Source organism: Mauremys mutica, chromosome 12 (genome assembly GCF_020497125.1).
Source record: "Mauremys mutica isolate MM-2020 ecotype Southern chromosome 12, ASM2049712v1, whole genome shotgun sequence".
Taxonomy (NCBI): Eukaryota; Metazoa; Chordata; order Testudines; family Geoemydidae; genus Mauremys; species Mauremys mutica.
The window spans coordinates 55241018-55311887 of NC_059083.1; the positions used below are offsets into that span (position 1 = coordinate 55241018).

Below are 70870 nucleotides of genomic sequence, written 5' to 3' on the forward strand. Positions count from 1 at the left end.
TGTTCCATCTGTTTGGATTTATTTCGAGACCCTGTGACTACTGAGTGTGAACACAGCTTCTGCAAAGAATGCATCACTCAGCACTGCAAGAGAGAAGATGCAGATACCGCCTGTCCTCAGTGCAGAAAGATGATCCACAAGAAAAACTTAAGGCAAAACAGGGAGCTGAAAAATATTGTGGAATTAATAAACCAGTCACCAGGATTACAAAGAGATGAAGAACCTGGCAGAATAAGCAAGTGTGAGAAACACCAGGAGGCTCTGAAACTCTTCTGCAAAAATGACCAAGCCCCCATCTGTGTGATCTGCAGAGAGTCCCTGGCTCACCGTACTCACACTGTGGTTCCCATGGAGGAGGCTGTCCTGGAGTACAGGGTAAGGGACATACATTTTCTTTGGTCTGTGTGCACAAACATGTGCAGTATTACATGCCTTCATTTTCACATGCAAAAGCCATGAATACACTGGCACAGTAAGCATTGACATGCACAAATGGTAATTTAGCTGCCTAACCATTTAAATGTGCAAATATACAATTAGTGCAGGTGCAGGAAAGGTGAGTGATGTATCAGAAAGGCAACATGACCTCGTGGATTCAGAATGTGATTCAAGATTCCTGTATTCTATCCTGCTCTTCTACTGACTTGCTGTTTAACCATCTTTGGCTTTCTGTTTCCCTGTCTATAAATTGGAGGCAGTGAGATTTCCCTCTCATATGTGTGTTGTGAGGCTAAACTAAAATTGTCTTCAAAGTGCATTGTAAGTATGAACTACTGGTAGCACAGTCAGTAACAAGGCTATAATTTAGAATTCTTCTGACTCCCAGCTGGGAGATCATTCCTTGGCCCTGTATCCTGTAGAGCATGAGAAGGAGAAAAGACACTTAATTCTCAAAGCCCTTCCATGTTTAGAGAAGCTCAGTTGACTCTGCATTTCACTGTGCAGTTAAATTTCCACATATGTATGCACAGACCATCCCTGTCAGTCATTGCTTAAAAGCAGTTGTTACCCGGGGTTCTTTCAACCCAAAGCTCTTGGTAACTTTTACTCTGCGTGAGGAGGCATCAGGAAATAAATCAGGGGAGACACAGCCATCCAACTGGCACAAATAGGACAACACAAGAGTGCTTTCACTTAAAGCTAAACTTTACTTAGTCTCAAGCACTTACACATGTCCACAACAAGATTAGTAAAACACCCCCAACCCTTGATAATTACCAAAATTGAGCGTGGCTTTCGAGTGACACAGCAGCAACCCGTCTGCTGCTGGGGAACAGAAGATGCATCCAGAGGGAGAGACCAGTCCCGAAGAGTTCCCAAACGAGTCTCATTATTTATACATTAGTAATAGAATGACATGTCCCTTAAAGAAACCTTGTTAAGTAAGCATTTCAATGTTCAAGCAAGAAGTTCCTTCTGATTATTGATTAACCAGGTGTGTTTTTTTCCAGAACTTGCAGCCTTGAGACCTCAATAGACATTCCTGGGGCATATCCTACTCTTTTAAAAGCATGTATCAGCAAGTTTAACACAATTCTTATCAGGAAGGACACGGGGTCAAGCTGCCATTGCTGTGGCACCCCAAACCCCCTCCCCTCCTGCCTTGGTCAAGATGAGATTGCTGAATGGCCAATTTACAGCTTGCTGACTAGGCCACCTTTAACAATGAGCCATAGTGGTTTCAAGCACTTTACTGGTTTGCCAAAGTGTCCCCGTACACAGTGACACTATGTCCTACAATATGTAACAAAACTGTTGGCCCCTTACTGAAACTTAGTGGGTTTTTTTGGTTGTCCCTTTCCCAGTACTAAAAGAAAGGAGAAGGGCCAATGAGAAATCAAGACCCTGAGACTGATAGTCCCAAGGGCCAATGGGGAGAGGCCAATGCTACAGGTCAGCCCAATTGACAAGGCAGGCAGGCCAATGAGGGAGTCAGGAGCACACGACCCCATCCTTCATGTAAACTGGAACTGCCTGGCCAGAGGGGTCAAATTAAGGACAGAGCAGAAGCCTGAGCCAGAGGGGCCAGAGGAGCAGCCCAGGGAGCTGTGCTGGAGGCAGAGCAGCGGCAGAGCTGAGGCAGAGTGAGGCTGGAGCTGGGGCTGGAGCACAGGAAGACACCCCCAGCCAAGAGGCCTTGCAGACCAGACATGGAGGGGGATCATAACCCTGAAGGGGCGGGGAGGGGCTGACACTAGGAAGAAGAATCCTGCCACCTAGAGCCTGAAGGCATGTGGCCACTGCCAGACCAAGTGTCCAGCCCACAGCATCCCTGAAGCACAGCCAGAGCCTGGGCGGGAGGCCTGGGACTTGTGAGGAACAGACTGTGAGCTGCCCTGTCAGGGTTCCCTCCCCACTCTGAACTCTGGGTTACAGATATGGGGACCCACATGAAAGACCCCCCTAAATTTATATTCCACCAGCTTAGGTTAAAAACTTCTCCAAGGCACAAATTCCTTTCGTTGTCCTTGGACGGTATCGCTGCCACCACCAAGTGATTTAAACAAACATTCAGGGATGGGGCCACTTGAAGCCTTATCCCCCCCAAAAAATATCCCCCCAAGCCCCTTCACTCCCTTTCCTGGGAGGGCTTGAGAATAATATACCAACCTTTAGGTTAACAAAGTGAGCACAGACCAAATGCCTGGTTTTTAGGACACTGAAAATCAATCAGGTTCTTAAAAGAAGAATTTTATTTAAAAAAAAAAAGTAAAAGAATCACACCTGCAAAATCAGGATGGAAGATAACTTTATAGGGTAAATAAAAAGATTTTAAACCCAGAGGATTCCCCTCTGATTCTGCTTCCCAGTTATAAAAGAGAAATAAGATTACCTCTTAGCATAGGAAAATTCACAAGCTAAAACAAAAGATAATCTAACACATTTCCTTGCAATTACTTACAGTTTTTGTAAACTTAGATGTTTATTTCAGGTAGGGTTTTAGGAGATATTTTTTTTCTGCCCTGGTCCCTCTCTGTCTGAGAGAGAACAACAAAAAGCACAAACAAAACCTTCCGCCACCAATTTGAAAGTATCTTCTTCCCATATTGGTACTTTTGGTAAGGTGCCAACCAGGTTATTTGAGCTTCTTAACCCCTTACAGGTAAAGGGGAGATTTTATGCTACCCTTAGCTGTATGTTTATGACATGCTCTTACATTCTAGAGACACTGGTTGTGATATCCCCATGCCACAGAGTAGGGTTACGGGTTTTCCTTTCACTTTTCCCATTTTTCCTTATTTTTAAATTGATTACTGTTTAATCAATTGTATTTGCTTGAACTATATGCAATGATCAGTGGGTCATGGAAGGGTCCAGACTGGAGGGAGTACCCCAGAGTGGGGACACCTTAGCCTCTGTCCTAAGTGATCATGACAAGTTGGGGGTCAAGCCCCACAGGAATCCTGGGCCCAGCCTTGTCAGGGTTACAAGGACTCTACCCCACAGGAGCTTGGAAGGGGATCCCTCGAGGTCAGGCAGGCCTCTGGGTAAAGGGAGTGGGAGTGAGGACTCAGATCCTTTTGCTAGCTCATTTCACCAGGATAGTGCAGAAGCCAGGAAAGTTCCCCACAATAGCGGAACCATTTCTCTGCATACATATACATGCACCACAAACCATTTCTAGATGTTCATACACTTCCTTATCTTAAAAACCAATGTTTAAAAACGTTAAAAGCAGTTATAACTCCATCTTCCCAGAAGTTGGGCTAAGAAGGGACACAAGGAAGCATATAGGAGTGGTGGTTATTCTACACATGTTCTGCCCATAACAGCAGAGTAACCAGATGTGTCTACTGAAAAGATCAACACTGAAATAGTTATTGGTGAATTTAATTGTCATCATTATGCTTCAGAGTTAATCTCTCAATCAGATGCATGAGGAAAGTTCACACCTCCCCAAGGAATAAGTCATGGGGTTTGCACATAGGAGGGTCCTTGAATTCCAGTACCTCCATGGTAGCAGTCTCTGAAATATGAAGTGTGACACACACCCACACCCAGTAGCATCATGGCCCCTTAAGCTCAAGTAGTTAGCCAGTATTTGAGGCTCACTGGGTTGTTTCCTTTCAGAGGAGAATAGGATGATAGAAATCAGGTGTTTCTTGGGTGCAATCCTGTTTACTTACAAGTAACGGAAACAAAGTCCTGTTTCCCTGAATACAATAGGAACAAATAACTGACTGCAGTTCTCTTGCTCACTGATTCCAAGCCCTTCTCTTCAGCTAGTCCTATGCCCCAATGAGCTCTGTCCATTTGCTTCCTTACAAGGCCACACTCAGTGGCTTCTCCACTGTTTTCTGGATTTCTCATCTTTAAGGCCAGAAGGGACCCTCTGGTTCATCTAGTCTGACCTCCTGCACATCACAGGCCACTGAACCTCACCCACCCACTCCTGTAATAGTCCCAGAATCTCTGTCTGAGTTACTGAAGTTCTCAAACCATGATTTTAAGACTTCCAGTTGCAGATTATCAACGATTTACTCTAGTTCAAACCAGGCCGTGACCCAAGCCCCACGCTGCAGAGGAAGGACTCTCCTCTCTGCCCCCAGATCTCTGCCTCTCTCACACACAGAATTTACCAAACAATCTGATTGCCCCTGTCTTTGCATTCAGGGAACCCTTCAGCCCACATGACTTAGCAGCTTATTGGGTCCATTGCCTTGGGCAGTGGCTTCTATTTTTCCAGTTATCACACTACATAAAGGGGCTTTATTGGTCCTTCTGTTTAGCCTGAAAAAAGGTGTTTAGCACACTAATCTGCTTTAATCAGGGCAGTAAATGTCTTTAGATCCAAGACCCACTCAATGGCTGCCATTAACTCCTTCCAGCATCACTATGTATTTTTTCCTTTAACATTTGTTACTGAAGGAAACAATAAAAGAACACCTGGAGGCAACTCAGTCCACCTATGAGAAACTGCTCCTGCTTGTGAACAAAGACTGGAAGCACCTTCCTCAGAGTGCACGAGAAGAGGAGCATAAGAGGCTGAAGAGACTAACTGACAAAGTAACAATACTTTTAAAGGTAAAACTCTTCCACAGAAAACTAATATTAAAGGGGAAGCCTCAGGTACTCAGTGAGGAGCAGCTGACACTGAGATCTCTTTCTGCCACACAAACAGCAACACTTCTCAATTTACCTCATACAAGTACTGTAGTGCAATCTCTTTATTGTGAAAGTTTAATTTACAAATGTAGATTTTTTTTGTTACATAACTGCAGTCAAAAACAAAACAATATAAAACTTTAGATCCTAAAAGTCCACTCAGTCCTACTTCTTGTTCAGCCAATCACTAAGACAAATGAGTTTGTTTACATTTACAGGAGAGAATGCTGCTCGCTTCTTATTTACAATGTCACCTGAAAGTGAGAACAGACGTTCACATGGCACTTTTGTAGCCAGCATTGCAAGGAATTTACATGCCAGATATGCTGAACATTTGTATTCCCCTTCATGCTTCGGCCACCATTCCAGAGGACATGCTTCCATGCTGTTGGTGCTCGTTTAAAAAAAATGCATTAATTAAATTTGTGACTAAGCTCCTTAGGGGAGAATTGTATGTCTCCTGCTTTCTTTGTTTTACCCGCATTCTGCCATATATTTCATGTTATAGCAGCACATGTTGTTCATTTTAAGAACATTTTCACTGCAGATTTGACAAAACGCAAAGATAGCTACAGCACTCGGCCCAAGGTCTAGGAATCTGAAGTGCTTTCCAAAATCTGAGAGGGATGAGGAGTGGAGCATGCTTTCAGAGGTCTTAAAAGAGCAACACTCTGATGCAGAAACCACAGAACCCAAACCACCAAAAAAGAAAATCAACCTTCTGCTGGTGGCATCTGACTCAGATGATGAAAATGAACATGCATCGGTCTGTACCGCTTTGGATCATTACTGAGCAGAACCCATTATCGGCATGGACGCATGTCCTCTGGAATGATGGTTGAAGCATGAAGGGACACATGAATCTTGCATCTAGCATACATGTATCTAACATGTAAATATCTTGTGACGCCGGCTACAACAGTGCCATGAGAATGCTTGTTCTCACATTCAGGTGACATTGTAAACAAGAAGTAGGCAGCATTATCCCCCGTAAATGTAAACAAACTTGTTTGTCTGAGAAACTGGCTGAACGAGAAGTAGGACTGAGTGGACTTTTAGGCTCTAAAGTTTTACATTGTTTTGTTTTTGACTGCAGTTATGTTACAAAAAATCAACATTTGTAAATTGAACTTGTATGAGGTGAATTGAAATATACTATTTCTTTTTTTACAGTGCAAATATTTGTAATAAAAATAAATATAAAATGAGCATTATACACTTTTATTCTGTTGTAATGGAAATGAATATATTTTAAAATGTAGAAAATATCCCAAAATATTTAAATAAATGGTGTTTTATTATTGTTTAACAGTGTGATTAATCGAGCAATTAATCATGCTTAATTATTTTAATTGCTTGACAGTCTTAATACAAAGAATGTTGCAGAATGGAATCTGAGTGTTGTTATTTTTCCCTTCCCTTCCCTTCTAGGTGGATATAGAGCGCCACAGGCAAAGGTGAGCGTATGAAATTCATTGGCAAGTGGTACATACACACAACAGCGTAAAGATAGCTTGACAATGTGGGACAATATTAGATGTTAGATCCCAATTTTCCCTCTATTCTGCTGGAATCTGGAGTCATCCTGCTTTTTACTGAAGTAATTTAGAATAATAGAACCATGGGGTTAGAAGGGACCGCAAGGGTCATCTAGTCTAACCCCCGCCAAAATGCAGGCTTTGTTGTGTCTAAACCATCCAAGACACATGGCTATCCAGCCTCCTTTTAAAAACCTCCAGTGAAGGAGCTTCCACAATCTCCCTAGGCATCTGTTCCATTGTCCCATTGTTTTTACAGGTAGGAAGTTTTTCCTGAGATTTAATCTAAATCTGCTATGCTGTAATTTGAACCCGTTGTCTCTTGTCCTTCCCTCTGTGGCAAGAGAGAACAACATTTCTCCATCTTTTTAATAATAGCCTTTCAAGTATTTGAAGAGCACTATCATATCCCCCCTTCATCTCCTCTTTTCCAAACTAAACATACCCAGTTCCTTCAGCCTTGTGGCTTGTGTTCCATTCCTTTGATGGCTTGTGTTCCATTCCTTTGATCATCTGTGTCACTTGCCTCTGAATCCCTTCCAGATTCTCTATATCCTTTGGTGACCAGTGTTGGACACAGTACTCCAGCTGAGGCCTAACCAACACTGAGTAGAATTGTACTATTGCCTCTTATGACTTGCATGCTATGCCTCTATTAATGCAACCTAAAAATGCATATTTTTTTTGCAACAGCATCGCATTGCTGATTCATGTTGAGGTTGTGATCCATCACAACTCCTGGATCCTTCTCAGCATTGCTGAGTTGAGTTTCATTAATCAACAAACCATTGAATGAGAAAGGAATAAAATTTTCAATAAAACAAACTAGAGAATTTCTGTGGTGAACTGCTGTACACAGCCACACTGGGTTGTCAACCCTCAGCTTCCAGGGCACATCTCTAAATTCCTAGCTACATAATACTGTCCCTTATAAGGGAACCTCTCTAAATTATAATCTTCCACAAACATATCTCTTCTACATCCCTCTTAAAGAAAAATGAACTTTTATATACCTATATATAAATAGCTAACAACTATCTAAAATATATATTAAATTATCAACGTATCTAGTACATTTCCATAAATCCAGTTTGTCAACTACCTAGAGAGGAGACATTACCAGCACATCACTCTTGAGTGAGTCTTACCACTAACTTTCCTCAAATACCCCTTCTCCAGGAAGGTTAGCAAGTATCTATGAGTCTTTCAGGATGTTTAATCTGCCTCTCTGATCTTTTCAGTATCCTTTCATTACAATCTGAGTTGTTCTCTTGTTCCTTGTCAGTTTCTCCTACGTTTGATGATGATAAATGATTGGTCAGTTAGGAAATACCAGAGTCCACCTCATCTATCAATGTGTTGGAACTTTCGGGATTACACTCAGATCCCTTTGATTATGCCAAAATGTGTTCCCCTGATGTGTCTGATCTACATAAGACCTTGAATGCAGCTGTTCTTTAATGGAACCACTTTGGCCCCAAGAATTAGAGGTGTGATTCCTCAGGCAAGCTCTATCACTTGGGTTAAGAGATGGTAGATCACAGGCCCTTTTGTCAAAATTAAATTTGTGCTTCCATGTCTAGTTTTCTTTCATCTTCCGTATGGTTTCATTATTATGAGATTTCAGCAGATTATCAGTAATTGGTAAATTAGATCTGATCCTTCTTCCTATTAACAGCTGAGCTTGAAAAAAGCCATTCTCCAGAGGTGTACTTCGGTAAACCAGGAAAGCTTTTATATAAATCACCTCCATTATCAAAAGTCTTTTTCATAAGGTTCTTTGTTGTCTGTATAAACCTTTCCACAAGTCCAATTCATTGGGGATAATTTGGACTTTGTTTGGTGATGAAAATCCCAATTTATGGCAAATTGCCTAAAATCTACACTGGAAAATTGTAGCCCATATTGTGCTCACCAAATACATAGAAAAACCTTTGTTCTCTGTTTGCTGCTTCACGTGCTTCACTTGCCTCTGCTTTCAGTTGCAAACACAGGAGTTAAATTCAAAATTGCAAAACTGCAAAAGTGGATGGGAACCTGGGAGGCAGTGACCATGAGATGGTCGAGTTCAGGATCCTGACACAAGGAAGAAAGAACAGCAGCAGAATACAGACCCTGGACTTCAGAAAAGCAGACTTTGACTCCCTTGGGGAACTGATGGGCAGGATCCCCTGGGAGAATAACATGAGCGGGGAAAGGAATCCAGGAGAGCTGGCCATATTTTAAAGAATCCTTATTGAGGTTGCAGGAACAAACCATCCCGATGTGTAGAAAGAATAGTAAATAGGGCAGGCGACCAGCTTGGCTTAACAGTGAAATCCTTGCTGATCTTAAACACAAAAAAGAAGCTTACAAGAAGTGGAAGACTGGACAAATGACCAGGGAGGAGTATAAAAATATTGCTCAGGCATGCAGGAGTGAAATCAGGAAGGCCAAACCACACTTGGAGTTGCAGCTAGAAGGGATGTTAAGAGTAACAAGAAGGGTTTCTACAGGTATGTTAGCAACAAGAAAAAGGTCAAGGAAAGTGTGAGCCCCTTACTGAATGGAGGAGGCAACCTAGTGACAGAGGATGTGGAAAAAGCTAATGTACTCAGTGCTTTTTTTCCTCTGTGTTCACGATCAAGGTCAGCTGCCAGACTGCTGCACTGGGCAGCACAGTATGGGGAGGAGGTGACCAGCCCTCTATGGAGAAAGAAGTGGTTCAGGGCCATTTAGAAAAGCTGGACAAGCACAAGTCCATGGGGCAGGATACACTGCATTCAAGGGTGCTAAAGGAGTTGGCAGATGTGATTGCAGAGCCATTGGCCATTATCTTTGAAAACTCATGGCGATCTGGGGAGGTTCCGGATGACTGGAAAAAGGCTAATGTAGTGCCCACCTTTAAAAAAGGGAAGAAGGAGGATCTGGGGAACTACAGGCCAGTCAACCTCACCTCAGCCCCTGTAAAAATCATAGAGCAGGTCCTCAAGGAATCAATTCGGAAGCACTTAGAGGAGAGGAAAGGGATTAGGAACAGTCAGCATGGATTCACTAAGAGCAAGTCATGCCTGACTAATCTAATTGCCTTCTATGATGAGATAACTGGCTTTCTGGATGAAGGTAAAGCAGTGGATGGGTTATTCCTTGACTTTAGCAAAGCTTTTGATACAGTATCCCACAGTATTCTTGCTGGCAAGTTAAAGAAGTATGGGCTGGATGAATGGACTGTATGGTGGATAGAAAGCTGGCTACATCGTCAGGCTCAAGAGGTAGTGATCAATGACTCCATGTCTAGTTGGCAGCTGGTATCAAGGGCGTGCCCCCGGGGTCGGTCCTGGGGCCAGTTTTGTTCAATATCTTCATTAATTATCTGGAGGATGGTGTGGACTGCACCCTCAGCAAGTTTGCAGATGACACTGAACTGGGAGGAGTGGTAGAAGGGTAGGGAAGGGATACAGAGGGAGCTAGACAAATTAGATGATTGGGCCAAAAGAAACCTGATGAAGTTCAACAAGGACAAGTGCACTTAGCAAGGAAGAATCCCATGCACTTCTACAGACTAGGGACCGAGTGGCTAGGCAGATGTTCTGCAGAAAAGAACCTAGGGGTTACAGTGGACGAGAAGCTGGATGTGAGTCAACAGTGTGCCTTTGTTGCCAAGAAGGCTAATGACATTTTAGGCTGTATAAGTAGGGGCATTGCCAGCAGATCAAGGGACGTGATCATTCCCCTCTATTCAGCATTGGTGAGGCCTCATCTGGAGTACTGTGTCCAGTTTTGGGCCACACACAGAAGAAGGATGTGGAAAAATTGGAAAGAGTCCAACGGAGGACAACAAAATTGATTAGGGGGCTGGAGCACATGACTTATGAGGAGAGGCTGAGGGAACTGGGATTGTTTAGTCTGTATAAGCGAAGAATAAAGGGGGATTTGATAGCTGGTTTCAACTACCTGAAAGGGGGTTCCAAAGAGGATGGATCTAGACTATTCTCAGTGGTACCACATGACAGAACAAGGAGAAGTGGCCTCAAGTTGCAGTGGAGAAGGTTGGATATTAGGAAAAACTTTTTCACTAGGCAGGTAGTGAAGCACTGGAATGGGTTATCTAGGAAGGTGGTGGAATCTGTTTCCTTAGACATTTTAAAGGTCAGGCTTGACAAAGCCCTGGCTGGGATGATTTAGTTGGGATTTAGGTCCCGCTTTGAGCAGGGGGTGGACTAGATGACTTCCTGAGGTCCCTTTCAATCCTGATATTCTATGATTCTATGAAAATGACTGCAGTTTCCTTCTCATTCAACATTTCTGACACTATGTAATGACCATGGAGTTCATTAAACAACAAATCATTGAATGAGAAAAGAATAAAACTTTTAATAAAAAAAAACCTAAAGAGCATCTGTGGTGAACTAATGTACATAGCTACACTGAGTTGTCAACCCCCAGCTTCCAGGGCACATCTCTGAATTCCTATATTCATAATACTGTCACTTATGAGACAATATCTCTAAATTATAATCTTCCACAAATACATCTCTATAGCTGCCAAAACAGTTATCCTCCATTCTGTATTTCTGCATTTGGTTTTTCTTCCCTAAGGGTAGCGCCTTTCATTTGTCTTTATTGAATTTCATTTTGTTGTCTATAGTTCAGTTTTCCAATTTATCAAGATCCCTCTGAATTTTACCTCTATCCTCCAAAGTTTTGGCAACCTCCCTAGCTTTGAGTAACCAGTAAGGTAAAAACAGAAGCTGTTTTATGCTGGCTTGGTAAATCTAAGTATTGGAATATCCACCAGCTTTGGGGTTTGTCTGCCACATTCTTTGCAGTTCACCCTAGTTGAGTGACCATAGCTGGCCTCCACTAGCCCAGTCACAGATGGTCTATAATAGACCCCATCATAACATCGCTATTGTTCTTTTCCCTTTTTATCATCACCCAGAGACTCTCAGTAGGTCTGTTGCTCACTTCCTCTTGGAACTTAGAGCAAGTGTATCCATTCTTGACATATAGAACAACACCTTCTCCTTTTCCCCCGTACCTATCTCTTCAGAACAAGCTATATCTCTCAGTGATGGTACTCCAATCATGGGAGTTGTCTCACCAAGTCTCTTTAGTGCCAATTAAGTCATCATTTTCTTCATATACCATAACTTCCAGTTCATTCTGCTTGTTCCCCATACTCCTTGCATTTGTATACAGGCATCAAAGATTTTTTCAGACTACAATGTTGCTTTTCCTCTTGCCTTTTTAATAGTGTTGTGATTTCTAGTCCCTTCTCCAGATGTTAGCCCCTTCCCCTTGTCTTCATTGCTTGAGCCTAGATGTACATTGGCTGTATTTTTGTCACTATTCCTTACAGGACCTAGTTTAAAGCTCTCCTTATCAGGTTAGCCAGACAATGGCCAAAGATGCTCTTCATGACAACACCTGCAGAGCCACTCATTTACTTCCATGAGTCAACAGTCACTGTCTGGACCTTTTCCTTCAATTGAGAGGCTGGATGAGAACACCACTTGCATGCCAATCTCTTTTATCCTTCTTCCCAGGGCCACATAGTCTGCAATGATCCACTCAAGATAATTATTGGCAGTATTGTTGGTGCCACATGGTTAAGTAGGAAGGGGTAGCAGTCTGAGGGCTTGATGAGTCTCTGCAGACTCTCTGCCACACCCTGAATTCTAGCTCCAGGCAAGCAGCACACTTCTCAGGATTCCTGGTCCAGACAGAAGATGGATGACTCTGTCCCTCTGAAGAGGGAATCCCTGATCACCACTGCTCTCCTTCTCCTCTTGGGTTGTGGAACCCCCATCCCTAGGACAAATCATTCCATGTCTTCAAATTGACAGGGTCTCCTTCTGATCCCTTCCCTCAGATGAGTCTTCCAAGGCATTCTCAGCAGTAGTACCCATGCAGAGAGCCTAAAATCTGTTGCTTACCTCCATCTGCATTGGGAGTATATTGGGTCTCCTCCTTCTTCTTTTGGAGGACACACACTGCCAGCTTGCTTCCTTTTTCTTCAGTCCCCCCTGCACTGCCTTCTTTGGTTCTTTGGCATGCTGTACCCGCAGTTCCAAACCCTGACTTTTATTCATCATCTTCTCTGCTGCAATGCGGGGTTGAAATGTGGACCTCCCTTTCTTTGACTCTTTCTTCTAGTATGGAGACCAGATTGCACTTCATACAGACAAAGTTGCTTCTATCCTCTGGGAGAAAGACAAACATGGCACATCCTGTGCAGGTCATAACTGATCCCTCACTATCCATATTTTCTACCTTGTAATGTATCAAAAGCCTTCTCAGATGACGGATTTACTGCTTGCACAAGCCTGAAAGGAAAAAACTCCCTGGGGTCTCCACCAAAGTGAACTTCCAGGAAAGTTCTCTCTGTTTGCTTCACCGCTGTTCACTGCTCACTAGGTTTGCAACTGACTGCCTTTTTATAAGGCTGCTGGCTGAAAGCAATTGCCCTGGTTCAATGCCTCTCTGGTTCACACTCCAATCAACCACTTAAGACCCTCCTGGAACAAAGCACATCTTTCAAATAAACAAACACACAGTCCCTGCAACCAGCCCCAGTAAAACACTAGTCAAACATATGGTCACAGCAGACAGACACTCAGTAGGAACGTGTGTAAATCATGAAAAGGAAAGAAAATGATTTAAAATATTCTTTTTCTTTCTCTTTCCCCCCCTATGACTGGAGAGGTGGAAATTGGCCACTTCACCTTTAGTGGTCATTTGAAATATGTATTAACTACTTATGCTAAACAATCTGTTCCATCTAAAAATGTGACACTTTGAGTACCTTTCCCAGACTGAAGAAGAATTCTGTGTGAGTTTGTTTCTCTCACTAAGAGAAGTTGGCCAAAAAAAGATATTACCTCACCCACCTTGTCTCTCTAAAGAGATTTTAGAATTTGTCTGCGATTTGACCAGACCACCTCTGCTAAATCTTATCTGCCAATGTTACTCCCCTTCAGTAACTTGTTGTGTTACTGGATAAAGAACTTGGTTAATAATGAAAGTAATTACTGTGTTCAGGTTTGAAGATAAAGCTTGTCAGACACAGCCATGTGCATCTGTATTGAAAAGCTCCCCCCCTGGAAGGAAAATTGCTGTGGAGACAGAGTTACAGAAACATAAAGGTAACAAACTGGGTCCAATTCCAGTGCAGATGGATAGTGGTATTTATGGAGTTACTAGGCTTGATCAGCACCTGGAAGAAATGTACCAGTGTCTGTGTAACTGAGTTTGAGACCTCAGATCACACAACTCAGCTCTTCCCCACACCTGCCCATGTGGTCACTTTTTGTCCAGGAAAACATTACTCTCTTCTCTGTGACAGGATATTGAAGGGAGCCCCCTCACTCCTGACTCAGCATCCTGATTCTCTCCAGCAGGCAGCCAACCTGTCCCCTGTGACCCTGCTGGGATTGGGCATTTTGGGCAGCCTCAGGAACTGTCCAATTTTAGATACAATCTCTTTTTCACATTCCCGTTCTCAGATTAGAGCTTTGACTTGGCATATCACATTTTTTGTCCTTTCAAATGTATATTTATTGCACAACTCCACCCACAGCTAATGAGTAGTCTTTAGTTCCTTCCCTTTCTGTCTTTAAAGAGATTATACCCACATTTTTAAAAGTGCCCTTGATTTTGGGTGCCCAACTGAGATACCAAAAACCTGATTTTCAGTTGAGGAACAATGTTTGCTATTGAAGTCAAAGGGGCTATGAGCTCTGAGCACATCATAAAATGTGGGATCGGGGTGTTTTCACCCAGAAATAATAATTTTGGAAGGTCCTTTTTACTAAGTGTTTGGCAGATTTCACTCACTTTCCATTGCCAATAAAATAGATCTGTAGGAGACAAGAAGAAGTCAAGGTAAAACTGTCTCTCAGGGTTGGTGGTTTTGTGGGGTGGCGAGGTTTGTAGCTAAGGTGCAGGTAAAGAATCACCTGCTACTTGTCAGCTGAGAAGGGGGATGAGCAACAGGGGACAGGAATTCTTCACAGCAGGGAATATGGTGTAAATAACCCACAATTCGTTTACCTGTAGAGAGAGAAAACATCAGAGAGCGAGTGTCTGAAAAACAGGAGACTGAAAGTCATGCCATTCATTTCTGTGAAGAGTCTTCTTCTCCCAAATATGGACTTGATCACGCATCCCTAGACCCAGCAGTTTACACTATCAGGAACACAATACAAGATGCTGTACACAAGGTACAAAATAACAATATTGTATAAATATTCACACGGCTGTGGGGTACTCAGTTGGCTCCATGGTACACCAACCATTGGTACCTAGCCAGAGTGATTGATTCACTGGGAAGAGCAATCATTTATCTCTCAGTATTTCAGCCAGCCTGGTACCCAGTGAACGGTGTGGACGAAGGAGAGGGAAAAAAAAAGGAAACTTCGGGAGCTGGGCAATAATCACATTTTCCATTCCACAGGAAAGTCTGATATGCCAACATTTTATTTCTTCTGAGTTGGTTTGAAAAGGCAAAGTATAAACATTTTATAAACAAAAAGTTCAGAATGTTTTGATTCAGAAATGTCGCAGTGTTTCAGTTTGAGTAACTTCAGCATTCAGCCTATGGGTGCTGCAATTTCTCATAGGAGTCATAGTGCTATAAAATCCACATACCATCTTGAAAATTGGTATTCTGCCACAGGGACTGAAGTAGTGCTTGTATTGCAAATTTGGGGTCACTCTCTCAAAGGGTTCCCAAAATACAGCTTGCTCTCTTGCTCTCACACATGCATACACAAAAGCTGCTTATAACTCTTTCAGTATCTTATACTATTTTGTTGAAGAATGTAGCAAGGTGATTATCCCGCTCCTGCCCTGAGAGAGGGCTGTGGCAGGGAAAGCAGCTACTGGGCCATGCCCCAGTCAGGCCTCAGTTGGCCCTATATAAGAGGTTGGGAGCCAGGAGCTCAAGTCTCTCTCTAGCTGTAGAGGGAGATGGACTTGGCTGCAGGGACCTGAGCAGGGTACCTGAGTGGAGCAAGGCTGGGGAAAGGCAGAGAAGATGGGGAGGCTCCAGCCTGGAAAGCCCAGGCTGCGGCCTAGCTGAAGACCAATGGGTACTGGGCAGCCCAGGGGTAGGCAAAAGCAGCAGGTCCAAACCCAACCTTGCTGGCCATGAGTAGGCTGATACTGCAGTCTGCCCCAGGGAGCGGGGGCTAGATGAGGACTGGCAGTAGCCCAGACTGAGGCAAGGTGGGATAGTGGGTGGGGGATTCCCTGGGGAGGGGACACCCTAAGACTGAGGGGTGTATGGCCAGGGGGCAGCACCCCAGATAAAGGGGCACCAGGTCCTGGGACAGGCATGGGGACCAGCAGTGGCAGCGGGACACTGGCCTGCAGACGGTGCTCCAGAGGCTGGAAGAGCTAATTCCCGAGATGACCAGCAGGAGGCCCCAGATGGGTGAATCCTGCACATTTACACAGAACTATGGAAAAAAATAATGCTCTAGCTCTCATTACATGATTATTACTGCACTGCCCCTGGGCTCAGCTACTAAACAGTACCAATAAGCAGTTTAGAAATATTTCATAAGTTTTTACAACAAACACTATAGCACCTCTGCTGACAGAGTTCACATTTCTGTGGGCTATTGTTTCCTCAATGTTCCTCAAATACTGCACTGGTTCAGGTGCACTGCTGTAACACTTCAGTGAAGACGCTAAATATGCTGACAGGAAGGCTTGTCCTGTCAGGAAAGGTACTCCACCTCCATGAGAGGCGGTAGCTATGTTGATGGGAAAAGCCCTCCCATCGACATAGTACTCTCTACACTGGGGGTTAGGTCAGTCTAAGTACTTCACTCAGGGGTGTGGATTTTTCACACACTGAGTGACGTAGTTACACCATGTAGGTTTCTAGTGTAGACCTGGGCTAAGTGATGGGGGTTCATGTTGTGGAGGCACGGAGCAGACACTATCTCTGGAACCCAAGGTTTGTCAGTTCCCATCTTTCTATTCAGGGCTGGCTGTGCTCTGGGCAGTCTCCCTTGTGTATGGTGTCTGGGGCCCTGGTAGGAATTGCCATATTGGAGCGCACCTGTGGTTCATCTAGTCCAGTGTCCTGTCTCTCACAAAAGCCAGCACCAGATGCTTCAGAGGAAACCATACTAGTCAGATATGGGATAATCTGTCCCCTGCTCTAGGTTTCATACTGGTCACCAATACTTAGAGATTAGCTTAAATCCTTGCTTAGTTTTTGGCCTCTGTGATTTCAATCACACGCTGCATGGACAAGTATTTCCTTTCATCAGTTTTGAATTTCCCACATTTTGATTTAATTGAACATCCTTTCGCTCTTGTGCTATGAGAGAGGGAGAGCAGAAACTCGTGTTCACACTACTCCAGACTATTCATTGTTTTTATACATGTGTATTCTCCTGTTTCCTCTCAGTTATCTCCTTTTTAACAATACTAAATATAAAATCACTCAAGACAGTTAAGTCCATCGCTGACTGAAGAATTACAAAGAGTTTTCACTAAACTGCATGACTGGGCAAGAAATGGCAGATGAAATTCAATGTTGATAAATACAAAGTAATGCACATTGTATGGTTGGGATTATTTTTTCCATACTGAATACTGGGGTCTACAATTCAGCTGTTACCACTGAAGAAAGAGATCTTGGAGTCATTGTGGATAATGCTATGAAAACATCCGCTCAAGTGCAGTAGCAGTCAAAAAAGCGAACAGAATGTTGGGAACCATCAGGAAAGGGACAGATAATAAAAAAATATCATAATGCCTCTATATAAATCCATGGTACACCCACATCTTGAATTTTGTGGACAGTTCCTTATGCCCTATCTCAAAAAAACATATATTAGAATTGGAAAAGATACAGATAAGGGCAATAAAAATGATTCTGTATATGAAACAGCTTTCATATGAGCCAAGGTTTTTTTTTTTAAAAAAAAGCCTGAAACTGTTCATTTTAGAAAAGAGATGACTAAGGTGGTGGGTGGGAGTTAAGATAGAGATATATACACTCATGAATGGTGTGTAGAAAGTGAATAAGAAATTATTGTTTTCCCCTTCACATAGCAGAAGAAAAAGGTGTCACCCAATTAAATTAAGAGGCAGCAGGTTTAAAACAAACAACACAAAGTTAACCTGTATGTTGTGAAGGCCAAAGTATAACTGTGTTTTAAAAAGAATTAGATACATTTATGGAGGATAGGTCCATTGGTGGATTTTAGCTGAGCTGATTAGGGATGCAAACTCATGCTCTGGGTGTCCCTAAACCTCTGACTGCCAGACCCTGGATGAAAGGAGATGGGTCACTCAAAATTATCCTGTTCTGTTCATTCCATATGAAGCATCTGGCACTGGGCTAGATAGACCACTGGTCTGACCCAATATGGCTGCTGTTAGGTTTTTGTGTTCTTAAGGTTATGTCCAGGTGGTTGTGTCCACAATTTAAGAAGGATGACAATAAGTTGTAGAGGGTTCAGAGAAAAGCCATGAGAATGATTAAAGGATTAGAAAATGATACCTTACATGGCATGCTTTATATGCAATATCACAACCGTATAAAAATGATGAATTTGGGGGTTTCAGGGTGGTCCATGGTGTAGTGTCACACCCTCCTTCTCCAATTGATTTGCACGCTGTAATTCTATTGGTTCATATGAGTCAGTGGAGTGAGGGGGATTGTACACAAGTGTGGAGAATCCTCATTAATCAATGTTTTCATGGTCCACACACACACACAGAGCTTGCTGGAGTGGTTCCATGACTCTAGGCCTGAGGCACCAATCGCCTCCCCCGAGTTACAGCCTTTTCTCGGGGAGGGGGGTCCTGTGACATTCCCTAGGGTACAATCTGGACTGTTGAATAGCAGTGTCCCCTGAACTCTTTAGCCTGGGGTGACTTTTACACTGCTTTACAGCCAGTGGCTGTTAGCCGTGGAGGTGGGCAGGACTGCTTCAGTGCCTTTCCCTGCAGGGGAGGGCACTGGTGCTTAACCAGCTGCTCCTGCCCATTCTCTGGCACTGGCTTAACACTCTGAGCCCAACTTTGGATACCCTGGCCCCTCTCCAGAGGCTAACTCTGGAGTTCTTCGGGCCAGGGCTCCACTGGGTCTCTATGGGGGATCTGTGTCTCCCTCTGGCTTTGCCTCCACAGTCAGGTCCACATCTTCCACCAACAGGCTCTACAGAAATTCCTTTATGGTGCGGGTAGTCCGGCGTGGAGTACATTGGTGCACATGTCCCATGCTGCCTCCAAGGGCTCTAATATGACCAGCAGCTCTTATGTCCATCCTAGGGGTCTTCCACGAGAACCTATTTGGTCTGCTGGTCTTCTACCAGGACCTCCTCCGGACCTGGAATCTGGTCTCGGTGACCAGGTCCATGGTAGTTGCCTAGGGGGTAGATCTCCTTGCAGACCCCTTGCTACACAATCCCCAGCTTGTTATGCAGGTCGCAGAGTCCCCCTCAGTGTTGGTCCTGGCAGGTACCACCAGGATCGTAGACCTCTTGGACTACAAACTGGGGGGACTGAGTGGATCCCCTAGTGCTTGGCTGGTGCATGGGGCTCTCCACCCCTCATGTCCCCAGGCATGTACTCCTGGAGGTGAGTGCGGCTTTACCACCCACTTTCCTTGAGCAGGTCCTGTGGGAAGGTGCTCCCCACCCGCCCCTCACTGCTCGTCCTCCAGAGCTTGTAATCGGGCCCCTGCCCCGTGAGCTCCTCTGGCAGCCCATTCTGTGGACCCTGAGTGGGCTGTGTGACCGGAAGCCAGTTCACTTCCAAACCACGCCTAGGACACACACGTACACACTCATGCTCCTTATCTTTCACTTCCTCACCCTTGTTCCTGTCCTGATACCAAGTGGCAGGCCTCCTACCATCTGTGGAGGGATATCATTTGGTGACACCTTCATGGAGCCATGAGCACAGGCATGTACTTCGCACAGTTCACCTCCCTTCATGATACTTGCCCCTTTTGCAGTGAGAGGGAGAGCCTGACGTACATTTACATCAAATGCGCCAGGTTGCAGCCCCTTTTCCAGCTTCTCCAGGACCTTCTCCTCAGATTCTAGCTGCACTTCCCCCTGCACCTGCTGATATTTTCACACCCCATTCAAGGTCCCATGAGGGCATGAGAACTCCTCATCCACCTCCTCCTGGTGCTGGCCAAGATGCCCATCCACTATACCAGGAAGAGGCTGCTGGATGGAGAGGTGCTTTGTGACTGTAGGGCCTATTTCCGCTCCTCCTTTCATTCATGTATCTGGGCAGAGTTTCTCTGGGCCATGTCAACTGGCTCCCTGGACACTTTCAAAGAGCAGTGGGCACTGTCTGGAGTTCTCTGCTTGGTGTCCCCCTCTGGCTCTTTGCCTTTGGCCCTATGACCTCTCTCTTGTCCCTGTTTACTCATTTGTTTTCCCCTGAAATTACTTGAGTCCTTGGTTCAGTGGCTCCCCTCTTAATCTGGGGGAGGGGCCTTTAGATATGGGTGGGCCTGTGCCCACCCACCCCAGGAACTCTATAGGTGCTTACATGCAGTGATGTTACACACATTTCAACATGATAATAATATTCAGCAGATTATGAGTTTTCAAATGATACGTCACCTGGCGTACTTCATACAAAATATATCATAACTACATAAAAGTGGTTTACATGGGATATAGGGGGGTCACAGGTCTCCATTGCAGGCAGTAAAATGGAGGCTGCTGTGCTTCCCCAGTGGCAGGGACTGTGCCCACCTCACCAGATGGGACACATGGTGTTTGACCATCAAAATCCTGATACAGGGAGCAGGAATCTCAGTCTAGGACCTGGGGGAGCAGGGGAGGCCAGGGATAGTGGGAAGCTGCCTTCCAGACTTTGCCTAGGGAATGGGGGAGCTGGGGACCCAAGCGCGCTCCTAACTTCACAGGGTTCCCTGCTCCCTGTCTCTCCATGGCTCCCAGTGTCCTGCAGAGCTCCCTGGCTCACCTGGTCCTACTGCTCTGCAGAGTTTAGGTGCAGCCCAAGGTGCCCTGCTCCCTGCCTCCCTCTCTCCCTGGGCATCTTGGCAACAGCTCACACATTTTAAAAGCCCGAGGAAATCCCACCACATAAACCTTAAACTAAACATGGCTCAAACCAGACTCTTCTCTCCCACCCTGCAGTTTCTGCCTCCCCGCATCACTGTCAGCAACCCCATTCCCCCAGGGCTGGTGCAACCATTTAGGTGACCTAGGCGTTCGCCTAGGGTGCTGGGATTTGCGGGGCACCATTTTCTTCAGCAGCGACCATGGCGGCCGGATCTTCAGCCGCCCTGGTCGCCACCAGCATTTAGGCAGAGGGAGCTGCGGCAGAGGAGCGCGGGGAGGGCCGCCTGCAGCAAGTAGGGGGGGGGGCGGCACGCAGGGGAACTCCCTACCCCAGCTCACCCCTGCCCCGCCTCCTCCCCGAGCACGCCGTGGCTGCTTCACTTCTCCTGCCTCCCAGGCTTGCGGTGCCAATCAGCTTAGGCACCGCAAGCCTGGGAGGTGGGAGAAGTGAAGCAGCCACGGCGTGCTCAGGGTGCTCGTGCTCAGAGCAGGGGTGAGCTGGAGCAGGGTGGGTGTGTGCCTCAGGAGCTGCCACAAGGGGGGCGCCTCAGGGAGGGGGCACCGGGGGTGCAAGGTGGAAGTTTTGCCTAGCGAGCGAAACATCCTTGCACTGGCCCTGCATTCCCCCTGTCACTCAGACCCACAGTCCATGGGTGAGTTTGGCTCCTCCCCACTCTTGCCCCTGCTTCCAGGCCCTAGCCAAGTCCTGGCACATCTTTGTTCTCAGAATCAGCAAGATCCATCCTTCTCTCTCCATCCCCACAGCCTTCTCACCTCCAGTGACTTTGTTATCCCACACTACCTCATGCACCATCCTCCCTCCTGGCCTCCCCTCCTCTAGTCCATGCCAAATGCTGCAGCAAAATGTGACTTCCCCACATGAATTTAAGAACAAAAGAATGACCATATTGGGACAGCTCAATGGTCCATATAGCCCAGTACAGTGTCTTCCAACAGTGGCCAATGCCAGGTGCTTCAGAGGGAATGAACAGAACAGTCAACCATCGAGTGATCCATCCTCTGTCATTCTCTCCCAGCTTCTGGCAATCAGAGGCAAGGGTCACTCAAAGCATGGAGCTGCATCCATGACCTTCTTGGCTAATCGTCATTGATGGACCTATTCTCCATGAACTTAACTAGTTCTTTTTTGAATCCCATTATACTTTTTGTGGAACTCATTGCCTTCACAGCATCCCCTGTCAATGAGTTCCATGGGATGATGGTGTGTTGTGTGTAGAAGTACTTCCTTTTGTTTGTTTTAAGTCTGTGGCTTGTAAATTTCATCGGGTGACCTCTGTTTTTTGTATTATGTGAAGGAGTAAATAACACTTCCGTATTCACTTTCTCCACACCAGTCATGATTTTATAGACCTCAATCATACCCCACCTTAGTCGTCTCTTTTCCAAGCTGAGCAGTCCAAGTTTTTTTAATCTGTCCCCATACAGAAGCTGTTCCATAACCCAAAACATTTTTGTTGCCCTTTTCTGTACCTTATCCATTTCTATTAAAATATCTTTTTTTGAGATGAGGTGACCACATCTGCACACGATATTCAAGATGTGGGCATACCATGGATTTATATATTGGCAATGTGATATTTTTTATCTTCTTATCTACCCCTTTCCAATGATTCCCAACATTCTGTTAGCTTTTTTGACTGCCATTGCACATCATGTGGATGTTTTCAGAATACCATCCACAGTGACTCCAAAATCTCTTCCTTGAGTGGTAACAGCTAATTTAGATCCCATCATTTTATATGTACAGTTGGAATTATGATTTCTAATATGAATTACTTTGCATTTATCAATATTGAATTTCATCTGCCATTTTGTTACCCAGTCACCCAGTTTAGTGAGATCCCTTTGTAACTCTTCGTATTCCACTTTGGACTTAACTATCTTGAGTAGTTTTGTATTGTCTGCAAATTTTGCCACCTCACTGTTTAATCCTTTTCCCAGAGCATTTATGAATATGTTGAACAGCACCGGTGCCAATACAGACCCCCTGGGGGACACCGCTATTTATCTCTCTCAATTCTGAAAACTATCAATAATGTCTGTTGCCTCTTTGAAACCCTCCACCAGCTTCCCCTTCTCTAGTCCATACAAAATGATGCAGCAAAATTTTATTTCCCCACATGTCAATCATGTCCATTTTCACTTTTACCCCCTCCACTGGCTTCCCCTCCCATAGACCCATCAATCCAAGCTTCTCACTGACGCCTTTACAGAGCTGCATAACCCTGCCTCTCCTTGCTTCTCCACCATGGGCAAGGATTGTCACCTTCCTCCCCAGTCTCATCCACAGTAAACACCTCTGTGCCTTCCTCCATGTGGCTCCCTGTGCCTGGTTCTCCTCCCTGAGCTCATTCGCAGGCCCTATCCTGTGCATATTTGAGTCTTTCCCAAAGACCCACTTCTGCTGGGTTCTCTACAGTGACTCAACTTAGTCTATTTATGCAGGAAAAAGGAAAAAAGTTTGTTTTTGCACACCTCACTAAACTCTGCATGTTCCCCTTTCTGTCTGCCAGAGATAGGGAGCTCTTGGGGCAAAGACTGCTCCTTCTTCTCCGTTTGGAGATCTCGTAGCACAGCATGAGCACACCCAGAAACAAACCAACAGCTATAAGAAAACAGATTATAGGAAGCACTAGTAGAGGCCCTTATCAGTTAGAGTACCTGATACCTTCCATTCTAAAAGAGTCCTGTGACTTAATTTTTAATTTTAAAAGCCTTCTCGCCTCCACTGTTAGCAGCTGGTCTTTGATATTTGCAGGGGAATTCCACTCAGGTTAGAGAAGTGCCTGTTCTTTGTCCCATGTATTTCTGTTCAGGTTTGTCTGAGATGGAATGAAGGTCTACACTTATAATGCTGCTTTAGTGAAGAAGCTTCTATATGCCATTGGTGTAGTTAATCCACCTCCACGAGAAGCACTGTCTACATGAGTGGTTAAAATTTTTCACCATCCCATATTAAGTATCTAGTGTAGACCAGGCCAGAGGGTGTTAAACTCACCATGTCCCATCTCTCTCTTGAATTCTCCAGAGAAGTTTTCCAGCCTGACACAATCACTGACTGTTCCCAAGCCAGACCCTGCTAGGGTGACCTGATGTCCCAATTTTATAAGGACAGTCTTGATTTTGGGGTCTTTTTCTTATATAAGCGGCTATTACCCCCCAACCCCATCCCGATTTTTCACACTTGCTGTCTGGTCACCCTAGGCCCTGCTGCCAGTGCAGCATCAGTAGCCCACACTGTACTGGAGGTAACAAGAAGCTGCCGGAGTAGCTGTGTATGAGGTGGGATGGATGGCTGAGCACTCTCCAGTCAGCCACCCCCAGACCGAGCACATGGCCCCAGCAGCTCATCTCCCCCTCTGTAGCACCACATGGATTTATCTCTGATCAGAGATTTATGCTGTAAGAGGGGACCCTTCAGCAAAGCTCAGCTGTGGTGCTGGGAAGGCCTGCCCTGCCCCCTCAGTTTGTCTGGCGATGGCCAGAGTGGGGAAGCTGGGCTCTGGCCCTTTACAAGCCCTGCCTGGCTAGAAACCCCGCTCCTATCTCCTGCTGTCAGCTCTCCCCTGATAGGAGTGTGGAATTGCGTTTCAAGATGGGAATGCACAGGCTGTAGGCAAAGGGCATGTGCTGCCACTGCAGGGCACAGCAGGCTGAGAGTCTGACCTGAGGTCTGGGGACCGGACCAGGGAACAGCCTGAGAATAACTGAAGGAAATAAATAAAGCTGGTGAATACGTTCTGCAGTTCAGATGGTGAAATATCCCCCAGAGCAGCAGGTAGAACTATCCCACAGAGCAAAATCTACATATTTTTGTCTTTCTGTTTCCCTTCTAGGTGAATGTAAAGTCCTCCGGTAAAAGGTAGGTAACTCTGGTAACTCTTATGTCCCATTTAATCTCTGGGGCTGTAGTTTGAAAGGTCCCTTCTCCCCTTCTCTCTCCTGGTAACTTTGTTAGTGTCCCTGAATAAAAAAGGTAGTGAGCAATGACAGCGAATATCACGTTCAGCTTTCAGGATCAGAGATCTGTGAGAGCAAGTCTACAATTTGGATGGAAAGAGAAGGACAGTGTCTCTCCTGGAGGGAATGTGACCCTGCAGACCGAGTTACAGGAGCGTGAAGGTAAAGAATTGGGATCTTGCCCCTGTGAGAATGTATTAATTTAGTCCCTAGATTCTTTCAGGACTTACCATTTGGTAACAGCGTTTGTATAACTGAGCCAGCCCAGCTCTCCCTCTGCCCACGCTGGTCTCCAGTAGTGCTCAGGAGCTGAAGGCCGTACCCCCACTCATGACTCTTCCTTGGGGAAAGCTGTCAGAGTTCAGGTTTCTTCTCTCCAATTAGTCTTTGCACTTAGTGCCCCACTGAGCTATCTGTACCTCCCACTCCCAAGAGTCTTGTGGTAAGGCAAAGTTTTGTGAGTGGAGAAAGCTCAGAGCAGACTCCCCATAGGGAAGCTGGTCAAAGAGCATAGACTTCTTCATCGCTCCAGGAAGAGCCTCAAAGTAGGCCCTGAAACTCTGTAACTGCATCTGGGTTAGGCAGTAAGTTTCCCTAAATATGAGCGAGTCCTTGTCTGTCCAGCAGGCAGCCTTTCAGTCATCTGGTCCCACAGGTGGGATGGCGGGTCTCAATGATCCCTAGGTGTTCAGATCCCGGTGATGTCCATAGGGTGACCAGATAGCAAGTGTGGGGTGTGGGGTAATAGGTGCCTATATAAGACAAAGCCCCGAATATCAAGACTGTCCCTATAAAATCTGGACATCTGGTCACCCTAGATCGGGGTGGCCAACCTGAGCCTGAGAAGGAGCCAGAATTTACCAATGTACATTGCCAAAGAGCCGCAGCCCCCACATCAGCTCTGCCCCCCACCCTGGCTCCCAGCACCTCCTGCCCACTGGCAGGCATGGCAGGCTCAGGGAAGGGGACAGGAAGGGGTGGACTGGGGTTGGGCCTGTGCAGAGCCAGGGATTGAGCAGTGAGCACCCCTTGGCCCATTGGAAAGTTCGTGCCTGTAGCTCCAGCCCCGGAGTCAGTGCCTATACAAAGAGCCGCATATTAACTTCTGAAGAGCCGCATGTGGCTCCAGAGCCACAGGTTGGCCACCCTGGCCTAGATGGACACAGTGTAAGGACCTGAACAGGAAGGAGTTGGTCAATGCTACGCCCAACTCATGAGACAGCTCATGGTGTCTGACACCATCAGGTGGTCCAGAGACATTTATACGGAACACATCACAGGACACCGTCAATACCACATTGAGTAATCGAGACCACAGACCAGGGAAATAACCCACTTCCTTCCCTGATGAACTAAGGGACACAGCCCACCCATTCACTACACCGATACTGACTTGGACTCTTAATACATTCCATGGATGGCATGAGCCCACTTATCCACTGACGCTCTAAAAACTCCCACACCCCAATCTGGGTCTATGCTGGTTATGTGATATATATGTATCTCCTCATCCTTGTAACTGATACCTGTAATCCCTCATAACTCAAGCCTGACCCCAGATGTACAGTAACTTCCCTCTTAACTTGTGTATATTTAATTTTAACATTAACTTAAAAAAATATCTGTTCTCTGCCTTGTTAGCTGCAGTCCCACTTTCCTGTAGCACCACTTTAAACCACCAAAGCCTAGATGAGGATTGGTATTTTGTGTCATTCACACCAAGGCCAGAGTGTAGAAAGAGAGTGGAGTCCAATTCAGCTTGTCAAAAGGGGCGGACGGCTGAGAAAAGTTTTGTATATCATCTCCTGTATTTAAACTGACATGTCTGTGTTCAAAAGACCAGCGAGGGTAGGGTTAAATCTTCATTTAATAATGTTTGAGATTCATAGTCTCCTTAATTGGAATTAACGCAACACTGCCCCCTATGTGCAAAGAGGAGGTTTAGACTAAGATGTCATGTAAACACCAGAGGTGAGGTCCATTAAGATCTTTGGTGCAGGGTATTTATTATATTATTAGAGCTTTTTACCTGGAATGTTTAATTGACACAGCATTGCTAGAACTCACTTTAATTATAGAGCAGAAATTGGATAGTATCCAATCTTCTTTATTAGGTCCCACACTCATGTTTCCTAAGTGCGCTCTGGTGAATTATGGGTAAGGGAAATTCATGGGGCATTTCCTATTGCTGAAATGAGCAAATCTTTGCCCAGTTCTGATTGTAAAAACTGACTTTTTCTCTCTCCCACCCTAGTGGATGTGACTCTGGATCCAGCAACAGCCCATCCCCGACTCATCCTGTCTGAGGATCGGAAAAATGTGAGACGTGGAGACACATGGCAGGATCTGCCCAACAATCCTGAGAGATTTCACTCTTCTGTTTCTGTCCTAGGGTCTGAGGGATTCACCTCAGGGAGACATTACTGGGAGGTGGAGGTTGGACCTGGGGGAGACTGGGCTATTGGAGTCACCAGAGACTCTGTGCAGAGGAAGGTAAAGATCCCCCTTAAACCTTATTTCGGGGTTTGGGCTCTTGTCTCCTTTGAGATACCTCAGAAACCCAGGAAGATCAGAGTTTATCTGAACTATGAAAGCGGAGAGGTGAGATTTTACAATGCTGAGAACATGGCTCTGATCTCTTCTCTCACTGCCACATTTACTGGGAAAGTTGTCCCTTTCTTCCGCCTCTGGGCTGTGGGATCCCATATCAAGTTGTCCCCTTGCCAGAGATGAATATTTCATCGTACCCATAGAGCACTTTAGAACAGAAATATTGACTTCAACTGATCATTCATAAAAACCAAGTTATGATTCAAGATGTAAGTCATCAGTCGTTATCTGAGCTCAAACTTTATATTTTACTTTTCACATAGGTAGAGGGGGCTGTGTAAACTAATTTGTTACTGTTTGCAGAGATGATTTATAGCTTTTCGTAAATACTAAATGTAACTGTTGTTTTCTGACTGTCACCCACATCTTGAATGGCAGCACAGTCAAGGCCAGGTCTACGCTTAAATGTTAGGTCACCATAGCTATTGTGCTCCAGAGTATGAAAAATTCACTTCCCTGGGTGCTGTAGTTAAGCCAACCTACCCCCTGGTCTTGATGCAGCAGTGTTGACAGTAGAATGCTTTTATTGACCTAGCTACTGTAGCTCAGGGAGGTGGATTAACTACACTGATAGAACAACCCCTTCTGTTGCTGTAGGAAGCACTGGAATGGGTTACCTAGGGAGGTGGTGGAATCCCCTTCCTTAGAGGTTTTTAAGGTCAGGCTTGACAAAGCCCTGGCTGGGATGATTTAGTTGGGGATTGGTCTTGCTTTGAGCAGGCAGTTGGACTAGCTGACCTCCTGAGGTCCCTTCCAACCCTGATATTCTAGGATTCTATGAAGCATCCACTCTATGACTGTACAGTTCTGTAGCTGTGGTGTTGTAGTGCCTGTACTGTTGACATGCTCTGAGCCTCCTGCACCCTCCCTGAGCGCTGTTGCCACCACCCTGCAGCATTTAGGGAGCTAGGCATGGGGCTCCAGTCTGTTTATAGCCTGTTTAAAACACTGGTTATTTGTTTCCTTTCTTGGATTGTTATGCTGGGGGTCATTAGGTGGCATTGTTATATACACTGTTCTATGTTTTTTCCTTTGTATGTGAGGAAATGCCCCATCTTTGAAATGCTGTATTGTTACTGGTTATGCACAGTGCTGAATTTGCAAATTAAAGAGGTGCCAGGGGTCAAGCAATTTTTTTACATTCATAACTGATGCAGCAAGCTCAGAGGTTCCGGGGCTATGAACTGCCAAACCTAGCAGTGCCAGGGCTTAGCTCTGGCAAGCCCTGGCACGAATTAAGCACTGGTTATGCAGTAGAAATAGTCCAGGGAGGAACCAACCTACTGGGCTTGAGAAACTCTCCAGCCAGCAAAGCAGATACAGAAGCAAATTTTGCAGCACTCAGACAGTGATGTCATCAGTCTGCTTCGCATAGTGTGTGCTCCAGGCATCCTCCCTCTCAATGGACTGGATGTTTGCATTATCCAACCCAGCTCTTCCAACATGGTCCCCAACTACTTCCTACCCTCTCCATCACAGTCTTTCTCTCTCTCTCCATTGTGGAGATGAAAGGGGTGGTGTATTGCATTGATACACTGGAATAGGGCAAATTTCACAAAGCTGAAAACAATATTGAGCAGTAAAAGAATATTGATCAGAAAAATGTGAATGATATTTGGGAATCATTTAAGAACACTTTACTAGATGCCCCAAAATCCACAATCCCACAATCTAGAAAGAAGGCAGAACTGGTTATAAACCTACCTGGTTTACAGGGCAGTGACAACAGCTATATAAAATATGAAAGAAAGGGGAAGTTTCATATGAGGCGAGATTAATAAGACTGGGACTATTCAGCTTGGGAAAGACACGACTGAGGGGGGATATGATAGAGGTCTATAAAATCATTACTGGTGTGGAGAAAGTAAATAAGGAAGTGTTATTTACTCCTTCTCATAACACAAGAACTAGGGGCCACCAAATTAAATTAATAGGCAACAGATTTAAAACCAACAAAAGGAAGTATTTCTGCACACAATCCACAATCAATCTGTGGAACTCTTTACCAGAGGAGGTTGTGAAGGCCAAGACTATAACAATCTGACACTGATCCTAGGCAAGATAGTAGAGTAGCTGATAAAGGATGCAATTAATAAAGAATTAAAGGAGGATAATCATAGAGTCATAGAAATGTAGGACTGGAAGGGACCTTGAAAGGTCATCTAGTCCAGTCTTCTGCATTCAGACAGGACTAAGTATTATCTAGACCAGTGGTTCTCAAACTTTTGTATTGGTGACCTCTTCCACACAGCAAGCCTCTGAGTGTGATCCCCTCCTTAAAAATTAAAAACATGTTTGTTATATTTAACAGTATTATAAATGCTGGAGGTGAAGCAGGGTTTGGGGGTGGAGGCTGACAGCTCACGACCCTTTCCCCTATAAAATAACCTTGTGACCCCCTCCCCCCCAGTTTGAGAACCCCTGACCTAGACCACCCCTGACAGGTGTTTTGTCTAACCTGTTCTTAAAAACCTTCCATGATGCAGATTCCACAACCTCCCTAGGTAATTTGTTCCTGTGCTTAACTACCTTTACCATTAGGACGGTTTTCGTAATGTCTCAACTAAATCTCCCTTACTGTAATTTAAGCCCATTACTTCAATTCCTGTCCTCTGTGGCAACAATTTATCACTCTTCTCTTTATAACAACCTTTTATGTACTGTTATCTGTCCCCCGACAGTCTTCTCTTCTCCAGACTAAACAATCCCAGTTTTTTTTTCAATCTTTCTTCAGGGGTCATGTTTTCTAGACATTTAATCTTTTTTTTTTTGTCTCTGTAGCAGTTCAGTGGTGGTTCCTCCCTCTCCGGCTCAGTGGGAGGCTCTTCCACCTCACTATGTCATGAGGTCCCATCCACAATCGGGGAATTAGTGGTGGAGTAGACAGCCTGGGGCTCTAGCCCTTCGGTGGGGCAGAGCAAATAGTTAGGGGAATAACAGTGTAGGAACCTCTGGGCCCCTAGGCAGGGTGGGGAATCAACAGTTAAGGGGGCTCCAGCCTACGGTTAGGGCAGAGCAATTGTCAGTCTGGGGCTTAGACCAGGGTGAGCCCCAACAGTCTAGGAGCTCAGGCAGGGAGTTCTGCCACTCCAGGGGCAGGCTGGCAGGGGTAGGGGGACTCAGGCCAACCTGATTCCACTGCATCCCATCCCAGGGTCCTAAGAGTGGCAGGGTGTCCCACCACTGAGTCAGCTGGGATCCTGACCACAACACACTGACTTACTCTCAGGCAGCATTGCAGCTAGTCTGGAGTCAGCTGCCCTGGGCCACTTCCTACCCTTCCCTTGGGGTGTTCTTGGCTCTTTGGGGGCCCTCTGACTTCTTGGGGTAGGTATCTGGCAGCAGCCCCAGCCAATCCTCTGTGCACAGGTCCATTGGCAAAGGCAGCAAGTCTGGCCAGTCTTCAGCATGGCAAGGATTCTCCTCAGGCTCTAACTCCAGGAGCAGGTAGAAGGCATCTATCTCCTCCAACCGCTTGCCACTAACTGAGCTACTGGGTTCAGCCTTTATACTTCCTGTCCTGCCCCTTGACTTATGATGGGCAGGATGAGACCACTCTGGCTCTGCCCACCCTGGGTTAGTGCTTGGTTCCTCCCCCTCTGGCTCAGTGGGAGGCCACTCTGCCTCATCACTGTCTCCTTTGGACTTTCTCCAATTTGTCCACATCTTTCCTGAAGTGTGGTGTCCGCAACTGGACACAGTACTCCAGCTGAGGCCTTATCAGTGCTTAGTAGAGTGGAAGAATTACTTCTTGTGTCTTGCTTACAGCATTCCTGCTGATAGATTCCTAAATGATGTTCACTTCTTTTTGCAACAGTATTTTACTGGTGACCCATATTTAGTCTGTGATCCACTATACCCCCTGTTCCAGATCCTTTTCTACACTACTCTTTCCAAGCCAGTCATTTTCCATTTTGGATTTGTGTAATTGATTATTCCTTCCTTGCTGGAGTACTTTGCATTTGTCCTTATTGAATTTCATGCTATTTATTTCAGATGATTTCTCCAGTTTGTTAAGATCATTTTGAATTCTTATCCTGTCCTCCAAAGCACTTTCTACCCTTCCCAGTTTGGTATCGTCTACAAACTTTATAAATGTACTCTCTATGCCATTATCCAAATCAGTTATGATGATATTGAATTGAACTGGACCCAGGGCAGATCCCTGTGGTACCCTACCTCATATGCCCTTCCAGCTCAATTGTGAGCCATTGATAACATTCTGAGTAAAGTAAATCCTCACTTAATATTGTAGTTATGGTCCTGAAAAATGCTACTTTAAGCGAAATGATGTTAAGTGAATCCAATTTCCCCATAAGAATTAATGTAAATGGGGGGGTTAGGTTCCAGGGAAATTTTTTTCACCAGACAAAAGACAACACACTCACGAGTTTAATACTGTACACAACAATGATGATTGGGAATCTTGGTTGGGGTGGTGGAGTCAGAGGGTGGAAGAGGGTGGAATATTTCCCAGGGAATGCCTTGTTGCTAAATGATGAATTAGCACTCAGCTGACCCCTCAAGAGTTAACACATTGTTGTTAATGTAGCCTCACACTCTACGAGGCAGCACAAATGGAGGGAGGAGACACAATAGACGCATGGTAATGGCTGCAAACGTTCCCTGCAGAAACTGAATGCGATGATGAACTCACGCTATCCCATGGGAGCGCACCACTCTCTCCACTTTCCAGAGTGCCGGGGGGTGTATGTGAGACAGAGACGCAAACTGTGTGTGTGTGTGTGAGAGAGAGAGAGAGAGAGAGAGATGCACATTGCCCCTTTAAGTATGCTGACCGCACTCTAAGTACATTGCTTTTTTAAGTAGATCAGCAAGTTGAGACAGCAGCTGCTGCCAGCAAGCTCCCTCCGTCCTGATGTCACACCCCAATGATCCCCTCCCTCAAGGGGTCCCCTGGGGAAGGCAAATCAACATTGTATATTGCTAATGCTGTTGCAAGCATCGCAGGGCATTTTGGCAAGGGTCAAAGGCTTGAGTGAGTGTGGAATGGACGATTCCCTTGCAGGGAGCGAGAGGCCAAAAGGGGGAAGGAGGAAAAGAGCAGAGAACAGGTTAACTCGACACTCCAGCTCTCTCAGTCAAAAGATAAAGCACCGACTCCGGCCCAAGGCCACAGCTCACAGCCAACGCTCAGCTGCCAGCCAAGAAAGAGGGGGGGTGTCTGGATTCCCCTCCCCCCCAACCAGCTGTGTGAAAGGAGAATTCAGCTAAACAGACAGACCTGTGGAGGCAGCCCAAAACGAATGAGACTGTGAAGGCCAACATGGGGGAAAACAAAGTCCCACCGGTGTGTTTGGAGCCGATGTGTTTTGGAAAATGTGAGGAGACCACAGAAAGCCCATTTTGACTGGTACAAAGAGCACCAGGGACAGAGGTCGTGGAACGAAACACCCCCAAAGGAACCCTGGACTTAAAACCCTCCTGAGAGCCGGAGCAATTCAGAGATTACAGCAGACCCCAGATGACCTGGGCCCAGGACAGAACTCCCATCCACCCTTCCTCCTCTTCTTCTTACGTTACACTCAGGCTTGGCCAGCCTTGGTAGAGCATGTGTGCGTATGAAAGCGGGATAGGGCTTGAGGCATTAATACTTTCTTCCTTCCTCTGGGTGCCGTGGGGAGCACCCATCACTCTCCGCTGTTATTTTATTATTTTATTAATAAAGCTTTAAAATTTAGACCTTGGTGTGCTTAGAATCATAGAATATCAGGATTAGAAGATCATCTAGTCCAACTCCCTGCTCAAAGCAGGACCAATTCCCAACTAAATCATCCCAGCCAGGGCTTTGTCAAGCCTGACCTTAAAAACCTCTAAGGAAGGAGATTCCACCACCTCCCTAGGTAACCCATTCCAGTGCTTCACCACCCTCCTAGTGAAAACGTTTATCCTAATATCCAACCTAAACCTCCCCCACTGCAACTTGAGACCATTACTCCTTGTTTTGTCATCTGCCACCACTGAGAACAGTCTAGATCCATCCTCTTTGGAACCCCCTTTCAGGTAGTTGAAAGCAGCTATCAAATCTCCCGTCATTCTTTTCTTCTGCAGACTAAACTACCCCAGTTCCCTCAGCCTCTCCTCATAGGTCATGTGCTCCAGCCCCCTAATCATTTTTGTTGCCCTCCGCTGGACTCTTTCCAATTTTTCCACATCCTTCTTGTAGTGTGGGGCCCAAAACTGGACAAAGTACTCAAGATGAGGCCTCATCAAAGTTGAATAGAGGAGAATGATCACCTCCCTCGATCTGCTTCTCCATCTCCTCCCTGAAAGATCCTATGGCCTCAGCCTGATCACCTGATGCCCTGGAGAGATTGTTAACAAAAATCTGTCACACTGAGCCCTATAGTGCCCCCTTCCACTCTGTGGAGATGGGGTACAGAAGCGAGGGGGGACACGCTGACATCACCACCTCTCTTCCCCCTCCACTCCCTGCACAGCAAGCATGAAGCTCCCGGGCAGAGGGCAGGAGCAACACATGGCAGTGGGAGGAGGGGCAACTGAATTGCCCAGCAATTGATAGCCTGCTGGGGAACTTAGGGGAGCTAACAGGGGGGCTGCCAGCCCACCCTGGTTCCAAGCCCCCACCAGCTAGTGCCAATGGGCTTCGCTTCCTGCAAGCAGTGGACAAAGCAGGCGGCTGCCAAACAACGTTATAAGGGAGCATTGTACAACTTTAAATGAGCATGTTTTCTAATAGATCAGCGACATAACAATGAAACAATGTTAACTGGGACGACATTAAGTATGTATTTCCAACCAGTTGTGCACCCACCTTATAGTAGGTTCATCTAAGCTATATATCTCTAGTTTGTTTATGAGAAGGTCATGCAAAACAGTATCAGTTTTCAGTAGTACTTAAATATAAAGATTAATTTTAGCAGGTAAAAAAGACAAAAAGTAACCATCAGATGAGAAACTCGCACACAGATGTGATGACAATAAATACAGTTTCATAAAGTATGTATGTATACAGCAAGGTGATGATGAAGTCAATGTCATTTCTTTTAAGCAATAGCAAGATTACTTTAGTAACCTAGTTGATGGTGAAATCAGCCTTAACATACAAAATGCAGTTACAGAAATTCACTGTCTCTCAGGAGAATCAAACAACCAAACACTTCTGGCTTGAAGTGGGATGGCCTATCTGGATCAGATCAAGAGGTTTCTGCATTCGGGCCCCATAGAACTCATGATGAGACTTCTGACCGCTCAATTGGGCTAGAGCATCCCTTTTCTACATTATTCTTTATACAAATGAATTGATGGATTTGTCCATCACAGAAGGGATCAGTTACGTGATGCTGGAAACTTCTCAGCTGATATCACACTTTTTGGGGCTGAAGCTCATCATTGTTTTAATGTGATACATTTCTCAGTTGGACAGTGTTGATATAGCCATGTCAGTCCCAGGATATTAGAGAGACAAGTTTCATGGCCCCGAAGAAGAGCTCTGTGTAAGCTCAAAAGCTTGTCTCCCTCACCACAAGAAACTAGTTCAATAAAAGATATTACCTCTCACACCTTGTCTCTCAGGTGCATGTTTCTGACCCATTCAGTAGATGGCATCCAAGCTGCAGAAAAAAATCTTCTTTTCACGTATTTCATTTCCCCCCCCTGAAATTCCTTCATTCTTATTTTTCCTTGCCAGTTAAGGTATAAGACCCACAGAATTATTTGAGATTTTTTAGCTCAGTTTTCTGTTGTTAATTCTTGTTGGAATATTTAAGAACAGGAATAACAAATCTTATCTTCTTGTAACTTGGTCATTAATTTCTTGAAGTTTTACTTTGCAAGCTTCTGTCTGGCACATGACATATGGTAGGGGGTAGGCAGGGTAAGAATGAGGCTTGTGAGCATGGACATCACTGAGAGGCACTGGCAGAGGAAATTGAATGAGAGCCCTATGGTGTCAGCTCTCTGATAGCTGCAGCCCCACTCAGGAGCACAGCAGAGGAGCTGCCCTGTTCCTTCCCCGATAGTGGTGGTGCATGGACCCACCACTAACCACAGGCTGGTGAGGGCTACAGCCCAGAGACAGAAATGGCTTGGAGACAATGCCCACCCCTGCCAGCTTACACAGACTGGGCCTATCCCTCTGCCTGTCCCATAGCGCCTACAGCACTTGCTGGGTGGGACGCTAGCCTCCTGTATTGCTGTATAGCACACCACAGTGTAATGGGAACATAGTGGGGCCTATGGTGCTGATGGCTCCTCCCTTGAGAATTTATGTGCTTGGTGCCCAGGGTTCATCTCTCTCAGGGGCAGAGAGCACAGAAGCAGCCTGTGCAAACTTCATAGCCTTCTGCTCTTCCATTAGGTGGCTGGGCTTAAAGATGCGTGGAGTCCAGCCTCTGAATGAAGTGCCTTCACCCAGAAAGCAGCTGATTCCCTCACCCATCACAGCATGCGATCTGGCATTTAACAGCTCACTCTGAGCAGTACCTTGTACCCTTATCTAACCCTATTACTTCAGTGTTCAAAATCCCTCTCAAATCTTCCTTTACATTAAGAGATGAATAGTGACTAAGCTGCGAGGAAAGTGATTTGCACTAGTTGGCTGGTTGGAGGGCGGTGTGGTGTCAATTGGGGTGGGTGTGTGGGATCTCCTTGTTCATATCCCCAGTCCCAGAGTACACAACTACAGGCTCATCCCCATACCCTGCCTGCACTCTCCCAGGAGCTGGGGCTCCCTCCTCCCAATGTGAGGGGCACCCCTCTTGGCAGGGGACTCCTGCGGCTGCTGTGCCCTGGTATAGTCTCACTCTGCCATGGCTGTGATGATAACTATGCTGGTCTGAGGCAGCCCAGTGGCTCTGTGTGAGTGAGCATCTGACAGGAAAGAATTTGATCTAGAAAGTTAAAATATTTCCACCCGTAGTAAGTAGCAGCTGCCTTTAATGCTTTTAAAAAGAAAAAGATAATATTTCACATGTTCTGATATGCTTTGTCTGTAGTAGCACTGAAATAAAAGAAATAATGTAAAAAATCATTAAAAATCAAAATTTCAAAATTGTAACATTTTCTAAAATGATTTTCCTTCCCTTTTTTTTAAATTCTGTCTTACTGGCAGTTTCAAAAAAATCTTTGTTTTTATTCTGATTTGGATCAAAACCAAATTTTAATATGTCAAAATTTCCCATAAAATAGAAATTCCAAGTGTTGACCAGCTATCCGCAGGACTCCTGCCTCCCAGCCCCCATTAGAACACTGCTTTCACCTTCATTATAATAGTCAATGCTGATCAAACTATAATGCAACTAAAACAGCTTAATAGAGCCTGACAAAGAAAGCAGGGATAGTCTGTTCTGTGTTTGTATAGCACCTAGCCCAACGGACCATCTTCCATGCTCACGGCCACTATGGTAAAACAAATAATACATCAAAATTCTGTCTGTAGATGGATCTTGAATGCTAGGAGCAGGTGTTAAAAGTCCCAGAGCCAGGGGAGAGCAGCAGCAATCTCCTGAGAGAACTGTACATCAATTAGTGTCTCTGGGGTAATTAGTCATGACTCTGTACTTAGCTGTGCATTGAAAAATGGACAACAAGACTGACCTGCCTCTCTAACACAGTGTGATGATTACATAGAATCTCCAGTTCTGGCACAAGAAATCTTCACAGGACAACTGCATTCTTTGGGTACTTTTCCAGAGGGGAAAAAGTAGCTAAATATAGGATTGAAAACCAATCCATTCTGAAAATGTACCCCTCTGTGTCACTTTCCTAACCTAGCCCTTCTCAGAGGGTTCTGTGTGATGCAGGAGGTCAGGTGAGATGATCAGAATGCTCCCTTCTAACTTTAACAGCCATGAATTTGGGGAAAAAAATGCAAAGTTGAAATGTTAATGGCCACTTGTTCATTCTAACCTGAATTTGGCCACATTGATTTGCCTCTCTTTCTTTCTTTGATATATTCATTTATTTTCATTTCAAGCTAATTAGTGGGAAGGGGAGCAACTTCCCTTCACCAGATGTGCCAGACTAAGTGGCAGGACAGGATAAGGAATAAGGATATTTTTAGCTAAACCCTGCAATCTTTTCCATCAGCACTGGTTTGGTTTTGGCTGTTTTCTATTATGGTAAAAGACCAATTCCAAAGCATGTTTACAAGGAAGGTCACTACACAGGATCACCAAAGGATTCAATGATCTGGTAAGATTGCCCGCAAAGGACATAGACTGAACTTCCTATCAAGCTATCTGAAGGACTTAGCTGGAGATTGATATGGCTGGTGCTCAATCTGCAAGGAGGCTATGGCCCTGTGGGATAGGCCTTGATGATGATTTTTGTCAAGGCTGATTCCCCACTCTGGCACTCAGGGCTGGCTCTAGGTTTTTTGCCGCCCCAAGCAAAACTTTTGGCTGCCCCCCACAATCCTAAGCTCCCCCCCGCCCACCACTGCCCCCCACCCTCACCCCCTGCTGCCCCAGCACTGGGCTTCCCCCGAAACGTGGGATCTGCTACCAACACACGGCAGCCGAGCTCTGTCCCAGCTGCGACTCCATCCCCATGCGGGTGGAGCTGCTGGGCGGTGCGGAGCGGGAGTGCTTACAGGTTGGGGTGCGGCTGCGGGGCAGTGCGGAGAACACGGCCCCCTCCCTGGGCTTCGCGGCGCTGCTGGTGGCCAAGGTGGATCAGTTCGTGCTCACGGCCCTCACCTCCTGACATACTGGTGGCCGAGGACCTGGAAAGCCCCCCGGACCTGCTGCTCTTCAGCCTCAAGGTGCCCTGGCCCAGCCGCAGCGGGCGGGAAGATGAGGATCTCCAGCTGCAGGGCTACCTGCTCAGCACCGATGAGCCCAGCCGGCCGCTCACCTCCTTACACACTCCGGGAGTCCCTCTCGCCGCCGCCGCAGCCCGGGCTCAGCTCCAAGGGACCCCGTTTCCCTCCCTCCCTGGCTCCTCACACGCTCTGGGCAGGGCCGCCCAGAGGATTCAGGGGGCCTGGGGCAAAGCAATTTCGGGGGCCCCTTCCATTAAAAAAAAGTTGCAATACTATAGTAACGTATTTGGAAATGTAAAAAATAACTCGTGAAATACATTCAAAAACTAATTTGTAGTAATTTGAAAATACACTAAATACATTATTTAAAAACATGAAATGCTTTACTGGTATGTCTACATTTGCAATTACATAATGGGCTGTTGCTGGGTGATGGTGATGGTTGGTGCCAATGGGCTGTTGCTGCCTGGGGGTGGTGCTGCTGTTGCCCAGGGCTGGGTGGGGAGCTGGGCTCTAGGTTGGGGGGTGCCCGGCTCACAGGGGCTGGGCTCAGGGCTGTGAGGAGATGGGGTCTGGGGGTATCCAGCTCAGAGGGACTGGGGGTCATGGCTGTGGGGGGGATGGTGTCGGGGCGGTGCCCAGCTCAGAGGGGCTGGGCTCAGAGCTGGAGGTCAGGGCTGTGGGGAAGATGGGGCCGGGGGGTGTCTGGCTCAGAGGGGCTGGTCATAGGGGTGGGGGGGTCTGGGCTGTGGGGGGGATGGGGTTGGGGGGTGCCCAGCTCAGAGGGGCTGGGCTTGGAGCTGGGGATCAGGGCTGTGGGGGATGGGGTCGGGGAGTGTCCAGCTCAAAGGGGCTGGTCTCAGAGCTGGGGGTCAGGACTGTGGGGATGGGGTCGGGGGGTTCCTGGTTCAGAGGGGCTGGGCTCGGAGCTGGGGGTCAGGACTGTGGGGATGGGGTCGGGGAGGGTGCCCGGTTCAGAGGGTCTGGGCGTCAAGGCCGTGGAGGATGGGGTCAGGGGGTGCCCGGCTCAGAGGGGCTGGGCTTGGAGCTGGGGGTCGAGGCCGTGGAGGATGGGGTCAGGGGGTGCCCGGCTCAGAGGGGCTGGGCTCAGAGTTGGGGGTCGAGTCTGTGGGGGGGATGCCTGGCTCAGAGGGCCTGGGCTCGGAGCTGGGGGTCAGGGATTGGAGGGATGCCCGGCTCAGAGGGGCTGGGCTCGGAGCTGGGGGTCAGGGGGGTGCCCGGCTCAGAGGGGCTGGGCTTGGAGCTGGGGGGGGATGGGGTCAGGGGGTGCCCAGCTCAGAGGGGCTGGGCTTGGAGCTGGGAGTCAGGGCTGGGGTGGGGGGGATGGGGTCGGGGGGGTGCCTGGCCCCAGCCCATTACCATGCTGCTTACCCCCTCTCCTGGACAGCGCTGCAGCGGCGTGGTGTCTCCAGCAGGGCCTGAGTTCCCGCCGCTCGGCTGCAGCTCATAGCCCCACCCCCTTACCAGCTGAGACACCGGGGGATGGGGGAAGATGGAGGCGGAGGGAGCCTCGACATATTTGTGGGGGCCCCTGTGAGGCCTGGGGAAAATTGCCCCACTTGCTCCCCCACCAGGCGGCCCTCACTCTGGGAGCCCCTCTCGCTGCCACAACCTGGGCTGCGGCAGCAGTGAGAGGGGCTCCCGGAATGTGTGAGGAGCCAGGGAGGGAGAGAGGGAGGCGGGGCCCGAGATGCAGGGAGGGAGGGAGGAGGGGTCCTGCTGCCACTGCCACTCTGAGTCTCCCCAGGGCAGCGCGGGGTTTCCCCGAGTGGGCTGTGCAGGGCGCCGCTGGGCTGATCAGGGGCGTGGATCCCAGCTCGCGCACTGACAGGGCGAGTGGTTGCGCCAGGGCCGGCTCCCAGTAATGCCGCCCCAAGCAAAAAAATTTAAAATAAAAATTAAAAAAGGGGGGCCGGAGTGCCGCCCCTTAGAAAGTGCCGCCCCAAGCACATGCTTGGAGGGCTGGTGCCTAGAGCCGGCCCTACTGGCACTTCAAGTGCAGAAGGTGGGGGCCCACAAGGACTCTAAAAATTAATACTGGTCACTCCAGGCTTGTATTAAACTCCCAAGGTTACAGCTTTTTCTGACCTTTGATTTGTAAATGTTGCCACCACCCAAGTGCAAACCCCCTCTGAGAACCCAGGAAGGTGCGCTTGGGAATTCCTTCCTATGGGGAACCCTCAAGCCCTTTCACACACACCCTATGGGACAGAACTGAGAAAGAATACAAAGGAAATCAGCTGTTGCCACCAGCTAATTAAACAACATGTGCACAAACCTCTTAGGACACAAAAATCCAGTTCTGTTTTTAAAGAAAGGTAACTTTTATTAAAAAACAAGTGGACAAAAATATATTTGGGAACTTTGGCTATTGCTAGATTTAAAAAGAGCAACTATATGGATTAAGCATCAAGAATAGTTCCTTGAGGTCCAGCTTAAAGGTTACAAGCAAAACAAAAGCACCTGAGGTTAGCACAGAGGAGTACACATGCCCCCCCCCCCGTTGCTGCTTGGCGTAATTTGTAGGCCTTAACCCCTTGCCCTACTAGGCCCAGAAGTGTAGCTAAAATAATTGCCATATATGAGCAATAGGTTTAATACTTCTGCAAAATATGTTTGTATAAAGGGCACCAGGGAGTAAAAGCAGAAAAGAGGAACCAAGAGGCCCTGGGATGCCCAGCTGATAATATGCAGAGTCTAGCAAGAGCTTTTGCAGAAGTAACCGCAAGCAGGGGTCCAAAGATAGGCAGACCATCAACAAAACTGCCAAAGTACAATAACAGGAAAAACCCAATATGGAAAGAATTGAGCTAGCTTGCTTAATTTGCAGTTAATGATCCCAAATAAGGGAATTTTAGTAAATGATGCTTTGTGGTTTTAGCCTTTATAAGCTTGGTGAAATTTGTTGAAGGGAGGGCAGCCACCTCTTGCATGGGGTTACGCTGTCCCTCCCTGCATGCATGCTTGTATAACAATAAAGGTGCCTCAGCCTGTCTGACCTAAAATCAACCGTGTGGTCACTTTTCCACAACACACCCAAGAGTGATGGAAAGGCTCACCTCTTCTATGCCACTGTTGTTTTTTCCTTCATAGTAGGCTCCTTCAGGCCACTCAGCATTGTCTCTCTCCTGGGCTGTAAGCTGGAGAACCTTGATTTCTTGAGAATAAAAGGGCTTTAGAAAATTAACATGGTATACTTTAGATCGGGGTAGGCAACCTATGGCACAGATGCTGAAGGCGGCACACGAACTGATTTTCAGTGGTACTCATGCTGCCTGGGTCCTGGCCACCAGTCTAGGGGGCTCTGCATTTTAATTTAATTTTAAATGAAGCTTCTTAAACATTTTAAAAACCTTATTTACTTTACATACAACAATAGTTTAGTTATATATTTAGACTTATAGAAAGAGACCTTCTAAAAACATTAAAATGTATTACTGGCACGCGAAACCTTAAATTAGAGTGAATAAACGAAGACTCTGCACAGCACTTCTGAAAGGTTGCCGACTGTTGGTTTTAGGGTAAGGTCTGGGAACACTATGAGGTAATTAACAGCTCCCAGGTTTTCTCAGATCATAAATGGCCCCTCCCGTGATGCTTCCATCTTATTGGCCTGGAGCGCTTTCAGGACCATGACTTGGTCACCTACTCAGAAGGAATGCTCTGTGGCATGTTTTTTGCTCTTGTTGAGCATCCTCGAGCAAGGGCTAGAACAGGGGTCGGCAACCTATGGCATGTGTGCAAAAGATGACACGCGAGCAGCATGCCATTAAAAATCCTGTCCAGTCCAGCCCGCTCTTCTCCCCTTCCCGTCCCCACCGCGGGGACAGGGGGCAGACCCTAAATGCAGGGGTAGGCAAATGGCCCCACTCTCCCGGCGCGGCATGGGGTCCGTGGTCCCGGGCTGGAGCACCCGGCCAAACACAGAAACTGCCAGCCCCTCCCCTGCCTTCCCCTCTCCCCTGGAGCCCTGCTGTGGCATGCGCAGCGCCTGAGGGCCGGGGCTGCGGGCTCCCACGGGGCAGTGCTTAGCTCCGAGGGGAGGCAGAGAGGCTTCCCCCTCCCCTGGAGCCCTGCCACCGTGCACACAGTGCTCTGAGAAGCAGGGCTGCCCGCTCCCACGGGTCAGCGTGTCTGCCTCTGTGTGGAGCAGAATATGCTGCTAGGAGCCTCATAGTAAGGGGTCCGGGGCCAGGGGGGTTGGATAAGGGGTGGGGATAGTCAGGGGACAGGGAGCAGGGTAGGCTGGATAGGGGGTGGGATCCTGGGGGGCACTAGTGCAGGGGGTCTCTGGAGGGGGCAGTCAGGGAGTGGGGGGGGTGTGGATGAGGCATGGGAGTCTCAGGGCCTGTCAGGGGGTGGATAAGGTCAGGGTACAGGGAGCAAGGAGGGTCCTGGGGGGTGCGGAAGCCAGAAAATAATTAACAAGGATTTGAAGAGATCTTAATGAATGTTAGTTAGTTAGCATGAGTTAGGCTAGCTGTGACCCTAATGACGTGAGATTTGTAGAAGCAAGATAATGTAAGACAGAGTGAACTGTGTGAAAGTTATTAAGACCTTGCAATTCAGATAACCAAATGTGCAGTCTTGCTTTTTTTCTAGTAGTGAGACAAATAAGATAGTAGAAAGGCTTATGTATAAACAAATGCAAATGTTTTCTCTTTACTGTCTCCATGATTGCTAGCTATTGTCTGTAACAAAGGTATAAATGCTTGTTGCGATTGTTTACTAATCAATCTGTCCGGGACCTGTCCGGGACTGGGGTGACCCTGTGTCCTAGGGCACTCCCTTCCTCCATTGTAATTACTGGAGAAATAATAAAATATTTGATTTTGCTGCACCCAAACAAAAAGCGAGAACTGAGTTTTTCTCTGACAGGGGGAAGTTAGGGTCGGGGGGTCTTGTCTCTGGAGGGGGTGGTCAGGGGACAAGGAGCTGGGGGGGAGTTGGATGATTTGGGAGTTCTGGGGGGGGACTCTCAGGAGGCAGGGGTGTGGAGAGGGGTTGGGGCAGGCAGGGAGGCGTTGTATGGGTCCAGAGTTCTGGGGGTCCTGTCAGGGGGTGGGGAGTGGTTAGATAGGCATGGGAGTCCCGGGGGTCTGGCTGGGGGTGGGGGTGTGGATAAGGGTCTGAGCAGTCAGGGGACAGGTAGAGGTTAGGGTCCTAAGGGGGCAGTCAGGGGACAAGAAGCAGGGAGGCTTAGATAGGGGGTGAGGTCCTGGGGGGCAGTTAGGAGGGTGGGGTCCCAGGAGGGGGTAGTCAGGGGACAAGGAGCAGGAGGTGGGGTGGGAAGTAGGAGGGAGTGGATGGGTGCAAGGTGGGGGCAGGACTAGGGCATGGCAGGGCGGGGGCAGGGCTCCCTGGGTGCACACCCTAATGAAATGTGCTGCGCACGCCTATGGGCAGAAGCTTGGTCCTGCCGGCTCCCCGGCTCTTCCCGTAGTGGGCTGAGTTCCTGCCCCTCCTCCTCCTCTCCATCCCTCCCTCCCTGCTGGCTAATCAGCTGATGGCCCTTGCGAGGGAGGGGATTGGGAAGGAGCAGAGTCAGCATGCTCACTGCTCCCGGCAGAGGCAGAGAAGAAGCGGGGGCAGGGCCTTGGGGAAGCGGGGGGTGGGATGGGTGGAATGGGGGCATATCCCCTCAGCCCTCTGCCCTGAGCCCTGGCCCCCCCTCATACACACCCAGACCTCTGTTTGACTCCTTCACCTCCCCGCACCACAACCCCAGCCCTGACTCTGGCACCCCCACACATACCCAGCTCCCCCAACACCTTAACCCCCTCACATGGCCCCAGCCCTCTGCCCTGACTCTTGCACCCCCCCCCACATACCCACCCCCACTCCTCACACCAAATGGGAGCTGCCCAGGTAAGTGCCCCACACCCAAACCTCCTGCCCCAAACCTGAGCCCCCTCCCTCATTCTAGCTCCTGGCCAGACCCTTCACCCCCAGCCCTGTGCTCGGTCCACTCCCACCCTCAGCTCAGTGCAGAGAGAGGAAGAGAATGGGCCAGAACCAGGGAGAAGGTAGGTGCCCACTGTAGGTGGGCAGGGCCGGGACCCCAGACCGGCAGCAGGGTGAGTGGGTCCAGCAGCCAGGATGCCGCTGGTAGGATCCGGCGGATGGAACCCCTGAGCGGCAGTGGGCTGAGCCGCTCAGCCCACTGCCGGTCTGAGGTCCTGGCTGCTGGCCCCTCGCAGCCCGCTGCCAGCCCCTTGCCAGCTGGGGTCCCGGCTGCAGGCCCTGCTCAGCCCACTGCCGGCCTAGGTGAACAGAACTCCAGACCAGCAGCAGGCTGAGCGGGCTGGCAGCATAAGATCAGCATTTTAATTTAATTTTAAATGAAGCTTCTTAAACAAACATTTTGAAAACATTTTACAATACAACACTGTTGTGACAAAGTTCCTCCTCTACCTTGGTGGGTCCTGTGCTTATTGGCAGAGTTTGCTCACCTCAGTGATCCTCCTCACAGTCTGGGTCAACTTCTCCTGTGTCTGATCAGGAGTTGAGAGGTTTTGGAGGGAACCCAGGCCTGCCCTCTACTCCGGGTTCCAGCCCAGGGCCCTGTGGATTGCAGCTGTATATAGTGCCTCCTGTAACAGCTGCATGACAAATACAACTCCCTAGGCTACTTCCCCATGGCCTCCTCCAAACACCTTCTTTATCCTCCTGGTGTCTGATAACACTTGTACTCCTCAATCCTCCAGCAGCACACCCACATCCTCTCAGCTCCTTGTGCCTCTTGCTCCCAGCTCCTCACACGCACTTCCTCTCCTCTGGCTCTCTCCTCCCTGACTAGAGTGAGCTCCTTTTTAAACCCAGGTGCCCTGATTATCCTGCCTTGATTGGCTGCAGATATTCCAATTAAGGCAGACAGGCTGATTAGTTCTAGCAGGTTCCTGATTACTCTAGTACAGCCCCTGCTCTGGTCACTCAGGGAACAGAAACCTCTTTCTCCAGTGGCCAGAAGACCTCCCTTTGACTCCTCTGCTGTAGAGGCTAGGAGGGAGAGGGCTGCTGCTGCTGCTGTTGTTCCTGCTGGGCCCTTGCTGCTGCTGCTGCTCCCCTGGCTGGGCTAGACACCACCACCCACCCCCTTTCTCTGCTGTCTGCTTGCTGGCTGGCTAGTAGATTTCCCCACCACCACCCAGTTGCTGCTGTTACTCCACCTACAGCCCCTGGGGGGGGGCTGCTGGCCCGCTCCCCGGAGGAGGGGAGTGAGGGACCCCAGCTCCAGGCCTTGTTGCTGAGGAAGCCACCACCACCATCTTCTGAGCGGGGTCCCTCCTGCCTAGCCACCAGACCACCACCTGGAGCTGCTGGAGCTGCTGTGTTAGCTGCTGGGGAGCTGCTGGAGCCCCGAGGAGAAGGAGAGTGCTGCCTGCTGCTGCTGGAGGACCTCGTAGAGACTCTGAAGGCCACCGTGGAGGGGGCACCTAAGGACTGAGTATTTTTCGGACTGTGCTCTTGTGGTGGGGGCTTGGACTGTGTCTGTTGGGACACTGGGGGTGTGGCGTGGAGCCTGCCCCCGGTCCATCTGTGTCCCCCTTCGCCCCCACCACCGTCGTTGCCCCCTCCACCACCCCCGCTGGCGTTTTTCCATCTGCCTCATTCTCCTGCCTCTGGGACTGAGCTGCTCACCTGGCTTGCCACGCCCACCTCCACCATTTGGGCCTGCAGCAGCAGCCAGCTGCATTGACTTTTTGCACAAGTGCCCGTGGGCGCACCCCCCACCCCCACCCCCTTGGCCTGGCCCCCTCTCCTTTGCCACATTTGTCTGCCCCACCCATTTCCTCTGTGGCCCTGACTGTCCTGCCCCAGCCCTGCAGCTAGCCCCGTGGTCCCACTGCCCGGTTCCTAGTTTGACTTTTTCCCCCCCCGGCCCTGTGATCCCCCAGCCCTGATTGGCCCCTCCCCTCGTGCGCCCATGCCCCCTCCCATGCACTTGTGCCCTTCCCCCATTTGAGTTTGCCCTTGTTCACTGCACCCCCCCCCATGCTGTTAGCCCCCCTGATCCCCTAGTGCAACTAGAGGAGCCGGAATTCCCCTCTGGGTCGGTGGCCTGCCACCCTCCCGCCCCTGGGTCCTTGCTTGCTCCCCACGCCCCTTTAGCCTTCCCTTTCTGGCACCCTCCTCCCCTGCCTGCAGCCTAGCGGGGAGGGGTGGTCGCCTCCTTTCCCTCCCCTCCCCTCGCTGTTTGTCCCCCTTCCCGCTCTCGTTATGGCGGGGGACGCGGCGGGGGAGACCCCTCGCGATGCTCCCACCGCCCCTCCTCCCGAAACCCCCGTGTCCAATCCCCAAGCCTCTACCTCGACCGCCGCTGCCGGTTTACCTGCCACTGCCCCCGCTGGGGCACCGGCAACGGCGAGTATCGGGGAGACGTCCGCTGCTGCCACGTCCTTCGCCCCTTCCGATTCGGAGGGAGCCCCCCCAGCCGGTCGGAAAGGTCGGGGTGGGAAGAAGGGTAAGGGCCCAGCTATAAAGACCAGGCCCTCCATGGCGGGGACTACCCCCGCTGCCGTGGTCCCGCTACCGGCCGCGGCATCCCTCCCCGCTGTTCCTTCTACCAGCTCCGCAGGTGTCCCTCCCCCGGCCCCCAGGGCATATGCCCAGGTGGCGGCGGCCCCCCCGCCTGCCGCTACTCCTCCGCCTGCCGCTTCCACTACCATCTTTAGCGGCCGGGGCCCCTTTCCTACCTTGACTAGGAAGCACGGCGTCCGTTGCCTCCTGGTGCCCGCCTCGCCCCACGTCGAAACCTATGTGAGGGCGTTGGCGAGGGTAGTGGGGCCCACGGCCATTGTGGCGGCCTCCAAAATGTACGGGAAGGTGGTCTTCTTCCTGGCGTCGGAGGCCGCCGCCCAGGAAGCGGTGGAGACGGGTCTGGCGGTGGGGGGCGTGTTTGTGCCCCTGGAACCCTTGGAAGACCTGGGGGTCCGCTTGGTCCTGACCTCCGTCCCTCCCTTCCTGCCCAATGCCGCCCTGCTGCCCGCCCTTTCTGCCCTGGGGCGCCCTATTTCTGTCATCAGCCCTCTCCCGTTGGGCTGCAAGGACCCCGCCCTCCGTCACGTCCTCTCGTTCCGCCGGCAGGTGCAGCTTCAACTGCCGCCGGCGGCACGTGACGGAGAGGCGCTCGAGGGGTCCTTTGTGGTCCCCTACCAGGGAGCCCGCTACCGGGTGCATTATTCAACGGGGGAGGCCCGGTGCTACCTCTGCCGGGCGATGGGGCACGTCCGGAGGGACTGCCCCTTGGCCCGGCACGGAGGAGCGTCCGGGACCCCCGAGCCCCGGTATGGCGCCGGCCCCGTCACCGCCAGTGCTCCTAGCTGCCCAGCACCTGACGCTGCCCCTCCTCCTTCTCAGTCCACCGCTGTGGAAGAGGGTGCGGCGGAGATAACGCCGGGCGTGGGAGAGGGCCCGCCCCAGGGAGACTCCTCCCTCGTTCCTGTTGCCCCTCCGTTGCCTCCCCGAGTCCCTAAGCCGCTGCCCTTGCCCCCAGACCTGACCCCTGTTAGCCAGCCCCCGGATGATGCCATGGAGGGCTGGTCCTTAGTGCAGGGGAAGCGGGGCAAGCGGAAGGCTCCGGTCCCATTACATCTTTCGGATTCGGAGGCCCCCCGGAAGAGCAGGAAGGGGGTCTCTGATGACGAGCCTTCCGCCTTGCCCCCCGACGACGCCCGTTTTGTGGTGCCGGCTGGGCGCGACGTGGCAGCACCGGACGGTGACGCTGCCCCTCCTCCAGGGTCCCTTCCTGAGGAAGCCCCCGAGGGAGCCCCCCTTGCCCGCTTGCCATCCGCAGCCTCCGCGAGGACTGAGGTGGGCGTCGCTTCGGGTGTTGGCGGGGAGGGCCCCGGGGTGGCGGACGGCGATCTCCCCTCCATCTACGAGGAGATCGAGGCCCTGGGTCTGACCCCGGTTACGCAGGGGGAGGACGACCCTTTACTAGCGGGCCTCGATCTGAGTGACCTCACCTCGGTCCCCCTGTCCCCGGTTTCCCCTCCCCTGACTGCCGCTTCTGCTCCTGCCTCTGAGGGTCCCCTGGGATCCTCCATCATCCCGGCTGCGGGTGGCACCCCGCTGACGGCCGCCGAGCCCATCGAGGCGACGGCCGATGCCCCGCTGCCCGGACCCGATTCCCAGGGGGTGTCCCTCTTGGGTGTGGGCCAACCGACCCCTTGCCCTACTCTTGTCCCCTCCACCTCCCGTGATGCCATTGCCGCCCCTCGGGATACTCCCCAGGGTGCGGCCTTAGTTGTTTTTCCCTGCTCTGACCCATCAGGGGCTGCTGCTCTCCTTCCGCCGCCCCCTGTTGAACTGGGGAGCGGGGCGGGCCGCGTGGCGTCGGCCCATCGGACGCCACGTCGAGGGTCTGCCCCCTGCCTGCCCGCCTTGGTGGGCCACGGGGCTGTGATGGGGGCCCCGCTGGGGGACGGTTCTCGATCCGTTACCCCGCCCCCCATGCGCTGAGGGAGGAGCTGCGGGCGTTCCTTGAGGACGTCCGTGGCTCCCGTAACAAAGTCCAACTCGCGCTCCAGCGGTGGGGGGATTTCCATCTAATCCTCCGGGCCGCAAAGGCCCTCATAGGGGAGGGTAAGGGGACCGGGAAGCAGGCCGCCGCGGCCTACCGGCGGGTCTGCTTCTTCCGTGACTCTCTACTCACCCACGGGTTTGGTCACGGATTGCTGCGCGGCCCGACGGAGGCCGTGGGCGTGTCTGCCGGCGAGGATCCCCCCCAACACTCCTCATGGCGACGATCATCTTTGCCACTTTGAACGCCCGGGGCTGTAGGATGGGTCTCCGCAGGAGCCAGGTGCTCTCCTTCCTTCGGGACGGAGGGTACTCTGTGGTTTTCCTGCAGGAGACCCATACGGATCCGGCCGCTGAAGCTAGCTGGCGGCTGGAGTGGGGGGACAGGGTCTACTTTAGCCACCTCTCGGTTCGCTCGGCGGGAGTGGCGACCCTGTTCTCCCCCGACCTACGGCCCGAGGTGCTGGGGGTCGCCGAGGCTGTGCCGGGCCGCCTGCTGCACCTCCGGGTCCGCATGGAGGGGCTTGTGGTTAATCTCGTCAACGTCTACGCCCCGACATCGGGCCCGGAGAGGTTGCGTTTTTATCGGCAGGCGTCCGCCTTCCTCGGCTCCCTGGATCCTCGTGAGTGCCTGGTCCTGGGCGGGGACTTTAACACCACCCTCGAGGAACGGGACCGCTCGGGGACCGAGCAGTGCCCGGCCGCAGCGGACGTCCTCCGGGAGATCGTCGAACGCCACTCCCTGGTGGACGTCTGGCGCGACCACCACCCGGACGACGTCTCGACTTTCACCTTCGTCCGGGTGGAGGCCCATCGGTCGCGCCACTCCCGGCTGGACCGCATTTATCTGTCACGTTTCCACCTTTCACGAGCCCACTCCTCCAGCGTTCGGCCGGCCCCCTTTTCTGATCACCACCTTGCCACCGTGACGGCCTCTCTCTGCGCGGAGAGGCCGGGGCCGGCCTACTGGCATTTTAATAATAGTTTGCTGGAGGACGTGGGCTTCGTGGCGTCCTTCCGGGAGTTCTGGCTGGCCTGGCGAGGGCAGAGACGCGCCTTTCCCTCGGCGCGGCGATGGTGGGACCTGGGGAAGGTGCGCGCCCGGCTCTTCTGCCGCGACTACACCCGGGGCGCCAGCCGACGGAGGGATGCGGCGATAGAGCAGTTGGAACGGGAGGTTTTGAAGCTGGAGAGGCGTCTGGCCGCCAGCCCCGAGGATCCATCCCTCTGCGGAGCGTGCCGGGAGAAGCGGGAGGAGCTCCGGGCCCTCGAGGATCATCGAGCCCGGGGTGCCTTTGTTCGATCCCGCATCCGCCTCCTTCGGGAGATGGATCGCGGCTCCCGCTTCTTCTACGCCCTGGAGAAAAGGAGGGGGGCCAAAAAGCACGTCACCTGCCTCCTGGCGGAGGACGGCACCCCCCTCACGGATCCGGCGGAGATCTGCGGGAGGGCCAGGGCCTTCTACGCGGCTCTTTTCTCCCCGGATCCGACCGATCCTAACGCTTGCAAAGTGCTCTGGGACGGACTCCCGACGGTCAGCGCGGGCGACCGGGACCGGCTAGAGCTGCCTCTCACTCTGGCCGAGTTCTCGGAAGCCCTCCGTCGCATGCCCACCAATAAATCTCCGGGCATGGACGGGCTGACCGTGGAGTTCTACCGCGTGTTCTGGGACGTCCTCGGCCCAGACCTAGTCACCGTCTGGGCCGAGTCTTTGCGGAGCGGGGTCCTCCCTCTTTCGTGCAGGCGAGCCGTGCTCGCCTTATTGCCGAAGAGGGGGGACCTCCGCGATTTACGGAATTGGCGTCCCATCTCGCTCCTCAGCACGGACTATAAAATCGTTGCGAAGGCCATTTCGATTCGGCTAGGGTCCGTGCTGGCGGACGTGGTCCACCCGGACCAGACCTACACCGTCCCGGGCCGCACGATCTTTGATAACTTGTATCTGGTCCGGGACCTTCTGGAATTAGGGTGTAGGGATGGTCTGTCGTTCGCCCTCCTGTCCCTGGATCAGGAGAAGGCGTTCGACAGGGTGGATCACGGGTATCTCCTGGGCACTCTGCAAGCGTTAGGCTTCGGACCCCAGTTTGTGGGTTTTCTCCAGGTGCTGTACACTTCCGCGGAGTGTCTGGTCAGGCTCAACTGGACCCTGACCGAGCCGGTCAGCTTCGGGCGAGGAGTACGGCAGGGGTGCCCCCTCTCGGGTCAGCTGTACGCTCTGGCGATCGAGCCCTTCCTCTGTCTCCTCCGTCGGAGGTAGACGGGGTTGGTGGTGCTCCGGGAGCCGGAGCTGCGGCTGGTCCTGTCGGCGTACGCCGACGATGTGCTCCTCGTGGTCCAGGACCCGGGCGACTTGGCGCGGGTGGAGGCTTGCCAGGCCATTTATTCGGCGGCCTCCTCCGCCCGGGTCAACTGGGTCAAGAGCTCTGGCCTGGTGGTAGGGGACGGGTGGCAGGCGAGCTCCCTCCCACCCGCGCTTCAGGCCATCCGGTGGAGCGCGGGTCCGCTGCTCTATCTCGGCGTTTACCTTTCTGCCACGCATCCGTCTCCGCCGGAGAACTGGCATGGTTTAGAGGGCGGGGTGAGGGCGCGGCTCCAGAAATGGACAGGACTACTCCGGTGCCTCTCTCTTCGAGGGAGGGCGCTGGTGCTGAATCAATTAGTCCTGTCCATGCTCTGGTACCGGCTCAACACCCTGGTCCCGGCCCCGGATTTCCTGGCCAACCTCCGGACGGCGGTTCTGGAGTTCTTCTGGCCAGGAACGCACTGGGTCTCTGCAGGGGTCCTCCACCTGCCCCTGGAGGAGGGGGGGCAGGGCCTGAAGTGCCTGCGCACTCAGGTCCACGTCTTCCGCCTCCAGGCCCTGCAGAGGCTCCTGTACGGTGTGGGTAGTCCGGCGTGGAGCGTCTTGGCACACACCTTCCTCCGCCGCTTCCGAGGGCTCCGATACGACCGGCAGCTCTTTTCTCTCCATCCGAGAGGTCTTCCGCGAGACCTCTCTGGGCTGCCGGTCTTCTACCAAGACCTCCTCCGGACCTGGAAGCTCTTTTCAACGACCAGGTCCGTGGCGGCCACCGTGGGGGTCGATCTCCTCGCGGAGCCCCTGCTACACAACCCCCAGCTCCGTGTGCAGGTGGCGGAGTCCCCACGGTGCGCCAGAGGCTGGTCTTGGCAGAAGTCACCAGGGTCGGAGACCTCCTGGACTACGACCGGGGAGACTGGCTGGATCCCCTGACGCTCGCTCAGCGCATGGGGCTCTCCAGCCCTCGTACCCCCCGGCGCGTACTTCAGGAGGTGAAGGCCGCTTTACTGCCCGCTGCTCGGGTTTACCTCGACCGGGTCCTGCGAGAGGGCACGCCCCGCCCACCTTCCACCCCGGGCCCTGTGGATCTTTTTATCGGGCCCTTGCCCCGTGGCCCCAATCACCCCCCTCGCCCTTTCACTGCAAGCCGGCTGCCCGATCTGCAGCCGGTTTTGTTCCAGACCGCGCCAAGAAAACATCTGTACACGCTCGTGCTCCACACGCTTCACTACCTCACCCTCGCGTCCCGCCCCGATACGAAATGGCGGGACCTCCTGCCACCTCTCGAGGGTGAGGAGCCCCGGTGGGCCAGCCTGTATTCTGCCCTAGTCCCGAGGCCCGCCGGGGATGTCAGTTGGCGGCTCCTTCACGGGGCCGTGAGCACGGGCGTGTACTTGGCGCGGTTTACCCCTGTCCCCAACACCTGCCCCTTTTGCGGCGTGAAGGAGACCCTGGCGCATGTTTATTTAGAGTGCGCCAGGTTGCAGCCCCTGTTCCGGCTCCTCTTGGATCTCCTGTTGCGTTTTTGGTTGCACTTTTCCCCTCACCTGTTTATCTATGCACTCCCTATCCGTGGCCCCACGAAGTCGCGGGATCTCCTTGTCAACCTCCTCTTAGTCCTGGCCAAACTGGCCATCTATAAAACCAGGGAGAGGAGGTTGGCCGATGGGATTTCCTGCGACTGTGGGGCCTATTTCCGCTCCTCCGTCCGTTCACGCATCCGGGCGGAGTTCCTCTGGGCGGCGTCCACTGGCTCCCTTGACGCCTTCGAGGAGCAGTGGGCGTTGTCCGGGGTTCTCTGCTCGGTGTCCCCATCTGGTTCCCTTCGTTTAGCCCTATGACCTCACTCCCGCTCCTGTTTTTTTCATTAGTTGTCCCACGTACTTAGTTAGTGTCCCGGACCTGTGGATCCTCTCCTTAGGCTGGGGGGAGGTCCTTTAGCAGTGGGCGGGCTTCGCCCGCCCACTTCCTGGATACTAATAGGACCACCCAGTTGCTGCTGTTACTCCACCTACAGCCCCTGGGGGGGGGGCTGCTGGCCCGCTCCCCGGAGGAGGGGAGTGAGGGACCCCAGCTCCAGGCCTTGTTGCTGAGGAAGCCACCACCACCATCTTCTGAGCGGGGTCCCTCCTGCCTAGCCACCAGACCACCACCTGGAGCTGCTGGAGCTGCTGTGTTAGCTGCTGGGGAGCTGCTGGAGCCCCGAGGAGAAGGAGAGTGCTGCCTGCTGCTGCTGGAGGACCTCGTAGAGACTCTGAAGGCCACCGTGGAGGGGGCACCTAAGGACTGAGTATTTTTCGGACTGTGCTCTTGTGGTGGGGGCTTGGACTGTGTCTGTTGGGACACTGGGGGTGTGGCGTGGAGCCTGCCCCCGGTCCATCTGTGTCCCCCTTCGCCCCCACCACCGTCGTTGCCCCCTCCACCACCCCCGCTGGCGTTTTTCCATCTGCCTCATTCTCCTGCCTCTGGGACTGAGCTGCTCACCTGGCTTGCCACGCCCACCTCCACCATTTGGGCCTGCAGCAGCAGCCAGCTGCATTGACTTTTTGCACAAGTGCCCGTGGGCTCACCCCACCACCGCACCCCCTTGGCCTGGCCCCCTCTCCTTTGCCACATTTGTCTGCCCCACCCATTTCCTCTGTGGCCCTGACTGTCCTGCCCCAGCCCTGCAGCTAGCCCCGTGGTCCCACTGCCCGGTTCCTAGTTTGACTTTTTCCCCCCCCGGCCCTGTGATCCCCCAGCCCTGATTGGCCCCTCCCCTCGTGCGCCCATGCCCCCTCCCATGCACTTGTGCCCTTCCCCCATTTGAGTTTGCCCTTGTTCACTGCACCCCCCCCCATGCTGTTAGCCCCCCTGATCCTCTAGTGCAACTAGAGGAGCCGGAATTCCCCTCTGGGTCGGTGGCCTGCCACCCTCCCGCCCCTGGGTCCTTGCTTGCTCCCCATGCCCCTTTAGCCTTCCCTTTCTGGCACCCTCCTCCCCTGCCTGCAGCCTAGCGGGGAGGAGTGGTCGTCTCCTTTCCCTCCCCTCCCCTCGCTGTTTGTCCCCCTTCCCGCTCTCGTTATGGCGGGGGACGCGGCGGGGGAGACCCCTCGCGATGCTCCCACCGCCCCTCCTCCCGAAACCCCCGTGTCCGATCCCCAAGCCTCTACCTCGACCGCCGCTGCCGGTTTACCTGCCACTGCCCCCGCTGGGGCACCGGCAACGGCGAGTATCGGGGAGACGTCCGCTGCTGCCACGTCCTTCGCCCCTTCCGATTCGGAGGGAGCCCCCCCAGCCGGTCGGAAAGGTCGGGGTGGGAAGAAGGGTAAGGGCCCAGCTATAAAGACCAGGCCCTCCATGGCGGGGACTACCCCCGCTGCCGTGGTCCCGCTACCGGCCGCGGCATCCCTCCCCGCTGTTCCCTCTACCAGCTCCGCAGGTGTCCCTCCCCCGGCCCCCAGGGCATATGCCCAGGTGGCGGCGGCCCCCCCGCCTGCCGCTACTCCTCCGCCTGCCGCTTCCACTACCATCTTTAGCGGCCGGGGCCCCTTTCCTACCTTGACTAGGAAGCACGGCGTCCGTTGCCTCCTGGTGTCCGCCTCGCCCCACGTCGAAACCTATGTGAGGGCGTTGGCGAGGGTAGTGGGGCCCACGGCCATTGTGGCGGCCTCCAAAATGTACGGGAAGGTGGTCTTCTTCCTGGCGTCGGAGGCCGCCGCCCAGGAAGCGGTGGAGACGGGTCTGGCGGTGGGGGGCGTGTTTGTGCCCCTGGAACCCTTGGAAGACCTGGGGGTCCGCTTGGTCTTGACCTCCGTCCCTCCCTTCCTGCCCAATGCCGCCCTGCTGCCCGCCCTTTCTGCCCTGGGGCGCCCTATTTCTGTCATCAGCCCTCTCCCGTTGGGCTGCAAGGACCCCGCCCTCCGTCACGTCCTCTCGTTCCGCCGGCAGGTGCAGCTTCAACTGCCGCCGGCGGCACGTGACGGAGAGGCGCTCGAGGGGTCCTTTGTGGTCCCCTACCAGGGAGCCCGCTACCGGGTGCATTATTCAACGGGGGAGGCCCGGTGCTACCTCTGCCGGGCGATGGGGCACGTCCGGAGGGACTGCCCCTTGGCCCGGCACGGAGGAGCGTCCGGGACCCCCGAGCCCCGGTATGGCGCCGGCCCCGTCATCGCCAGTGCCCCTAGCTGCCCAGCACCTGACGCTGCCCCTCCTCCTTCTCAGTCCACCGCTGTGGAAGAGGGTGCGGCGGAGATAATGCCGGGCGTGGGAGAGGGCCCGCCCCAGGGAGACTCCTCCCTCGTTCCTGTTGCCCCTCCGTTGCCTCCCCGAGTCCCTAAGCCGCTGCCCTTGCCCCCAGACCTGACCCCTGTTAGCCAGCCCCCGGATGATGCCATGGAGGGCTGGTCCTTAGTGCAGGGGAAGCGGGGCAAGCGGAAGGCTCCGGTCCCATTACATCTTTCGGATTCGGAGGCCCCCCGGAAGAGCAGGAAGGGGGTCTCTGATGACGAGCCTTCTGCCTTGCCCCCCGACGACGCCCGTTTTGTGGTGCCGGCTGGGTGCGACGTGGCAGCACCGGACGGTGACGCTGCCCCTCCTCCGGGGTCCCTTCCTGAGGAAGCCCCCGAGGGAGCCCCCCTTGCCCGCTTGCCATCCGCAGCCTCTGCGAGGACTGAGGTGGGCGTCGCTTCGGGTGTTGGCGGGGAGGGCCCCGGGGTGGCGGACGGCGATCTCCCCTCCATCTACGAGGAGATCGAGGCCCTGGGTCTGACCCCGGTTACGCAGGGGGAGGACGACCCTTTACTAGCGAGCCTCAATCTGAGTGACCTCACCTCGGTCCCCCTGTCCCCGGTTTCCCCTCCCCTGACTGCCGCTTCTGCTCCTGCCTCTGGGGGTCCCCTGGGATCCTCCATCATCCCGGCTGCGGGTGGCACCCCGCTGACGGCCGCCGAGCCCATCGAGGCGACGGCCGATGCCCCGCTGCCCGGACCCGATTCCCAGGGGGTGTCCCTCTTGGGTGTGGGCCAACCGACCCCTTGCCCTACTCTTGTCCCCTCCACCTCCCGTGCTGCCATTGCCGCCCCTCGGGATACTCCCCAGGGTGCGGCCTTAGTTGTTTTTCCCTGCTCTGACCCATCTGGGGCTGCTGCTCTCCTTCCGCCGCCCCCTGTTGAACTGGGGAGCGGGGCGGGCCGCGTGGCGTCGGCCCATCGGATGCCACGTCGAGGGTCTGCCCCCTGCCTGCCCGCCTTGGTGGGCCACGGGGCTGTGATGGGGGCCCCGCTGGGGGACGGTTCTCGATCCGTTACCCCGCACCCCCATGCGCTGAGGGAGGAGCTGCGGGCGTTCCTTGAGGACGTCCGTGGCTCCCGTAACAAAGTCCAACTCGCGCTCCAGCGGTGGGGGGATTTCCATCTAATCCTCCGGGCCGCAAAGGCCCTCATAGGGGAGGGTAAGGGGACCGGGAAGCAGGCCGCCGCGGCCTACCGGCGGGTCTGCTTCTTCCGTGACTCTCTACTCACCCACGGGTTTGGTCACGGATTGCTGCGCGGCCCGACGGAGGCCGTGGGCGTGTCTGCCGGCGAGGATCCCCCCCAACACTCCTCATGGCGACGATCATCTTTGCCACTTTGAACGCCCGGGGCTGTAGGATGGGTCTCCGCAGGAGCCAGGTGCTCTCCTTCCTTCGGGACGGAGGGTACTCTGTGGTTTTCCTGCAGGAGACCCATACGGATCCGGCCGCTGAAGCTAGCTGGCGGCTGGAGTGGGGGGACAGGGTCTACTTTAGCCACCTCTCGGTTCGCTCGGCGGGAGTGGCGACCCTGTTCTCCCCCGACCTACGGCCCGAGGTGCTGGGGGTCGCCGAGGCTGTGCCGGGCCGCCTGCTGCACCTCCGGGTCCGCATGGAGGGGCTTGTGGTTAATCTCGTCAACGTCTACGCCCCGACATCGGGCCCGGAGAGGTTGCATTTTTATCGGCAGGCGTCCGCCTTCCTCGGCTCCCTGGATCCTCATGAGTGCCTGGTCCTGGGCGGGGACTTTAACACCACCCTTGAGGAACGGGACCGCTCGGGGACCGAGCAGTGCCCGGCCGCAGCGGACGTCCTCCGGGAGATCGTCGAACACCACTCCCTGGTGGACGTCTGGCGCGACCACCACCCGGACGACGTCTCGACTTTCACCTTCGTCCGGGTGGAGGCCCATCGGTCGCGCCACTCCCGGCTGGACCGCATTTATCTGTCACGTTTCCACCTTTCACGAGCCCACTCCTCCAGCGTTCGGCCGGCCCCCTTTTCTGATCACCACCTTGCCACCGTGACGGCCTCTCTCTGCGCGGAGAGGCCGGGGCCGGCCTACTGGCATTTTAATAATAGTTTGCTGGAGGACGTGGGCTTCGTGGCGTCCTTCCGGGAGTTCTGGCTGGCCTGGCGAGGGCAGAGACGCGCCTTTCCCTCGGCGCGGCGATGGTGGGACCTGGGGAAGGTGCGCGCCCGGCTCTTCTGCCGCGACTACACCCGGGGCGCCAGCCGACGGAGGGATGCGGCGATAGAGCAGTTGGAACGGGAGGTTTTGAAGCTGGAGAGGCGTCTGGCCGCCAGCCCCGAGGATCCATCCCTCTGCGGAGCGTGCCGGGAGAAGCGGGAGGAGCTCCGGGCCCTCGAGGATCATCGAGCCCGGGGTGCCTTTGTTCGATCCCGCATCCGCCTCCTTCGGGAGATGGATCGCGGCTCCCGCTTCTTCTACGCCCTGGAGAAAAGGAGGGGGGCCAAAAAGCACGTCACCTGCCTCCTGGCGGAGGACGGCACCCCCCTCACGGATCCGGCGGAGATCTGCGGGAGGGCCAGGGCCTTCTACGCGGCTCTTTTCTCCCCGGATCCGACCGATCCTAACGCTTGCAAAGTGCTCTGGGACGGACTCCCGACGGTCAGCGCGGGCGACCGGGACCGGCTAGAGCTGCCTCTCACTCTGGCCGAGTTCTCGGAAGCCCTCCGTCGCATGCCCACCAATAAATCTCCGGGCATGGACGGGCTGACCGTGGAGTTCTACCGCGTGTTCTGGGACGTCCTCGGCCCAGACCTAGTCACCGTCTGGGCCGAGTCTTTGCGGAGCGGGGTCCTCCCTCTTTCGTGCAGGCGAGCCGTGCTCGCCTTATTGCCGAAGAGGGGGGACCTCCGCGATTTACGGAATTGGCGTCCCATCTCGCTCCTCAGCACGGACTATAAAATCGTTGCGAAGGCCATTTCGATTCGGCTAGGGTCCGTGCTGGCGGACGTGGTCCACCCGGACCAGACCTACACCGTCCCGGGCCGCACGATCTTTGATAACTTGTATCTGGTCCGGGACCTTCTGGAATTAGGGTGTAGGGATGGTCTGTCGTTCGCCCTCCTGTCCCTGGATCAGGAGAAGGCGTTCGACAGGGTGGATCACGGGTATCTCCTGGGCACTCTGCAAGCGTTAGGCTTCGGACCCCAGTTTGTGGGTTTTCTCCAGGTGCTGTACACTTCCGCGGAGTGTCTGGTCAGGCTCAACTGGACCCTGACCGAGCCGGTCAGCTTCGGGCGAGGAGTGCGGCAGGGGTGCCCCCTCTCGGGTCAGCTGTACGCTCTGGCGATCGAGCCCTTCCTCTGTCTCCTCCGTCGGAGGTTGACGGGGTTGGTGCTCCGGGAGCCAGAGCTGCGGCTGGTCCTGTCGGCGTACGCCGACGATGTGCTCCTCGTGGTCCAGGACCCGGGCGACTTGGCGCGGGTGGAGGCTTGCCAGGCCATTTATTCGGCGGCCTCCTCCGCCCGGGTCAACTGGGTCAAGAGCTCTGGCCTGGTGGTAGGGGACGGGTGGCAGGCGAGCTCCCTCCCACCCGCGCTTCAGGCCATCCGGTGGAGCGCGGGTCCGCTGCTCTATCTCGGCGTTTACCTTTCTGCCACGCATCCGTCTCCGCCGGAGAACTGGCATGGTTTAGAGGGCGGGGTGAGGGCGCGGCTCCAGAAATGGACAGGACTACTCCGGTGCCTCTCTCTTCGAGGGAGGGCGCTGGTGCTAAATCAATTAGTCCTGTCCATGCTCTGGTACCGGCTCAACACCCTGGTCCCGGCCCCGGATTTCCTGGCCAACCTCCGGACGGCGGTTCTGGAGTTCTTCTGGCCAGGAACGCACTGGGTCTCTGCAGGGGTCCTCCACCTGCCCCTGGAGGAGGGGGGGCAGGGCCTGAAGTGCCTGCGCACTCAGGTCCACGTCTTCCGCCTCCAGGCCCTGCAGAGGCTCCTGTACGGTGTGGGTAGTCCGGCGTGGAGCGTCTTGGCGCACACCTTCCTCCGCCGCTTCCGAGGGCTCCGATACGACCGGCAGCTCTTTTCTCTCCATCCGAGTGGTCTTCCGCGAGACCTCTCTGGGCTGCCGGTCTTCTACCAAGACCTCCTCCGGACCTGGAAGCTCTTTTCAACGACCAGGTCCGTGGCGGCCACCGTGGGGGTTGATCTCCTCGCGGAGCCCCTGCTACACAACCCCCAGCTCCGTGTGCAGGTGGCGGAGTCCCCAGCGGTGCGCCAGAGGCTGGTCTTGGCAGAAGTCACCAGGGTCGGAGACCTCCTGGACTACGACCGGGGAGACTGGCTGGATCCCCTGACGCTCGCTCAGCGCATGGGGCTCTCCAGCCCTCGTACCCCCCGGCGCGTACTTCAGGAGGTGAAGGCCGCTTTACTGCCCGCTGCTCGGGTTTACCTCGACCGGGTCCTGCGAGAGGGCACGCCCCGCCCACCTTCCACCCCGGGCCCTGTGGATCTTTTTATCGGGCCCTTGCCCCGTGGCCCCAATCACCCCCCTCGCCCTTTCACTGCAAGCCGGCTGCCCGATCTGCAGCCGGTTTTGTTCCAGACCGCGCCAAGAAAACATCTGTACACGCTCGTGCTCCACACGCTTCACTACCTCGCCCTCGCGTCCCGCCCCGATACGAAGTGGCGGGACCTCCTGCCACCTCTCGAGGGTGAGGAGCCCCGGTGGGCCAGCCTGTATTCTGCCCTAGTCCCGAGGCCCGCCGGGGATGTCAGTTGGCGGCTCCTTCACGGGGCCGTGAGCACGGGCGTGTACTTGGCGCGGTTTACCCCTGTCCCCAACACCTGCCCCTTTTGCGGCGTGAAGGAGACCCTGGCGCATGTTTATTTAGAGTGTGCCAGGTTGCAGCCCCTGTTCCGGCTCCTCTTGGCTCTCCTCTTACGTTTTTGGTTGCACTTTTCCCCTCACCTGTTTATCTATGCACTCCCCATCCGTGGCCCCACGAAGTCGCGGGATCTCCTTGTCAACCTCCTCTTGGCCCTGGCCAAACTGGCCATCTACAAAACCAGGGAGAGGAGGTTGGCCGACGGGATTTCCTGTGACTGTGGGGCCTATTTCCGATCCTCTGTCCGTTCACGCATCCGGGCAGAGTTCCTCTGGGCGGCGTCCACTGGCTCCCTTGACGCCTTCGAGGAGCAGTGGGCGTTGTCCGGGGTTCTCTGCTCGGTGTCCCCATCTGGTTCCCTTCGTTTAGCCCTATGACCTCACTCCCGCTCCTGTTTTTTTCATTAGTTGTCCCACGTACTTAGTTAGTGTCCCGGACCTGTGGATCCTCTCCTTAGGCTGGGGGGAGGTCCTTTAGCAGTGGGCGGGCTTCGCCCGCCCACTTCCTGGATACTAATAGGACCACCCAGTTGCTGCTGTTACTCCACCTACAGCCCCTGGGGGGGGGGCTGCTGGCCCGCTCCCCGGAGGAGGGGAGTGAGGGACCCCAGCTCCAGGCCTTGTTGCTGAGGAAGCCACCACCACCATCTTCTGAGCGGGGTCCCTCCTGCCTAGCCACCAGACCACCACCTGGAGCTGCTGGAGCTGCTGTGTTAGCTGCTGGGGAGCTGCTGGAGCCCCGAGGAGAAGGAGAGTGCTGCCTGCTGCTGCTGGAGGACCTCGTAGAGACTCTGAAGGCCACCGTGGAGGGGGCACCTAAGGACTGAGTATTTTTCGGACTGTGCTCTTGTGGTGGGGGCTTGGACTGTGTCTGTTGGGACACTGGGGGTGTGGCGTGGAGCCTGCCCCCGGTCCATCTGTGTCCCCCTTCGCCCCCACCACCGTCGTTGCCCCCTCCACCACCCCCGCTGGCGTTTTTCCATCTGCCTCATTCTCCTGCCTCTGGGACTGAGCTGCTCACCTGGCTTGCCACGCCCACCTCCACCATTTGGGCCTGCAGCAGCAGCCAGCTGCATTGACTTTTTGCACAAGTGCCCGTGGGCGCACCCCCCACCCCCACCCCCTTGGCCTGGCCCCCTCTCCTTTGCCACATTTGTCTGCCCCACCCATTTCCCTCTGTGGCCCTGACTGTCCTGCCCCAGCCCTGCAGCTAGCCCCCTGGTCCCACTGCCCTGTTCCTAGTTTGACTTTTTCCCCCCCCGGCCCTGTGATCCCCCAGCCCTGATTGGCCCCTCCCCTCGTGCGCCCATGCCCCCTCCCATGCGCTTGTGCCCTTCCCCCATTTGAGTTTGCCCTTGTTCACTGCACCCCCCCCCATGCTGTTAGCCCCCCTGATCCCCTAGTGCAACTAGAGGAGCCGGAATTCCCCTCTGGGTCGGTGGCCTGCCACCCTCCCGCCCCTGGGTCCTTGCTTGCTCCCCACGCCCCTTTAGCCTTCCCTTTCTGGCACCCTCCTCCCCTGCCTGCAGCCTAGCGGGGAGGGGTGGTCGCCTCCTTTCCCTCCCCTCCCCTCGCTGTTTGTCCCCCTTCCCGCTCTCGTTATGGCGGGGGACGCGGCGGGGGAGACCCCTCGCGATGCTCCCACCGCCCCTCCTCCCGAAACCCCCGTGTCCGATCCCCAAGCCTCTACCTCGACCGCCGCTGCCGGTTTACCTGCCACTGCCCCCGCTGGGGCACCGGCAACGGCGAGTATCGGGGAGACGTCCGCTGCTGCCACGTCCTTCGCCCCTTCCGATTCGGAGGGAGCCCCCCCAGCCGGTCGGAAAGGTCGGGGTGGGAAGAAGGGTAAGGGCCCAGCTATAAAGACCAGGCCCTCCATGGCGGGGACTACCCCCGCTGCCGTGGTCCCGCTACCGGCCGCGGCATCCCTCCCCGCTGTTCCCTCTACCAGCTCCGCAGGTGTCCCTCCCCCGGCCCCCAGGGCATATGCCCAGGTGGCGGCGGCCCCCCCGCCTGCCGCTACTCCTCCGCCTGCCACTTCCACTACCATCTTTAGCAGCCGGGGCCCCTTTCCCACCTTGACTAGGAAGCACGGCGTCCGTTGCCTCCTGGTGCCCGCCTCGCCCCACGTCGAAACCTATGTGAGGGCGTTGGCGAGGGTAGTGGGGCCCACGGCCATTGTGGCGGCCTCCAAAATGTACGGGAAGGTGGTCTTCTTCCTGGCGTCGGAGGCCGCCGCCCAGGAAGCGGTAGAGACGGGTCTGGCGGTGGGGGGCGTGTTTGTGCCCCTGGAGCCCTTGGAAGACCTGGGGGTCCGCTTGGTCCTGACCTCCGTCCCTCCCTTCCTGCCCAATGCCGCCCTGCTGCCCGCCCTTTCTGCCCTGGGGCGCCCTATTTCTGTCATCAGCCCTCTCCCGTTGGGCTGCAAGGACCCCGCCCTCCGTCACGTCCTCTCGTTCCGCCGGCAGGTGCAGCTTCAACTGCCGCCGGCGGCACGTGACGGAGAGGCGCTCGAGGGGTCCTTTGTGGTCCCCTACCAGGGAGCCCGCTACCGGGTGCATTATTCAACGGGGGAGGCCCGGTGCTACCTCTGCCGGGCGATGGGGCACGTCCGGAGGGACTGCCCCTTGGCCCGGCACGGAGGAGCGTCCGGGACCCCCGAGCCCCGGTATGGCGCCGGCCCCGTCACCGCCAGTGCCCCTAGCTGCCCAGCACCTGACGCTGCCCCTCCTCCTTCTCAGTCCACCGCTGTGGAAGAGGGTGCGGCGGAGATAACGCCGGGCGTGGGAGAGGGCCCGCCCCAGGGAGACTCCTCCCTCGTTCCTGTTGCCCCTCCGTTGCCTCCCCGAGTCCCTAAGCCGCTGCCCTTGCCCCCAGACCTGACCCCTGTTAGCCAGCCCCCGGATGATGCCATGGAGGGCTGGTCCTTAGTGCAGGGGAAGCGGGGCAAGCGGAAGGCTCCGGTCCCATTACATCTTTCGGATTCGGAGGCCCCCCGGAAGAGCAGGAAGGGGGTCTCTGATGACGAGCCTTCCGCCTTGCCCCCCGACGACGCCCGTTTTGTGGTGCCGGCTGGGCGCGACGTGGCAGCACCGGACGGTGACGCTGCCCCTCCTCCAGGGTCCCTTCCTGAGGAAGCCCCCGAGGGAGCCCCCCTTGCCCGCTTGCCATCCGCAGCCTCCGCGAGGACTGAGGTGGGCGTCGCTTCGGGTGTTGGCGGGGAGGGCCCCGGGGTGGCGGACGGCGATCTCCCCTCCATCTACGAGGAGATCGAGGCCCTGGGTCTGACCCCGGTTACGCAGGGGGAGGACGACCCTTTACTAGCGGGCCTCGATCTGAGTGACCTCACCTCGGTCCCCCTGTCCCCGGTTTCCCCTCCCCTGACTGCCGCTTCTGCTCCTGCCTCTGAGGGTCCCCTGGGATCCTCCATCATCCCGGCTGCGGGTGGCACCCCGCTGACGGCCGCCGAGCCCATCGAGGCGACGGCCGATGCCCCGCTGCCCGGACCCGATTCCCAGGGGGTGTCCCTCTTGGGTGTGGGCCAACCGACCCCTTGCCCTACTCTTGTCCCCTCCACCTCCCGTGATGCCATTGCCGCCCCTCGGGATACTCCCCAGGGTGCGGCCTTAGTTGTTTTTCCCTGCTCTGACCCATCAGGGGCTGCTGCTCTCCTTCCGCCGCCCCCTGTTGAACTGGGGAGCGGGGCGGGCCGCGTGGCGTCGGCCCATCGGACGCCACGTCGAGGGTCTGCCCCCTGCCTGCCCGCCTTGGTGGGCCACGGGGCTGTGATGGGGGCCCCGCTGGGGGACGGTCCTCGATCCGTTACCCCGCCCCCCCATGCGCTGAGGGAGGAGCTGCGGGCGTTCCTTGAGGACGTCCGTGGCTCCCGTAACAAAGTCCAACTCGCGCTCCAGCGGTGGGGGGATTTCCATCTAATCCTCCGGGCCGCAAAGGCCCTCATAGGGGAGGGTAAGGGGACCGGGAAGCAGGCCGCCGCGGCCTACCGGCGGGTCTGCTTCTTCCGTGACTCTCTACTCACCCACGGGTTTGGTCACGGATTGCTGCGCGGCCCGACGGAGGCCGTGGGCGTGTCTGCCGGCGAGGATCCCCCCCAACACTCCTCATGGCGACGATCATCTTTGCCACTTTGAACGCCCGGGGCTGTAGGATGGGTCTCCGCAGGAGCCAGGTGCTCTCCTTCCTTCGGGACGGAGGGTACTCTGTGGTTTTCCTGCAGGAGACCCATACGGATCCGGCCGCTGAAGCTAGCTGGCGGCTGGAGTGGGGGGACAGGGTCTACTTTAGCCACCTCTCGGTTCGCTCGGCGGGAGTGGCGACCCTGTTCTCCCCCGACCTACGGCCCGAGGTGCTGGGGGTCGCCGAGGCTGTGCCGGGCCGCCTGCTGCACCTCCGGGTCCGCATGGAGGGGCTTGTGGTTAATCTCGTCAACGTCTACGCCCCGACATCGGGCCCGGAGAGGTTGCATTTTTATCGGCAGGCGTCCGCCTTCCTCGGCTCCCTGGATCCTCGTGAGTGCCTGGTCCTGGGCGGGGACTTTAACACCACCCTCGAGGAACGGGACCGCTCGGGGACCGAGCAGTGCCCGGCCGCAGCGGACGTCCTCCGGGAGATCGTCGAACACCACTCCCTGGTGGACGTCTGGCGCGACCACCACCCGGACGACGTCTCGACTTTCACCTTCGTCCGGGTGGAGGCCCATCGGTCGCGCCACTCCCGGCTGGACCGCATTTATCTGTCACGTTTCCACCTTTCACGAGCCCACTCCTCCAGCGTTCGGCCGGCCCCCTTTTCTGATCACCACCTTGCCACCGTGACGGCCTCTCTCTGCGCGGAGAGGCCGGGGCCGGCCTACTGGCATTTTAATAATAGTTTGCTGGAGGACGTGGGCTTCGTGGCGTCCTTCCGGGAGTTCTGGCTGGCCTGGCGAGGGCAGAGACGCGCCTTTCCCTCGGCGCGGCGATGGTGGGACCTGGGGAAGGTGCGCGCCCGGCTCTTCTGCCGCGACTACACCCGGGGCGCCAGCCGACGGAGGGATGCGGCGATAGAGCAGTTGGAACGGGAGGTTTTGAAGCTGGAGAGGCGTCTGGCCGCCAGCCCCGAGGATCCATCCCTCTGCGGAGCGTGCCGGGAGAAGCGGGAGGAGCTCCGGGCCCTCGAGGATCATCGAGCCCGGGGTGCCTTTGTTCGATCCCGCATCCGCCTCCTTCGGGAGATGGATCGCGGCTCCCGCTTCTTCTACGCCCTGGAGAAAAGGAGGGGGGCCAAAAAGCACGTCACCTGCCTCCTGGCGGAGGACGGCACCCCCCTCACGGATCCGGCGGAGATCTGCGGGAGGGCCAGGGCCTTCTACGCGGCTCTTTTCTCCCCGGATCCGACCGATCCTAACGCTTGCAAAGTGCTCTGGGACGGACTCCCGACGGTCAGCGCGGGCGACCGGGACCGGCTAGAGCTGCCTCTCACTCTGGCCGAGTTCTCGGAAGCCCTCCGTCGCATGCCCACCAATAAATCTCCGGGCATGGACGGGCTGACCGTGGAGTTCTACCGCGTGTTCTGGGACGTCCTCGGCCCAGACCTAGTCACCGTCTGGGCCGAGTCTTTGCGGAGCGGGGTCCTCCCTCTTTCGTGCAGGCGAGCCGTGCTCGCCTTATTGCCGAAGAGGGGGGACCTCCGCGATTTACGGAATTGGCGTCCCATCTCGCTCCTCAGCACGGACTATAAAATCGTTGCGAAGGCCATTTCGATTCGGCTAGGGTCCGTGCTGGCGGACGTGGTCCACCCGGACCAGACCTACACCGTCCCGGGCCGCACGATCTTTGATAACTTGTATCTGGTCCGGGACCTTCTGGAATTAGGGTGTAGGGATGGTCTGTCGTTCGCCCTCCTGTCCCTGGATCAGGAGAAGGCGTTCGACAGGGTGGATCACGGGTATCTCCTGGGCACTCTGCAAGCGTTAGGCTTCGGACCCCAGTTTGTGGGTTTTCTCCAGGTGCTGTACACTTCCGCGGAGTGTCTGGTCAGGCTCAACTGGACCCTGACCGAGCCGGTCAGCTTCGGGCGAGGAGTACGGCAGGGGTGCCCCCTCTCGGGTCAGCTGTACGCTCTGGCGATCGAGCCCTTCCTCTGTCTCCTCCGTCGGAGGTTGACGGGGTTGGTGCTCCGGGAGCCGGAGCTGCGGCTGGTCCTGTCGGCGTACGCCGACGATGTGCTCCTCGTGGTCCAGGACCCGGGCGACTTGGCGCGGGTGGAGGCTTGCCAGGCCATTTATTCGGCGGCCTCCTCCGCCCGGGTCAACTGGGTCAAGAGCTCTGGCCTGGTGGTAGGGGACGGGTGGCAGGCGAGCTCCCTCCCACCCGCGCTTCAGGCCATCCGGTGGAGCGCGGGTCCGCTGCTCTATCTCGGCGTTTACCTTTCTGCCACGCATCCGTCTCCGCCGGAGAACTGGCATGGTTTAGAGGGCGGGGTGAGGGCGCGGCTCCGGAAATGGACAGGACTACTCCGGTGCCTCTCTCTTCGAGGGAGGGCGCTGGTGCTGAATCAATTAGTCCTGTCCATGCTCTGGTACCGGCTCAACACCCTGGTCCCGGCCCCGGATTTCCTGGCCAACCTCCGGACGGCGGTTCTGGAGTTCTTCTGGCCAGGAACGCACTGGGTCTCTGCAGGGGTCCTCCACCTGCCCCTGGAGGAGGGGGGGCAGGGCCTGAAGTGCCTGCGCACTCAGGTCCACGTCTTCCGCCTCCAGGCCCTGCAGAGGCTCCTGTACGGTGTGGGTAGTCCGGCGTGGAGCGTATTGGCACACACCTTCCTCCGCCGCTTCCGAGGGCTCCGATACGACCGGCAGCTCTTTTCTCTCCATCCGAGAGGTCTTCCGCGAGACCTCTCTGGGCTGCCGGTCTTCTACCAAGACCTCCTCCGGACCTGGAAGCTCTTTTCAACGACCAGGTCCGTGGCGGCCACCGTGGGGGTCGATCTCCTCGCGGAGCCCCTGCTACACAACCCCCAGCTCCGTGTGCAGGTGGCGGAGTCCCCCGCGGTGCGCCAGAGGCTGGTCTTGGCAGAAGTCACCAGGGTCGGAGACCTCCTGGACTACGACCGGGGAGACTGGCTGGATCCCCTGACGCTCGCTCAGCGCATGGGGCTCTCCAGCCCTCGTACCCCCCGGCGCGTACTTCAGGAGGTGAAGGCCGCTTTACTGCCCGCTGCTCGGGTTTACCTCGACCGGGTCCTGCGAGAGGGCACGCCCCGCCCACCTTCCACCCCGGGCCCTGTGGATCTTTTTATCGGGCCCTTGCCCCATGGCCCCAATCACCCCCCTCGCCCTTTCACTGCAAGCCGGCTGCCCGATCTGCAGCCGGTTTTGTTCCAGACCGCGCCAAGAAAACATCTGTACACGCTCGTGCTCCACACGCTTCACTACCTCGCCCTCGCGTCCCGCCCCGATACGAAATGGCGGGACCTCCTGCCACCTCTCGAGGGTGAGGAGCCCCGGTGGGCCAGCCTGTATTCTGCCCTAGTCCCGAGGCCCGCCGGGGATGTCAGTTGGCGGCTCCTTCACGGGGCCGTGAGCACGGGCGTGTACTTGGCGCGGTTTACCCCTGTCCCCAACACCTGCCCCTTTTGCGGCGTGAAGGAGACCCTGGCGCATGTTTATTTAGAGTGCGCCAGGTTGCAGCCCCTGTTCCGGCTCCTCTTGGATCTCCTATTGCGTTTTTGGTTGCACTTTTCCCCTCACCTGTTTGTCTATGCACTCCCTATCCGTGGCCCCACGAAGTCGCGGGATCTCCTTGTCAACCTCCTCTTGGCCCTGGCCAAACTGGCCATCTATAAAACCAGGGAGAGGAGGTTGGCCGACGGGATTTCCTGCGACTGTGGGGCCTATTTCCGCTCCTCCGTCCGTTCACGCATCCGGGCAGAGTTCCTCTGGGCGGCGTCCACTGGCTCCCTTGACGCCTTCGAGGAGCAGTGGGCGTTGTCCGGGGTTCTCTGCTCGGTGTCCCCATCTGGTTCCCTTCGTTTAGCCCTATGACCTCACTCCCGCTCCTGTTTTTTTCATTAGTTGTCCCACGTACTTAGTTAGTGTCCCGGACCTGTGGATCCTCTCCTTAGGCTGGGGGGAGGTCCTTTAGCAGTGGGCGGGCTTCGCCCGCCCACTTCCTGGATACTAATAGGACCACCCAGTTGTTGCTGTTGCTCCACCCACAGCCCCTTGGGGGGGGTGGCTGCTGGCCTGCTCCCCGGAGGAGGGGAGTGAGGGACCCCAGCTCCAGACCTTGTTGCTGAGGAAGCCACCACCACCATCTTCTGAGCGGGGTCCCTCCTGCCTGGCCACCAGACCACCACCTGGAGCTGCTGGAGCTGCTGTGTTGGCTGCTGGGGAGCTGCTGGAGCCCCGAGGAGAAGGAGAGTGCTGCCTGCTGCTGCTGGAGGACCTTGTAGAGACTCTGAAGGCCACCGTGGAGGGGGCACCTAAGGACTGAGTATTTTTTCGAACTGTGCTCTTGTGGTGGGGGTTTGGACTGTGTCTGTTGGGACACCGGGGGTGTGGCGTGGAGCCTGCCCCCGGTCCATCCGTGTCCCCCTTCGCCCCCACCACCATCGTTGCCCCCTCCACCACCCCCGCTGGCTGTTTTCCATCTGCCTTGACCTCCTGCCTCTGGGACTGAGCTGTTCACCTGGCTTGCCACGCCCATTTCTATCGTTTGGGCCTGCAGCAGCCACCATTGACTCTTTGCACAAGTGCCCGTGGGCACACCCCCACCCCCACCCCCTTGGCCTGGCCCCATTTCCTTTGCCACATTTGTCTGCCCCACCCATTTCCCTCTGTGGCCCTGATTGTCCTGCCCCAGCCCTGCAGCTAGCCCTGTGGTCCCTCTGTCCCGCTCCTAGCTCAACTTCCCCCCCCCCGTGATCCCCCAGCCCTGATTGGCCCCTCCCCCTGTGCGCCCATGCCCCCTTCCATGCGCTTGTGCCCTTCCCCCATTTGAGTTTGCCCTTGTTCACTGCACCCCCCTATGCTGTTAGCCCCCCTGATCCCCTAGTGCAGCTTGAGGAGCCAGAATTCCCCTCTGGGTCGGTAACCGGCCACCCTCCCGCCCCTGGGTCCTTGATTGCTCCCTACGCCCCTGTAGCCTTCCCTTTCTAGCACCCTCCTCCCCTGCCTGCAGCCTAGCGGGGATGGGTGGTCGCCTCCTTTCCCTCCCCTCCCCTCGCTGTTTGTCCCCCACCCCGCTCTCGTTATGGCAGGGGACGCGGCCGGGGAGACCCCTCGCGATGCTCCCACCACCCCTCCTCCAGAAACCCCCATGTCCATTCCCCAAGCCTCTACCTCGACCGCCACTGCCCCCGCTGGGGCACCGGCACAGGCGAGTACCGGGGAGACGTCCGCTGCTGCCACGTCCTTCGCCCCTTCCGATTTGGTGGGAGCCCCCCCAGCCGGTGGGAAAGGTCGGGGTGGGAAGAAGGGTAAGGGCCCCGCTAAAAAGACCAAGCCCTCCATGGCGGGGACTACCCCCACTGCCGTGGCCCCGCTTCCGGCCGCGGCATCCCTCCCCGCTGTTCCCTCTACCAGCTCCACAGGTGTCCCTCCTCCGGCCCCCAGGGCGTATGCCCAGGTGGCGGCGGCCCCCGCGCCTGCCGCTGCTCCTCCACCCGCCGCTTCCGCTACCATCTTTAGTGGCTGGGACCCCTTCCCCACCTTGACCAGGAAGCACGGCGTCCGTTGCCTCCTGTTGCCCGCCTCGCCCCACATGGAGACCTACGTGCGGGCGTTGGCGAGGGTGGTGGGGCCCACGGCCATCGTGGCGGCCTCCAAAATGTACGGGAGGGTGGTCTTCTTCCTGGCATCGAAAAAGCATGGGAGAGGGCCCGCCTCAGGGAGACTCCTCCCTCGTTCCTATTGCCCCTCCATTGCCTCACCGAGTCTCTGAGCCATCGCCCTTGCCCCCAGACCTGACCACTGTTAGCCAGCCCCCGGATGATGCCATGGAGGGCTCGTCCTTAGTGCAGGGGAAGCGGGGCAAGCGGAAGGCTCAGGCCCCATTACATCTTTCGGATTCGGAGACCCCCCGGAAGAGCAGGAAGGGGGTCTCTGATGACGAGCCTTCCGCCTTGCCCCCTGACGACGCCCGTTTTGTGGTGCCGGCTGGGCACGACGTGGCAGCACCGGATGGTGATGCTGCCCCTCCTCCGGGGTCCCTTCCCGAGGAAGCCCCCGAGGGAGCCCCTCTTGCCCGCTTGCCATCCACAGCCTCCGTGAGTGCTGAGGTGGGCGTCGCTTCGGGTGTTGGCGGGGAGGGCCCCGGGGTGGCGGACGGCGATCTCCCCTCCATCTATGAGGAGATTGAGGCCCTGGGTCTGACCCCGGTTAGACAGGGGGAGGACGACCCTTTGCTAGCGGGCCTCAATCTGTGTGACCTCACCTCGGTCCCCCTGTCCCTGGGTTCCCTTCCCCTGACTGCTGCTTCTGCTCCTGCCTCTCGAGGGTGAGGAGCCCCGGTGGGCCAGCTTGTATTCTGCCCTGGTCCCAAGGCCCGCCGGGGATGTCAGTTGGTGGCTTCTTCATGGGGCCATGAGCACGGGCGTGTACTTGGCACGGTTTACCCCTGTCCCCAACACCTGCCTCTTTTGCGGCGTGAAGGAGACCCTGGCGCATGTTTATTTAGAGTGCGCCAGGTTGCAGCCCCTGTTCCGGCTCCTCTTGGATCGCCTATTGCGTTTTTGGTTGCACTTTTCCCCTCACCTGTTTAATCTATACACTCCCCATCCGTGGCCCCACAAAGTCGTGGGATCTCCTTGTCAACCTCCTCTTGGCCCTGGCCAAACTGGCCATCTATAAC

The 70870-nt window shown here is 54.1% G+C and overlaps 2 long non-coding RNA genes across 2 annotated transcripts; both read left to right on the forward strand.

Annotated features, from left to right (window-relative positions):
* The first annotated feature begins 1953 nt into the window (after positions 1 to 1953).
* LOC123345436 lies at positions 1954 to 13771 on the forward strand. The gene is made up of 4 exons (XR_006572785.1): positions 1954 to 2084; positions 4870 to 5025; positions 6538 to 6563; positions 13668 to 13771. It is a non-coding gene; the product is annotated as an uncharacterized LOC123345436 (long non-coding RNA).
* Positions 13772 to 14717: 946 nt separating this feature from the next.
* LOC123345437 lies at positions 14718 to 24844 on the forward strand. Its single transcript, XR_006572786.1, has 3 exons — positions 14718 to 14848; positions 24565 to 24590; positions 24738 to 24844. It is a non-coding gene; the product is annotated as an uncharacterized LOC123345437 (long non-coding RNA).
* Positions 24845 to 70870: the final 46026 nt, after the last annotated feature.